The following is a 72,089-nucleotide window of genomic DNA, read 5'->3' on the forward strand; positions in this document are numbered from 1 at the left end:
GCCGTGACACAGCTGCCTTGGCGACCTCTTGCTCCTCCTCTGCCTTGGCCTTGGGCTTCCACTTGTTCCCCTGTGACATTTGGGAATGCTCTCAGTAGCGCGTCTACCAACGTGCGCTTGTACTCGCGCATCTTCCTATCACGCTCCAGTGCAGGAAGTAAGGTGGGCACATTGTCTTTGTAGCGTGGATCCAGCAGGGTGGCAACCCAGTAGTCCGCACAGGTTAAAATGTGGGCAACTCTGCTGTCGTTGCGCAGGCACTGCAGCATGTAGTCGCTCATGTGTGCCAGGCTGCCCAGGGGTAAGGACAAGCTGTCCTCTGTGGGAGGCGTATCGTCATCGTCCTGCCTTTCCCCCCAGCCACGCACCAGTGATGGACCCGAGCTGCGTTGGGTGCCACCCCGCTGTGACCATGCTTCATCCTCATCCTCCTCCACCTCCTCCTCATCCTCGTCCTCCTCGTCCTCCAGTAGTGGGCCCTGGCTGGCCACATTTGTACCTGGCCTCTGCTGTTGCAAAAAACCTCCCTCTGAGTCACTTCGAAGAGACTGGCCTGAAAGTGCTAAAAATGACCCCTCTTCCTCATCCTCCTCCTCCTCCTCCTGGGCCACCTCCTGTTCCATCATCGCCCTAAGTGTTTTCTCAAGGAGACATAGAAGTGGTATTGTAACGCTGATAACGGTGTCATCGCCACTGGCCATGTTGGTGGAGTACTCGAAACAGCGCAACAGGGCACACAGGTCTCGCATGGAGGCCCAGTCATTGGTGGTGAAGTGGTGCTGTTCTGTAGTGCGACTGACCCGTGCGTGCTGCAGCTGAAACTCCACTATGGCCTGCTGCTGCTCGCACAGTCTGTCCAGCATGTGCAAGGTGGAGTTCCACCTGGTGGGCACGTCGCATATGAGGCGGTGAGCGGGAAGGCCGAAGTTACGCTGTAGCGCAGACAGGCGAGCAGCGGCAGGATGTGAACGCCGGAAGCGCGAACAGACGGCCCGCACTTTATGCAGCAGCTCTGACATGTCGGGGTAGTTGTGAATGAACTTCTGCACCACCAAATTCAGCACATGCGCCAAGCAAGGGATGTGCGTCAAATTGGCTAGTCCCAGAGCTGCAACGAGATTTCGCCCATTATCACACACCACCAGGCCGGGCTTGAGGCTCACCGGCAGCAACCACTCGTCGGTCTGTTGTTCAATACCCCGCCACAACTCCTGTGCGGTGTGGGGCCTGTCCCCCAAACATATGAGTTTCAGAATGGCCTGCTGACGTTTACCCCGGGCTGTGCTGAAGTTGGTGGTGAAGGTGTGTGGCTGACTGGATGAGCAGGTGGAAGAAGAGGAGGAGGAAGCCGAGAAGGAGGAGGTGGCAACAGGAGGCAAAGAATGTTGCCCTGCGATCCTTGGCGGCGGCAGGACGTGCGCCAAACAGCTCTCCGCCTGGGGCCCAGCTGCCACTACATTTACCCAGTGTGCAGTTAGGGAGATATAGCGTCCCTGGCCGTGCTTACTGGTCCACGTATCTGTGGTTAGGTGGACCTTGCTACAGATGGCGTTGCGCAGTGCACACTTGATTTTATCGGATACTTGGTTGTGCAGGGAAGGCACGGCTCTCTTGGAGAAGTAGTGCCGGCTGGGAACAACATACTGTGGGACAGCAAGCGACATGAGCTGTTTGAAGCTGTCTGTGTCCACCAGCCTAAATGACAGCATTTCATAGGCCAGTAGTTTAGAAATGCTGGCATTCAGGGCCAGGGATCGAGGGTGGCTAGGTGGGAATTTACGCTTTCTATCAAATGTTTGTGAGATGGAGAGCTGAACGCTGGCGTGTGACATGGTTGAGACGCTTGGTGACGGAGGTGGTGGTGGTGGTGTTGGTGGTACATCCCCTGTTTGCTGGGCGGCAGGTGCCAACGTTCCTCCAGAGGCGGAGGAAGAGGCCGAGGCGGCAGCAGCAGAATAGGCCGAGGCGGCAGCAGCAGAAGAGGTAGCAGGGGGAGCCTGAGTGACTTCCTTGGTTTTAAGGTGTTTACTCCACTGCAGTTCATGCTTTGCATGCAGGTGCCTGGTCATGCAGGTTGTGCTCAGGTTCAGAACGTTAATGCCTCGCTTCAGGCTCTGATGGCACAGCGTGCAAACCACTCGGGTCTTGTCGTCAGCACATTGTTTGAAGAAGTGCCATGCCAGGGAACTCCTTGAAGCTGCCTTTGGGGTGCTCGGTCCCAGATGGCGGCGGTCAGTAGCAGGCGGAGTCTCTTGGCGGCGGGTGTTCTGCTTTTGCCCACTGCTCCCTCTTTTGCTACGCTGTTGGCTCGGTCTCACCACTGCCTCTTCCTCCGAACTGTGAAAGTCAGTGGCACGACCTTCATTCCATGTGGGGTCTAGGACCTCATCGTCCCCTGCATCGTCTTCCACCCAGTCTTGATCCCTGACCTCCTGTTCAGTCTGCACACTGCAGAAAGACGCAGCAGTTGGCACCTGTGTTTCGTCATCATCAGAGACATGCTGAGGTGGTATTCCCATGTCCTCATCATCAGGAAACATAAGTGGTTGTGCGTCAGTGCATTCTATGTCTTTCACCGCTGGGGAAGGGCTAGGTGGATGCCCTTGGGAAACCCTGCCAGCGGAGTCTTCAAACAGCATAAGAGACTGCTGCATAACTTGAGGCTGAGACAGTTTCCCTGGTATGCATGGGGGTGATGTGACAGACTGATGGGGTTGGTTTTCAGGCGCCATCTGTGCGCTTTCTGCAGAAGACTGGGTGGGAGATAATGTGAACGTGCTGGATCCACTGTCGGCCACCCAATTGACTAATGCCTGTACCTGCTCAGGCCTTACCATCCTTAGAACGGCATTGGGCCCCACCATATATCGCTGTAAATTCTGGCGGCTACTGGGACCTGAGGTAGTTGGTACACTAGGACGTGTGGATGTGGCAGAACGGCCACGTCCTCTCCCAGCACCAGAGGGTCCACTAACACCACCACGACCATGTCCACGTCCGCGTCCCTTACTAGATGTTTTTCTCATTGTTATGGTTCACCACAACAACAAATATATTATTTGGCCCAATGTATTGTATTCAAATTCAGCGGGATATAAATTTGAGGCCTAGTATTTAGGCGCTGGGTCACCGGTATGGATTTAGTGACAGAATTAGACTTGGAAATGCACAGAAGCGTGTGTGTGAAGTTATTCTGAATGACCCTATGTGCACCTTCAATATTATATACCCTTTTAGGGATAGATTTCAAATAGCTCTGATATAGCAGAAACCACTAAATTATGAAATTGCTAAATTGGGAATTGTACTTCAACCCAGAACAAAAAATGTGCTTTGACGGACACTAAATATCTTGCCCAGCAACAACAGTACAGCGGTGGGTAACGAGAGATTTAGAGGGATTTAAATTTGAGGCCTAGTATTTAGGCGCTGGGTCACCGGTATGGATTTAGTGACAGAATTAGACTTGGAAATGCACAGAAGCGTGTGTGTGAAGTTATTCTGAATGACCCTATGTGCACCTTCAATATTATATACCCTTTTAGGGATAGATTTCAAATAGCTCTGATATAGCAGAAACCACTAAATTATGAAATTGCTAAATTGGGAATTGTACTTCAACCCAGAACAAAAAATGTGCTTTGACGGACACTAAATATCTTGCCCAGCAACAACAGTACAGTGGTGGGTAACGAGAGATTTAGAGGGATTTAAATTTGAGGCCTAGTATTTAGGCGCTGGGTCACCGGTATGGATTTAGTGACAGAATTAGACTTGGAAATGCACAGAAGCGTGTGTGTGAAGTTATTCTGAATGACCCTATGTGCACCTTCAATATTATATACCCTTTTAGGGATAGATTTCAAATAGCTCTGATATAGCAGAAACCACTAAATTATGAAATTGCTAAATTGGGAATTGTACTTCAACCCAGAACAAAAAATGTGCTTTGACGGACACTAAATATCTTGCCCAGCAACAACAGTACAGCGGTGGGTAACGAGAGATTTAGAGGGATTTAAATTTGAGGCCTAGTATTTAGGCGCTGGGTGACAGGTATGGGTTTAGTGACAGAATTAGACTTGGAAATACACAGTAGCGGGTGTGTGTGAAGTTATTCTGAATGACCCAATGTGCACCTTCAATATTATATACCCTTTTTGGGATAGATTTCAAATAGCTCTGATATAGCAGGAACCACTAAATTATGAAATTGCTAAATTGGGAATTGTATTTCAACCCAGAACAAGAAATGTGCTTGAACGGACACTAAATAACTCGCCCAGCTACAGCACTAGGGACAGATTTAGCTGGATATAAATTTGAGGCCTAGTATTTAGGCGCTGGGTGACCGGTATGGATTTAGTGACAGAATTAGACTGGGATATGGCCAAAAAATGAACAGACTATTGCTGGTTAAATGCACTTGGTGTGACAGCTTCACCCTGATGTAGGCTTTAGCCAAAAAACAACCACACCATTGAGGGTTAAATGCACTTGGTGACAGGCGCAGCTTGCCCCTGATTTTGTATATGGCCAAAAAATGAACAGACTATTGCTGGTTAAATGCACTTGGTGTGACAGCTTCACCCTGATGTAGGCTTTAGCCAAAAAACAACCACACCATTGAGGGTTAAATGCACTTGGTGACAGGCGCAGCTTGCCCCTGATTTTGTATATGGCCAAAAAATGAACAGACTATTGCTGGTTAAATGCACTTGGTGTGACAGCTTCACCCTGATGTAGGCTTTAGCCAAAAAACAACCACACCATTGAGGGTTAAATGCACTTGGTGACAGGCGCAGCTTGCCCCTGATTTTGTATATGGCCAAAAAATGAACAGACTATTGCTGGTTAAATGCACTTGGTGTGACAGCTTCACCCTGATGTAGGCTTTAGCCAAAAAACAACCACACCATTGAGGGTTAAATGCACTTGGTCGCAGCTTGTGCTGGCGCACCACAAGACACAAAATGGCCGCCGATCACCCCAGAAAAATGAGACTGACAAACGGTCTGTGCAGCCTAAAAACAGTGAGCAATTGAGGATCAGCAGCTCAATGATCCACAGCTGCAGATCGATCAGTTAATCAAGTCCTTTGGAGGAGTTAATCTGCCTAATCTCGCCCTACTGTCGCAGCCGCAACCTCTCCCTACGCTAATCAGAGCAGAGTGACGGGCGGCGCTATGTGACTCCAGCTTAAATAGAGGCTGGGTCACATGGTGCTCTGGCCAATCACAGCCATGCCAATAGTAGGCATGGCTGTGATGGCCTCTTGGGGCAAGTAGTATGACGCTTGTTGATTGGCTGCTTTGCAGCCTTTCAAAAAGCGCCAAGAAAGCGTCACAAAAGCGCGAAGAAAGCGACGAACACCGAACCCGAACCCGGACTTTTACGAAAATGTCCGGGTTCGGGTCCGTGTCACGGACACCCCAAAATTCGGTACGAACCCGAACTATACAGTTCGAGTTCGCTCATCCCTACACACTACTATATGTACCACCTTAATCAAGGTCTCCTATTAGATAGGTGGGAGGAGCACACACTACTATATGTACCACCTTAATCAAGGTCTCCTATTAGATAGGTGGGAGGAGGAGCACACACACCTATATGTACCACCTTAATCAAGGTCTCCTATTAGATAGATGGGAGGAGGAGCACACACACCTATATGTACCACCTTAATCAAGGTCTCCTATTAGATAGGAGGGAGGAGGAGCACACACACCTATATGTACCACCTTAATCAAGGTCGCCTCTTAGATAGGTGGGAGGAGGAACACACACACCTATATGTACCACCTTAATCAAGGTCTCCTATTAGATAGGTGGGAGGAGGAGCACACACTACTATATGTACCACCTTAATCAAGGTCGCCTATTAGATAGGTGGGAGGAGGAGCACACGCAACTATATGTACCACCTTATCAAGGTCGCCTATTAGATAGGTGGAAGGAGGAGCACACACTACTATATGTACCACCTTAATCAATGTCACCTATTAGATAGGTGGGAGGAGGAGCACACTCTACTATATGTACCACCTTAATCAAGGTCTCCTATTAGATAGGTGCGAGGAGGAGCACACACAACTATATGTACCACCTTATCAAGGCCGCCTATTAGGTGGGAGGAGGAGCACACACACCTGTCACGGCCACGGTTATGCTCGTGACTCCTCAACCGCATGCGGTTGCCTGCGGTTTGGTTTTGGTGTTCAATCACAGGTGAGGGCCGCTGGTGTGTGGCCTCACATGTGGTTGCCGCGGGCAACTAGTTGTATGTTGTTTGGTTTCAGCAGAGCAGCCTGAGCTGTGCTAGGCAGCTTGCTGCATGGCATGCGGTTGCACCTAACAACCTTCTTGTTGGGTGTTGTGTTTGTTTGTCTGGTGTGCACTGTGTTTTGTGTTGTGTGTGCACTAGGACTCTTCCCTTCACTGTGGCTGCCCGTGGCAACGTTTGGTTGGATGTGTACATGTGGTGGCAGTGTCCCGGCCTTTGGGCTGACTCCCAGGACATGGTTGCCACCCATGTTGTTGCCTGCAGCAACAGCCACAGTGTGATCTTGGTTTGGACACTTCCCTTTTAAGTGGTGTTTTCCCTTCCCTGGTGTTGGAAGGGCATGCGGTTGCACCTAACAACCTTCTTGTTGGGTGTTGTGTTTGTTTGTCTGGTGTGCACTGCGTTTTGTGTTGTGTGTGCACTAGGACTCTTCCCTTCACTGTGGCTTCCCGTGGCAACGTTTGGTTGGATGTGTACATGTGGTGGCAGTGTCCCGGCCTTCGGGCTGACTCCCGGGACATGGTTGCCACCCATGTTGTTGCCTGCGGCCACAGCCACAGTGTGATCTTGGTTTGGACACTTTCCTTTTAAGTGGTGTATTCCCTTCCCTGGTGTTAACTCCCTTTATGTGTGTGTGAGACACTGGGTGTGTCTGTGTGGGTGTGGCCTATAAAGCCTCAGTGTTTGGCATGTGTCAGTGGGTTGCTTCAGCCATGCTTAGCTGGAGCAGCCTCCTGTGTATATCATCTGCCAGTGGGGGCCACCCTTGTGGTCATAGGTTTATCTGTGAAGTTTATGTCTTGATGTTCAGTTTATGTTTTACTTTGTCTCTGTTTATTTGCAACTACGAATGTCCTGGTTACCTGTGTGTTATGTGTGCTGTGTCCTCTAGTTGTTCTGTGGACATTAGTAGTGCATGCATGGGTTCCAGTCAGCGTGGCTGTGACAGGTACGTGTGGAACTAGTTGTTCCCCTGTCATATCTGTATGTTGTATGTGTTTCCCCATTCCTTGTAGCTTGGCCAGTGAGACCCCTGTTCCTCCGTGTCCAGAAGGAACAGGCTGTCTTACCTTGACTCCTAGTTCAGGGACCGGTCGGAGGGTGAGTTAGGGATCCAAGGTTCCTGAGTATAAGCCCTCCTACCTTCAAGGTCGGCCCATGCAGCTAGGAGTTAGGGTCAGGTTAGGGACGCTTTAGGAGGTGACCTGCTCCCTAATCCTGCCGTCCTGGCCGAGCAGCCTAACATCTTCTGGCATCGCACGGCTGAGGGTTTTCCCCATCCTCAGCCGTGACAACACCTATATGTACCACCTTAATCAAGGTCTCCTATTAGATAGGTGGGAGGAGGAGCACTCACTACTATATGTACCACCTTAATCAAGGTCGCCTATTAGATAGGTGGGAGGAGGAGCACACACAACTATATGTACCACCTTATCAAGGTCGCCTATTAGATAGGTGGAAGAAGGAGCACACACTACTATAAGTACCACCTTAATCAATGTCGCCTATTAGATAGGTGGGAGGAGGAGCACACACTACTATATGTACCACCTTAATCAAGGTCTCGTATTAGATAGGTGGGAGGAGGAGCACACACTACTATATGTACCACCTTAATCAAGGTCTCCTATTAGATAGGTGGGAGGAGCACACACAACTATATGTACCACCTTATCAAGGTCGCCTATTGGGAGGAGGAGCACACACTACTATATGTACCACCTTATCAAGGTCGCCTATTAGATAGGTGGGAGGAGGAGCACACACACCTATATGTACCACCTTAATCAAGGTCTCCTATTAGATAGGTGGGAGGAGGAGCACACACACCTATATGTACCACCTTATCAAGGTCGCCTATTAGGTGGGAGGAGGAGCACACACACCTATATGTACCACCTTAATCAAGGTCACCTATTAGATAGGTGGGGCAAATGATGTGGAAAAATATATAAAAAAAATAAGTTAAAAAACTATTTAAAAAAAAATGTAAACAAAAAATATAATAAATCACAAATAAAAGAAAAAAAGAAATGAAATATGATGTGGCAAAAAATAGAAAATTATAAAAAATACAAAAATACAAATAAAATAAGAAAATTGCAAAATAAGAGTGTTCACTGCCCCCTAACAGTCTTTTTATGATCCCTTGGGGGACACATTATGTAGCAAAAATATATATATAAAAAAAATTGAAAATTAAAAATAAAACAAATAAAAAATAAATAAAATACAAATAAAATAAACAAATTAAAAAGTACAAAATAGTAGAGTGTTCATTGTCCCCCAACAGTCTTTTTATGACCTCTTGGGGGAGATATGTGGCAAAAATATATTTAAATAATAAGTAATAAACCAATTTTTAAAAAAGAATACAATAAAATATTATTAAAATACAAACAAAAGTAATAAATAAAAAGAAAAGAGAGAAAAATTTACAAAAAGTGTAAGTGTCCCCCAAAGGTCTTTTTATGACCACTTGGGGGATATTATTTGTAGCAGAAATATATTAAAAATTTAGTTAAAAAATAATAAAAAAGATTACATAAAATAAAACACCAACCAAAACTGTTGCCATTATCGCCCCATTCACGTGAAACTATACATATTATATATTTAAAACAAAGACCGACACAAAATAGGTAACTAATTATAATAATTTATTTTGGTGTCAGTTTGCATATTTAAAGAATAAGGAGCTATAGTTTGAAAAGAGTTTCCCCAAATAAAACCCAAAAAAAATAAAATTATAAGGCCCTATGTGTCATGTGAAAAATTGTTGCAAAAATTATTTAGGTAGTCCCAACACATAAAAAAGTTACAACCATTCGAACCACCACGTGTGCTAAATCACGAAAAACAGTGTCTCTTCAGGCCTGATGATTGAAGTGCTAACCAATAAGTGCTTTCCCCACGTGTAAGGGAAAATGCTTATTGGTTATTGCATTGCACCTGTAACTGGCAGGAGGTGGTAATAACCAGGGAGCACGGCCTCTGCAGTGAAGGAAATGACAGATTTATGAATAGGAGGCAGGAAGGAAATGTTGCCACTTTTCCTGTAAAAATAACTTTTAACAAGTTCCTGCAGCATGGCCCCTGAAACAGAAGATTCATACTTACCTGCTTCATGCCGCCCTGGCCCCCTCTGCCTCCATCTTCCGATTCCTGCACTTTTACACCTGTCACTGCATGGCAATGGTCACATACACCGCTCTAGTCAAAGACTGGCTTCAGCAGTGACACGTTGCTTGTGGCCACATCACCGCTAAAGCCAGTGATTGGCTGGAGAGGTGCATGTGACCATGGCCATGCACTGCTAAGTAAAAACAGCAGGTAAGTATAACTCTTCGGTTTCAGGGGCCATGCTGCAAGAACTTGTTAAAAATTCATTTTTACTGGGAAATTAAGCTCTATGAGATATTCATGTCAATTACTGGGAACAAGTCATCATAGGGATGCTCATTCATGATAACTGGCCTGTATGATCATGCCACACATGGCTCTGTGTAATCAGGGATCTGCTAATGATAATCAATATAAGTAAATGAAGGAGGAATGACCGTGATAGCAATCATTCTTCCCCAGTCACTTTACATTGGCCTGTGTAATAGGTTGATGCAGACGAGCGCTGTAACGGATCTCCTGGCACCCCAACTGGGTACCTCCATTGATGGATGCTCCTAGTGCTGATTCCATGCTGCTGTCGCCAGGGGTGCTGTACGAGTACTAGTGTTGCCCTAATTATAAATCCACAAACGGTGTCTCCGAACTGCTTCTCCTCGCACTAGGACGCCATTCCACTGCTGCCACCACTGTAACGGATCTCCTGGCACCTCGAATGGGTATCTCCTTTGATGGATGCTCCTAGTGCTTCCCGAGGGCTCCAAGAAGTCAACACCGTAAGCACTGCCAACCCCACGAATCGCCGTAGCTTGGTTGGGATCTCGCCGTTTTCTACCCACCTTGGACTTATGACAAGGTTTCCAGGTTCCTCTTTCAGAGGGCGATGCAGGAACAAGAACAGCTCTTACAAGAGTTAGGGATTATACTCTGGAGAGTATAATGATTATAGCAATCCCCAGAGTGTAGTTCTCCAATCCCCCAAACATGAGCCTAGACTTCATGAAGGGTAAAACAGGACACTTTAATGGGGCTACATGCCAGCCTTTTATGCAGGTCTTCCAGCAAAGGACACTCCCATGGGGACCTTGTGGAAGACTGAGACAGTTTTTACATAAACCAATCACATGTAGTTACAGACAGAAAACACACACATGTGATACAATTAATCAACACAATGGCATAATGTAATCACTCACAGGCAGAAACTACCAATTTTTCCCTTTGTAGAATAATGAGACAGGGAAGGAGGGGTCGCCATAGTTCTGGGTCCATAGGAAGGAGGCTAGCCATCAGGCCTCTCCAGAAGCCCTAGTGACAGTTCAGTCTGTCACAAGCGCAAATCAACATTTTTTTTTTTATTTGCGGCCCATTGAAATAGAGCGATGTGACAATGTGGCCCTCAGACCAAAAAAGGTTGGCTATCCCTGCTTTAGAGGGTAGAGTCCTGACCAAGTTTTCACCTCCAGTAGAAGAGGAGAAAATCCCAACTAAGACTGGGCCCCCTCTTACCCTGGGCCCCATAGCAGTCGCATGGTCTGCCGCTGTGGTAGTTACACCCCTGTTCATCAGTATCTGATCGGTGGGGGTCATGGGCACTCCTGTGAGCACCACGGCAGCTTACCAAGTACAGAGCTGTACATTGTATAGAGTCTGTTCTTGGTATCGATCTCAGCCCCATACACTTCTATAGGAATGAGCTGCGCCTAGGCCATGTGACCGATAAATGTGTTGTTATTGGCCTAGGGAAAGCTGAGAGAAGGCTGCGGCACTACTGCAATAGGTCATCAGAGTTAAAATCTCAGAAAAAAAAAGTATATTCAAAAATTTAGAAAAATGAACTTAAATGTTTAGGTACACTTAAAAAAAGACCAATTGAAAAAATGTTAAAGGCTATGTACACCTTTGGGGTAATTTTTGGGAAATTATTGCTAAAAATCTTTTCAACTGGTCTTTATTAACAATATGGAATCCTTTTTTCTGTTTCTCTACTAGCTGCCTGTGGATTTTTTTTCTTTTGTCATCTGCTCTCTGACATTATAAACACTCATTAAATCTCAATCCTTATCTTACTGATACAAATTTGGCTTAAATAAGCGTTTATGACCTCTTGGTAGTTTAGAGATAAGGGTAATTAGATGACCAGCAGAAAGTGAAAGTGAAAGTACCAGTCACACAGTTAGAAAAACAGTTAACCCTTTGTGACTGAACAGCTCAATATTTTTAATAAAGGCCAATTGAAAATATGATTTTTAGCCAAAAATAAGTTAAATGCAATCATAAAAAAATTGACTCCAAAGGTGTACATAGCCTTTAAGACTTCTTTCTGACATTCGGCAGACCAATCCCACAGGCTGTTCTGGCAAAGAACAGCCTAGCAGAGTTCTCTAGATCAGATGTGGCTGGATAGTGATACATGCCTACCAGATCCCATAGACCAGGCGTGGGGAACCTTTTTGCTGCCGAGGGCCATTTGTATATTTGTAACATCGGCTTAAAAATGTGATTGCTGTCTAATATTTAAGTTTAGAATGTTATATATTTAGTTTAGCCTTTATTACTTAATTTGGCATTAATGGCAGCCAAGCTCATCCCAGAGCAGTCCAGAGAGGGGTTCACCCAGTTTTCAGTCTCCCTGCCACTATCCCTGCCTCTTCCTTCGCAACTGTCCCTGCCTTTGTCCCTTTCTCAGCCTCAGATCTGCCCCCCCCCACCACCCTCAGCCTCCCATCAAACTCCCCAGCCTACATCAGCCTCCCATCAAACTCCCCAGCCAATATTTTATTTGTACTAGCTTAATTATTTGCCAGTAATTTTCTTTTCAGTAGCCAAGAATATATGATATAGCCCCTTGCTACTAACAAATCTGTCTCAGGCTGAAAAGCAGTTAGAGCTATGAGATCTTGTTCTGAAGGGTGCTAACCCCAATACAGTCTGAACTATAACTTTTAGAAATCGGGTTGGGAGTGAGATGGGGGATGTATTACTTTTTATATTCTTAGCATTAAACCAAGACCTGGCTCATATCACTAGCTGCTATACAAATTGAGATATTTCTAGTTCCTCCTCTCCCTGTGTAATTGTACATGACCACAGTGGATGGGTAGGGCTAAGTTCACATTGGTATCTCTATTTCCTTTGTTCCATTCTTTTATAGGGGCAAACCAATGAAAATAACTGAAGTGGCGTTTCCATCAAATGTCAGAAACAAATGCCACCCAATACACCCTATCGACTATGGGATCACTACAGGATCTGTTGGATGTGCATTGTCCAGCATCTTACCAGACAAAAGAAGTGCAGCATGATGCAATATATTCATCCCTCTGCTGCAGATGTGAAAAAAGCCTAACATGGACTTCTGTGCACTTTGTCATACCCCCTTCATGACACATGATGTAATAGTACATTATAGCGCAGGTGACTTGCCTTAATTTAACGTACTATTACGTTATGGTGATTGGCTCCCGATCAGAGCGGGAGCCCGCAGTCACTGATAGCCGGGCCCCTGCTGTATCTGCAAGCATCGCTGCAAAAGCCGATGCCGGCAGATTAGCCCCTTCTATGCTGCGGTCAGTGCTGACCGTGGCATAGATGGTGTTTGCGGCGGGTAAGGGATCCACACTGCGATGACGGTGACCTGGTGGGTGACAAGGCAGCCCTATGCCTTGCAGAGGCTTTAGGACCAGCTTTCTACGGAAGCCTAGGAGATCCAGACCCACCCCAAAAGTTATTATGCCATTTCTCCCAAGTACAACAATACCCCATATGTGGTTGTAAACTGCTGTTTGGGCACGCAGCAGGTCTCAGAATGGAAGGAGTGCCATTTAGCTTTTGAAACCCAGATTTTACAAAAATGTGTTTAGGTGTTAGTACAGTAGAAACCCCAAGAAATAACCCCCTTTTTGAAACTAAATTCAGAAAGGAATTCAGCTAGGGTTGTAGGGTTTCAGAATTTACTAACATTGGTTTTTGAAAAGGAAAAATTTTATTTTTTCCAATAGTACGTTGCTTTAGCCCCAAATTTTTCATTCTGAGGTAAAGCATTACATAATTTGTTACACAGGTAGCTGCATCTGAACTTCATAACATGGAATTTGCTGAAATAGTTTTTAAGAGCCATACATTTTTTGTTGTTGACTGAGGTCTGTGAGGGAACGTTTTTTGCTGGACAAGCTGTAGTTTTTACTGGTAGCATTTTGGGATACTTTTGGCTTTTTTATAGATTTTTATTTAATTTATGGAAGGTAGTGGGCAAACATTGTAATTCTGTCAGTGTTTTATTTTTATTTTTATGGGGTTCCCATGTGGTATATATGATATAATAACTTTATTCTGCAGATTGAGCCGATTATGGCGATACTAGATTTATGTTTCAAAAGGTTATTAAAGAGAACAATATAAAGAACTTAAAAAAACAAACAAACAAACAGAAAGAACAGTAGAGCAATTCAATACTCCAATACCAAAGAATCAAAAACATAAGCCTGCATGGCAATGAAGGGTTGGATACTGCAAGCTGGTTGCTTTGGGTACATTTGATTGTCATTAGTAACTAAAAGGGAAGATTAAAAAAAGTGATACCACATTTATATAGTTTTTTCATGTTTTACTACTTTTGCGTCATAAAAACACCTTTTTATTAACATCCATACATTTGTATTTTTTTTATCAATGTAGTTGCATAAAGGCCTGTTTTTAGTGGGACATTCTGTAGTTTTTATTGGAACAATATCCGAGTGGATATGGGAAAAAGGCTATTTTTACCTAAAAAGTTTATTTTTTGTGGTTTACCTTTTTTACTTAAATTTTTTCAGTCCCGCTTACAACAATCTGATCGCTGGCACAATACACTGCAATAGTCACTTTTTACAGTGTATTGTTCTGTCACTTTTGGTCTGACATTTAGCCTGATCAGACTCTGCCTCTGGAGGGGCCTGGGAAGCTTCAGTACATGACAGGCCCAAGGCCTTTGAAGCAACTGTTGGGACCTTGCGATCGTATCTCAGGGGCGCGATGGGTGAGAGATCTAGCACAGCAGCATCTGAGGGTTAACATCAAGAATCGGCACTACTACCAATCTTAGCCATTGCAGAGGGTTCCTGATGGCGGCAGCTCTGATGTAAATGTACAGCACAGTGCATTAATGTTTAGCCTGCTGTACATTTAAGGCATGAAGGGGTTAAAGAACTGGCATCACTTCTACATGTAAACTCGATGGCGTGAATGGGTTAATATAGTTTCCATTTTGCACTGTCCTTATCCTGTCCATTCCCAATCTTTAGGGTCAGATATGCAGCCACACCAAATCCCTGCCCAGACACAGTCAGGGATGGTTTGGCTATGGATTCCACCAACTCAACATTCCTATGATGTCATGTAGAGACCAGAGTTAATGAGTTCATGATTTCACACATTTATTTCTGACAAAAAAATCCCACAATGTACACAAAATGTATACAGTATGATATAATGAAGTATTAATACTATTGTTCATATACCAGCTATTAGAGGCACATGCCTTGGCAGCACCGTGGTAAACTAGGATGCTTAGCAGACCTCACTGCAATGGGGCATGGCAGACCTCCTGGAGCAGTGCCTGAAATCCAGTGCTGTCCCACTGGATCTGGAGTGGTTGATAGCTATGCCAATTAAACCACATACCTGTTTATTTTTCTGAGGGAACATCAGAGAGATCCTAAAAAGCAAATTTTTTTTTACCTTATGTCCTAACTATTTATATAGGACATGCCACCACCAGTGCATATGAACATTTGGTAGACTCCTATACATATGAGAAAACCTTCTGGACTCCCAAAAGAGCAGGCAAATCTTTCAAGGCACGAATATGCTAACACACTTACACTAGTCCAAGTGTTAGGCAGGACTTTGGCTGCAGTAGTACGTGGGAGAGAAGAGGGATGCAGAAACGGGAGAGGAGTCTGGTTTGAAGTCTTTGTCAATGACATAGTCTCCCCTGGGATCTGTTTTTAGGGTTAGCCTCGACTGGGTTAGATGGAGCTTGGTTTGGCCAAACCTATACAATAGCCTTTGCACAATCAATTAGGGCACCTCCACATACTATACACAAAACCTAAAAAATCTCATACATGGAAAGGAGGCAAAAGCACCCAAGATATAGGAATAATATAAAATATTTTATTAATAGACTTCACTATAAAATATATCATACAACAAATACATATTAAAAATTAAAAAATAGTGATAAACACAAGAAGGCTAAGAGGGCAAGCCCTAACATATGCACAAAAGACAGACGCCTTACTAGACCACTGGTGCTTTTAAAAGATGGTATTTTGTAGGTCTTCTGTTTTGAACATGAATCTGGTCGAGGGTCTTTAAGTGGAGGCGATTCTGCATCGGTATTAACTTGGACATTGTTTTTCGTTTTGGTATGCCAGCAATGTCTAAGATGAGACAAAGAGGGAGATTTATCAAAGTGGTGTAAAGTAGAACTGGCTTAGTTGCCCATAACAACCAATCAGATACTACCTTTCATTTTTCAGAGGAGAAGTGAAGAATAAAAGGTGGAATCTGATTGGTTGCTATGGGCAACTAAGCCAGTTCTACTTTACACCACTTTGATAAATTTCCCCCAAACTGTTTAAACCTAAGGCAGGTCGTTACTGCAACATTCTCAGCCATTTACCGCTGTGTTGAAAACAGGAGGAGAAACTGTGTGGAGCACAGTGGGGACACAATCACCAATCTCACCAAATTGTGAGATTGGTGAAATGAACTTTCATTTTACTGTTTGGAGGCTATTGTGGAACATTTTTACTGTGCTGGAATAAGCCTTTGAAGGGGTCAGAAAGGAAATCGTGGTCATGTCAACAGACAAGATATAGCTTTTGATTAATAATAAAGATTGTTAAGGTGCTCATACCCTTGACAGCTATTCTTCCTGACTCCCCTCCCCCATACACATGCTGAGAATGCATGCGATCAGAGAGGGAAGTAAATTACTCCCAGACACCTTTCGTGGCAGCTTGTCTCCTTTGAGAGCAAAATTAGTGAGAGCTGACACTGAACATGCCCAATTCTTTTTCCCACAAAAATCCTTCATACAACAAAATCAAGGCATCATACTACTATGTAGACAGGTAAAGACCTAGGCTAGTATAAGGCTACTTTCACACACACGTTTTGGCTTTCCGTTTGTGAGATGCGTTCAGGGCTCTCACAAGCGGTCCAAAACGGATCAGTTTTGCCCTAATGCATTCTGAACGGAAAATGATCCGCTCAGAACGCATCAGTTTGCCTCCGTTCAGTCTCCATTCCGCTCTCGAGGCGGACACCAAAACACTGCAAGCAGCGTTTTTCTTTCCGCAATGTGGTGCGGAGCAAGACGGATCCATCCTGACACACAATGTAAGTCAACGGGGACGGATCCGTTTTTTCTCTGGCACAATAGAAAATGCATCTGTCCCCCATTGACTTTCAATTGAGTTCATGACGGATCCGTCTTGGCTATATAAGACATAATACAACCGGATCCATTTATGACGGATGCATGCGGTTGTATTATTGTAACGGAAACGTTTTTTGCAGATCCAGGATGGATCCGCAAATAACGCTAGTGTGAAAGCAACCTTAGCCTCTTCCGTTTCAACCTTAGTGGGCCATCAGTGGTGGGGATCCGATGTCTAGGACCCCACAATACAGACATGCCACCGCCCTTTCATTGTGCTGATTGGTGGGAATCACAGAGGTCAGATCTCCACCAATCCATCCCAAGGATACATCATCAATGTTGAAGTCCTAACGAATCCCTTTAAAGGAGCACTACACCTACAGGACTGTGGAAGCTGGGTGATGAAACTTGTGGGAGCCCTAATGACGATCATTCTGATTGACCGCTGCTTTTTGGTTTTAGCAATAGAAGAATAAAAATGTTTCCAGGGGAGATTGTATTAAATAAACATGTTCTTTTAGTTCTTATAAGAGGAACTGGAGGTCTCTTTAGTGAAAGGAACAGTTCGCATTTGACAACTGCAATGTGGTTTTGATTTCTCGTTCCCCGGTTCACCCAGTCCTCTGCATAGTACATTCTGCAGTGTTTTCTATTAAAATACTGACAGTGCCTGACTTGTGGCAGTGTGCAGGCTGTATCTCTATCACTAGGTGGCTTGTGCCTCCCAAGATGACAAGCTTGAAGAGCTTTTATCTCTGGAGGGAGGGGGGAAGGAGTTAGCCTTCCTCTCCTCAAGGCAAGACACATCCCCTCAATGATACAGAGAGAAGGAAGCACTGCAGACACATTGCACAGAACAGACTGAGTGCCACCCACAGTCTAGGGATCCCACAATGTGTGTCTGGGGGATCTCATGAGTTATAAGTCTTGATTCGCTTCAACTTTCATACATTCTGACTTCTCTGGAGCACAACTAAGCAGGTAAGTCCCAAATATTATCAAAACTACATGTACACAGTCTGGAGGATAACTAATGTGCAGAGCAAAGTCTGTTCTCGCCGCATTGTGGCTTTCAGGAGAGCGTTTCAACCCATACTTCTGAACGGGCTGGAGACCTAATGATTTTCATACCCTAAGTTTGAAAATTATGATTCCTGTTGATGTGTTCATGGTGTCAAAAAATCTACCGTACAAAAGGTCAAAGTTCTTTTATGTTACTGATGGTACAGTACATTAAATGTACTTCAGTAAACACTGGCATATGTTGACTATAGGCGTTAAAAAAAATGTGTTTTTTTTTTTTGAGGGATGCATGTGCATAGACTAGCATAGTCTACTATTCATAAAAAAGAAGTATACAGACCTTTACTAGCCAAGAATACGCTTTTTTGGTACCCTCAGGTGAATGGAGCTGTATAGATATGTTTGATATATACGGTAGTACTCTTCTCATGATTGGGCTGTACATCTTCAATGTTTTGCACTCTTTAGAAATGATAGGGCTAAGGTGGTGGTGTATGTTTGTATGCTAGGAGTCATTGAAAGTAAGTGTGAAAAAAAAACAGTTGTGGTTGAAGGTTGTGAGGATGTTGAAACCTTGTGGGTGGAATTACAGAGTTAAAACAAATTATAAAAAAATAATTCTTGGTGTGATCTATAGACCCCCCCTGCCCAATATTACTGAAGAGATAGAAGATCAACTGTACGTGCAAATGGAGCAGGTGGCGCATGCTGGCACAGTAGTGATAATGGGAGATAACTATTCAAACATAGATTGGGAACCTGGTTCTACCTCTGCTGCAAAACTGAGAAAATTCCTCAGCTTTTTGAAGGATAATTTTATGGGCCAGTTTGTAGAATATCTCCCTAGAGGCGATGCTCTTCTGGATCTAGTAATTTCTAACAATGCAGAGCTTGTGAGAAATGTCATTGTCCATAAAAACCTTGGTAACAGTGACCACAATATAATTATATTCTAACTAAACTGTAAAAAACAAACATGGGTCGTAGGGCAAAAACACTTCAGGAAATAGCCTGAGAGCAACTACTGTCACATATGACACTAATGCAAAACTGGAGTGCTTTAAACCTACTTTGGATAAGTATATTGTTAAATACATTCCTAGAGGTAACAAGTGAAAGTGAATAAAATTAAACCCCACATGGCTTACAAATAGTGTAAAAGGGGCAATAAATGACTTTAAAAAAAATGCAAATATGAGGGGTCAGCTGTAGCCTTTAAAATGTAGAAATAACTAAATTATGTAAGGTGGTATAAAATCAGCGAAAATACACAATAAAATACAGATGGACAAAGAAAGTAAGAAAAACACTAAAACATTCTTCAAATACATAAATGCAAAAAAACCAAGGTCAGAACATGTAGGTCCCCTAAATGATGGTAACGGGGTGTTGGTCACTGGAGATCAAGATAAGTCAGAGCTCTAAAAAGTGTTTTTTAGCTCTGTATATACAAAAGAAGAGAGGGCATCTCATGAGGGTGTTGCCACTGGTGTAAATACCTCAAATAACATACGTAATATGCTGATTGTAGATATGGCCCATAATATGCAAAAAAAATTTTAAAGTGAACAAAGCCCCAGGTCCAGATGGACTACACTCTAGAGTTCTAAAGGAGCTCAGTTCAGTTATTGCTTTTCCTCTGTTCCTAATATTTACAGATTCTTTAATGATAGGCATTGTACCAAGGAACTGCCGCAAGGCGAATGTGGTGCCTATTTTCAATAAGGGTGCTAGGTCTTCACCAGGAAATTTTAGACCAGTAAGCTTAACATCCATAGTGGAAAAAATGTTTGAGGGCCTTCTACTGGACTACATACAGGAATTATGTATCTGACAATAATATACTGTTATAGCCAACATGGTTTTACTAAGAACAGAAGCTGTCAAACTAACCTGATTTGTTTTTATGAGGAGTGACCATGTCATGACTTTTCCCATTCAATTAGTTGCTTCCTCCTTATCGAGTAGTGTTTTTTATTGAGCAACATAAGTAGTAGTCTACCCATGACCTAAGTGCTCTACAGGCACGTGTTGATCCAGTGAATGTGTGTAGAATCCCTGTTTTCTAAAATGTTACTAGGGTTTTCTAGGATTTAAGGAGTACACAATTTTCATTATGGAGAGCACCTTTAATGGTGTGAGGAGTCTTATAGGCCAGGCAACGCTCTTCTGATATTCTGGGAGTAGGATATTCAAATGAGCGTAGCCCACTATAGTTGCCCCAGTTGTTAAGATAGCTTCCTATAGGGTCCCCAGTAGTTCAGATAGCCCGCTATAGTTTCCCCAGTTGTTTTATATACCTTCCTATAGTGCCCGTAGTAGTTTAGTTAGCCCACATAGGGCCCCCTGCAGTTTAGATAGTCGCATTGTGCCCATAGTAGTTTAGATAGCCCCCTATAGTGCCCCTGTGGTCTGTAGCTCAGCGGCAAAAAGAAAACAAAAATTAAATACTTACCTGATTCCTTCTCCATGCTGCCATCCATGAAGTAGGCCACAGCCTGCAGGCCTCTTCTAGCCAGCCTGCAGCCTGACTTGACTCTGTCCCGGCGCAGGCAGCGTGCCGTGCGTTGACGTCATCGCGAAAACGCAGACGTGATGACATCATGACATGGCGTGCTGCCTGCGCCAGGACAGAGCTACTGTAATATTAGGCTGCAAGCTGGCCTGGAAGAAGCCTGTGGCCTACTGTACATCAGACGGCGCTTGCATGGATCCAGTACAGTCAATGCGCCATGAATACTGAAGATAATTTACAGGCAGGCTTTTTTTCTGTCGGACTTGTTATATGGCAGAAGAAAACACCCTGTTTTTACGGACTGTCCATGAATCTACGGACGGTTGGCAACCCTGTGAACGACCCAGACTCATGGTGGGCCACTATTTAAGAAAGCTACCCATGGCCACCATTCAGACAGCCAATTTAATTCATTTTCAGGTTTGCAAAGTGGAACAATTTATTTTCATAAATAATATTAATTTAAAAAATAATCAGTGTTAGAGACCATTGAGGAATGCACTGCGTAGTAAAATGCTTGTGACTTAATAGGGCTATAACCCAATAGAAGTCAATTTATGTATGTGGTGACCTTCTTGTACCATATGTAGAACATCTCACGCTTCTTTTAGTATAGCTGAGATTGGAGTATTTTTTGTCTTGATGTTATCTGTGTAAATCCACTAATCTGTAGCCTGATAACGACAGTTGTGCTCTGTGACAACAGTAAAAACCTGTGTTAGCCAGATTCCTGGCAATGTATAAAAACAGGATTGTAGTAAACCACATAGTCATATCAACACAGTAGAAATAGGGTTAAAATACAACCTGTCTGATCACTCTTTTCTCCAAGAGACACAGAGAGACATGAGTAGTAGGTGGGACCAGGTCTGCCAAGGATAATCTGGTTATGAGTAAACAGTGTCAGCTATACGGGTATGTAAAGTGAATGGGTCCGCATCGGCAAACGGCGGGCACACAGTCGGTGCATTACAGACCGCTATTTGTGGTCTGCAGCATGAGCATGGGCAGCACACAGTAGGTGATATCACAGCTTATCTATTCCCTCCTGACCTCTGTATAGGTCACAGAACATGCCTAGAAAACTCCAGACTACTGTGTCTATGACATACAGTAGCTGCTGTAAAGCATATCTCTGAATGCTGTTAACAACAACCCAGGCAAAATGGTAGCCTCCATAATCAGGTTCAGGAAACAAAAAAATAAACTACAATCAGAAAATTAAAACAGATTAGAAAAAAGGATATGTGTAGCTATCTGGTTTCAATATAGGTGAAACATTTCCTTTAAGGGCTCCAGGTCCTGCACCTTGCCTGCATATCAAGCTACATCCTTTGGTTGGCCATTCCTGCATTATGTTGACTCTGTTCCTGACTCCTGATCCTGACCTTGACCTCCAACTGGTTCCTGGTCTACTTTTCTGTTTTGTACCTTCGATTTGTACCCTGGCTGTTGTGGATTTACTCTTGGCATCGACTTCTGTTCCTTCAGTCCTCTGAATACATTTCCATCTTGTCCTCTTGCTCACTGTATCCTGACTTGTATTCTGTTGACAACCCTTGGCTTTTTTCCTGAACAGTTCTTTACTACTATTAAGACTTCTGTTCATGTGTTTCATTGTATGCAGTGTGAGCTGGTGGCATGTATCTAGTGCCATGTGTCGGGTTAATGGCCCTTGCTTGCTGTGTGTTCTGTGTTTCTTGTAGAGGTTGCTTTCTGGGTGCTTTGAGCTAAGAAGCTCAGCTATATGTTCTGTCTGTGTATCCCACCCTCTTGGCTGAACAACAGCAGTAGTCTGTTGTTCTGTTTGCCTTGCCAGGCTGTATGTCAGATCTATGTCTGTTGTCATGTCTGACCTTACCCTGCCTGAGTTACTGCTGAGGTCTTTCTGTGTTACCCTGCTTGTTTGGTCTCAGTTTACTTCTGTTCAGTTTGGTGGTTCTGCTCTTGTTACCTGTTGTGGTGTTCCAGAAACCTGTGTTTTAATCTTATTTCCTGTTCATGCAGCGAAGTCCTCATCCCAAGGGTGAATGAATACCAAGGAGGCGCCAGAATAACGCTCTTTGGGTTACTTGGCACAGTGGTTCCATATTACCACTGATGGGTCTTGATCCATATCAGTGGATCTGTAACAGCTACAGCACAGCAGCCACCAGTCAGTAAATGTTCGAGGGATGATGACTTGGTAATTTGATCAGGAAAGTCTGTGTTGCCTTGCGGGGTTAAAAATTAAGAACCGAGAGGCGTCTTAGGCTCTGCACCCCGGTCTAGCCAGCATAAAGGTGATTGTGACTTAAAAAGATTAACTTCTCCTTGAGAAACGTATTGTTGTGAACACAACTTACCAGCTATAATCATAAAAAAAGTCCACCTTTTGAGATAAATTTGTTTTTAGGCCCATCCTTCTGGACTTATTATATATCTTTATCGAAGTTATAGCTTTGTTTTCTGATACCGAGCTCCAAATCCCCTGCATAGGTCGGCAATACTTAAGTCCTGGAAAATCCCTCTAAATCATACAATTCTGACTCCGCTAGAGGGAGCTTATACACTGCATACTGTTATTACAGGGTTCAGTTTATAAACAGTATACAGCAAGCTCTTAAGCTCCCTCTAGTGTTCGTAGAATTTAATCATTTAAAAGGGTCTAATATATTGATAGCCTACCATAGGATAGGTCTTTACTACGGGATCAGTCTGACTCCCGGCACGCCCATCAATCAACTGCAGGTTCTAGCAAACAATTACATTTCACCTTTCATTTTTCAGCGTTCCTTTGGAAAATGAAAGGTGGAATCTGATTTGTTGTTATGGGCAATTGACCCAGCTTTCATTTGCGCCAGTTTTGATAAATCTCCCGCAGTGTTTTCAGAGCTGTGGTGTTCTGGCTCCGTATACTGTTTACTTCCAGGAACCTGCGGTTGCTGTTAACAGCTGAATGGTGGGGGTTTCAGTTCTTAGACCCCCACTGATCTCATATTGATAATCTGTGGATAAGTCATCAATTTATTGGTCCTGGAAAACTTCTGCGCATGGGGATTTGGATCTCGATATTAGAAACTACTGACCTCAAATAAAGATATATTAAATATGAATCATTGTAGAGTGCAGGATCCATCAATATTAAAACCCCATAGTGGTGGAGATTAATTTTAAAGAGCTGAAAAAATGTAAGTTTAATTAGAATATTTTCTAGGAAATTTCCAGTGGTGTAAACCAGGTTATCCATTGTAAGTATTTATTAAGGAGTCCATAAAACTGTTTGTGTTAGCTATGTAGGGCCTGAATGAGTTTGAACAGCTGTCTGAAAACAGCGTTGGCTACCTGAGGTGACCTTGCTATATCTCTGGCATCATCACCTTCTATATTTTGGTATCGGCCACCTGTCCCTGGCCTATAGCACAGATGAGAGCTGCCTTGAGAACATTTCATTTTCCTATTACTTAGCTCTCTCTCTCTCGCATGTAAAGAGAACCTGCAGGAAATTGCTGATAATGACGTTATAATGAGCGATAATAAAACACTAAACCTCTCCTGTAAACTTTGCTCTCCTAGTGGTATGGTTGTTTCCTCTATGATAGGAATGAAGCCACGTCTATACGTATGTATACATGTCTAAGTACAACTTCATACACGTCTCCTTTAAAACAAAGCAAGCTACTACTTCTCACATCCATGTGTTTTGCCCCCCCTGGCAGTTTAGATGCCTCCTTACAAGATGAGTCATGGTCCTTGGTCCACGTCCATTAGTGTTAGCAGTGACATCACCATTTTTGTCAGCGTGCATGCATACAGACATACATTGTGTATTGGTGCAGGCACAGCTAGTTAAAAATTCACCCACATTTTTTTTTTTTAACAATATTGAAGACATTTCAGGGATCTTAGGAGGGATGGCCATAGATGTTAAGATGTCTCACTGACAAATGTGATCATTGAAACCTCTACTCTGTTCAGTCTGATCAATTGCATAATATGCTTAAACATTTGTCTGATACTAGGTGGGGCCATACATATTAGTATACATACATAACTCTTGTTCAGTCGACGGCTACCTCTCTCTACCCCCAGTACATTTGTGTGCAGTTTTTCTTAATAGGGTGAGTGGAGTAAGCTGCCGCCAGAGTCCTCCTGCAACAGCTTCTCTCCAGAGAATAAAAGGATCGGGCATGTTCAAATCCAACAATCCTTCTTTCCCTGGCATCTTTCAGATGCCAGCTGCATATGGACCTCTCCAGTGAAGAGTATTGCTGGCTAGGATAACAGGATCAGTGCTCTCCATTTTCCAAACAGCTTGGGATCCCAGAAGTCACCCATGTGACCGCCAAAATGTAACTAGAAAATGATGGACCCCATAGCAAACTTTTGAAAGCTCCAATTATATAGTTTTGACATTGTGAAACTACATATCCCATTATGGCCTGGACAATGATTAGTGGTATTCTGAAAGTTATTGCTTTCCAAAACAAATCTGGTTTTCGAGACCCGACACCGTTTTGAAAAATGCTAAATGTATATATAGCCTGATTCCTGATAGTTCCCTTTGTATGGTAATTGTTTTTTTTTTTTCTGCCAGGAGCCCCCTTTTATGAGATATGTCCCTTGAAAATTTACAGTACACAGTATGGGGATGGCAACCACTACACTTTTGTTCAAGTGGAGCTATGTTAGCTCTTCTGACACTGTCCAATAATTGTGGAGAGCTTTGGCGCAACCTGTTGTTTCCCACACCATGGATGACTCATACCTTGCACCTGTGCTGGAGGTTCTCCTCTGCCTGGTAGTCTTTAGGACTGGCTGGTCTGCAGGCCTCTTTGTTCAGGGGCAATGGCGATGTGTCCCCCTGGTCCAGCTGAAGGTGATGTGTGGGAGGAAGTCAGGATACAGTGTAGTCTGTTGCAGCCTGACCACTCTGTATCCTGACTCCTTAAAATGTAGAATGTAGTATAGGCATCTTTTTCACAAAAAGTGCTATCTATTTGGTCGACATCTTATGCATAGTAACAGACAACGTTGTGGCCCAAACAGGATGGGCCTTTTTCAAGAAATAACACTTCACTGCAGTAAGCTATCTTTCGCTTTTGCTACGTTCTTGATTCCAAATTTTAGGGGTGAACCATTCTGAATGAGACGACATCTGAGACTACGAGCAGGGGTTGCTAATTCCTAACTTGCTTTGAAGTGCTTCTTGTGAATTCAGTGTTCAGTGAAATCATTCTTTGTAACTGATCCGTCAAGGCTTTTAAAATGCTAAAAATGGAAGCAATTACTGAAATTGTAAAAACCTTTTTTTTATTTAGCCAAGATAAAAAAAAACAGGCCCATGCTAGCATATTTTAAGTGCAATTATCTTAATGATATCGATGAAATCTCACTTGGAATAATTGCTTGTATTCTCTGTGTCTGTCCTAGTTTGCTGAAGTCAAGCATATCGCCTGCCTACTGCTTGTTTGTTTTGGAGCCAAACCCTCATTTCCTAATTGCTAGACAGAGTAAGGAAAGCAGCAACTAATGTATATAGTGCAGAGTAGAAGAGCAAACACATTACCAAGTAATCCCCTGAAACCATAAGCCTTCTGTTTACAATTTTCATTTTCAATATTTGAACCTGATGAAAGTTATAGATAAGGCATCTGACTCTCATACAGCATGTTTGTTTTGCCGCCCACTTAGTAATGCCACATTTGCCCTGTGATGGGTGGTTTGGCCGATACAAGAATGATGAGACTGGTGTCAATCCTATTAGAATCCATCAATTCACGAAATGTTGCAATTCCATCTTGCAATCTCCTCCAGTATATTAGTTTTCATAAATAGGTCTTAAAAACGTTTGATCGATCCCTGGGTTGTAGCAGTGGTAAGCTCCTGAGTCCAGTAACATAGCTATGGGGTGCACAGGTTCTAGTTGCACTCAGACTCTCACCTTTAAGAAACCCCAAGTGTCCCCCTGTCTATCCGCTGAACAGTAAGTAAAAGAAAAGCTTTGCTAGCATCTAAAAGACAGTTATTTTCTTGACATTTTTTGACACAACATCACATATCGACCCACACAGGGATCTTTTTGAAGTAATCACTTGATAAAGACCTCCATGTCGGTCAGTACATGGTGTCTATATGCTGGCAATAAGGAACCATTTTTTAAATGCTGGGAAATATTTTCTTCTTTTGGGAGTATTGCGAGACCAGAGAGGAACTAAATTGCTCAACCTTGCTTTCAGCAGAAGCCTGTGCTGCCCGTTACAATATATTGTGGTTGGTTACTTTCAAATGAGCAGTATCATACTGGGACCATACCTAAAGTCCATGGAAGGAATTGATTCTGATGGTCCTTCTTTCATCTATAAACATGTATATCATACATATCATCAACATTGTCTATTAGGAGGTTGGTTCCAAATGGGGATGTCTTTTGAGGACTATTTTTGTGTTAGAGCCTTGGTCTACCAGAGGATCCTCTAGTACCCTGGTGGGTCAGTCGGAGAGCTAGTCTTAGGGCTCATGCACACAACCGTGGTTTTGGTCCACATCTGATCCACATTTTTTGCATCTTGGATGCAGACCCATTCACTTCAATGGGGCAGCAAAAGATGCTATCAGCACACAGTATGTCTGTTCCGTGGTATCCGTAAAAATATATAACATGTACTATTTTTGTCTGCATTACAGACAAGAATAGTAGTGATCTATTAGGGGCCGGATGTCCCGTTCCGCAAAATGCAGAACCCATGTGGCCGGTATCTGTGTTTTTCGGACAGCAAAACAGGCAACGGTCGTGTCAAACAGACCCACACAGTGCACAGTTCAATGTAAGGTCACAATGGTTAGTCCATCCTGCCACTGAAACTTGCACCAAGCAGCACAGGCCAGCAAGTGGGAGTGGTGAACACAGTCTGTATGTACATTTTTACACCCTTTGGTTGGTTGTCCCGTTCTTAGACTGGCTATACACTTTTGATAGCTGTCAGGAGTGTAAGTCCAACATTTGTTCAGATGAAAACTAACTCTGTCATCCCTCTCCATACACATGCACATTTATCTTCAAACATAGTTTCTGAATGAGGAGAGGGGAGACAGCAGCTGCCAAAATCATCTGGCGACTTGTAATCCTTAAAGAAGCATTCCCACAGAAATGTTTATTCTCTAACCTGAAACAAAAGGTATATGATGTAAACGGTAGTAAAGATAAACCTCTTACCAGTGATTTGTGAGTTCTAACCTCCCTTCTGATCCTCAGCTGTGTCATGTGACCAGCACTCTGACTTTCCAAAAAACACAGCATCTTATGTGTGGAGAGGAAGCCAGTTTCTCCTATGTATTCCTATTGGAGCCTCAATGTCAGTCCCATAGGAATGAATAGAGAAGTAACTGACTTCCTGTCCTGTGTCAGTTGGAGAGGCAGAGAGTTGGTCACATGACACAGCTGAGTATCAGAAAGGAGGTTATAACTCACAAATACAGTCACTGGTAAAAAAAATTACCTTCACCACTGTTTACATCATGTACCTTTCTAACAGGTCAGATAATAAAACATTTTGTGGAAGTGCCTCTTTAAGAACAAAAGGATCCCTTGCAGCTGCATTTCCACAGTTTTGGGTATGAAGGATGGGATAGGAAATACAAGCTCTGGATAATCAGGCCATCATGACCAGTTGTGTCCCCTTCAGTTATGAGATGTGATACACCCTGTATGATTGCACTTGACACACACCCTTAAAGGGAACCTGTCACCGGGATTTTGGGTATAGAGCTGAGGACATGGGTTGCTAGATGGCCACTAGCACATCCGCAATATCTAGTCCCCATAGCTCTGTGTGCTTTTATTGTGTATAAAACTGATTTGATACATATGTAAATTAACCTGAGATGAGTCAGAGCTTGAAAATATGACTCTTCTCTGGTCACACAAGTAAGATAAGACTCTTTTATGTTAGTTTGCATATGTATCAAATCGGGGGTTTTACACAATAAAAGCACACAGAGCTTTGAGGACTGGGTATTTCAGATGTGCTAGCGGCCATCTAGCAACCCATGTCCTCAGCTCTATACCCAAAATCCCGGTGACAGGTTCCCTTTAAGGCCAGCTCTGACAAAACCAGCTCAGATAAACTGAAATTGGGTCTGCCCTTGGTTAACATTTGTCCAAGGCAGCACTAATAGTGCTAGTTAATAATATCCCGTATTAACAGTTTTAACTCACTGTACAGTTTATATGAAATTATTATTTATGCCTGTTTGTAATTTCATGGCTTTAGTCATTACATTTTTAAGGATGTGTCTGAACACGCCAAAAATCTCTCTGCAAGAGTCATAGAAACCTCACAGAGTGCATGGACCTCTTCAGTAATGAAGGCTTGTGACTGATTCATTCATTATAATAATTGATGCCAAATTAGCAGTGTCAGACTATGGTCCTTTGGGCCATTCTTAATCTATACAAAACCTTTGCATGACCACATTTAAAGAGGACCTTTCATCAGTTTAGCCCTAGTCTAATTATGGTCTTACCTTTTAGGGCGGCCCCCACTGATGCCATGGCACTTTTTTTTTCTCCAAAAACCCCCTTCCCCTCCTGTTCGTCCGCTCTTGGCCCCGTTGATTTTGGCGCCTTATATTATAATGAGCTGACTCGTTATGCTAGGCGGAGACTTGCAGTTTCGCTGCGGGCAGTTCTCTTCTCCCTGGCTGTGAGCACATCCAATCAGAGCGCACCGCTCTTACCCAGGGAGAACGTGGGGGTCTTTGGAAAAAAATAAAGTGCCATGGCATCAGTGGGGGCCGCCCTATAAGGTAAGACCATAACTAGACTAGGGATAAACTGATGAAAGGTCCTCTTTGAACACTTTATAATCTTTGTGGTTAAATTATCATTGCACCCACAGGATATATCATCAGGTGTATCTGAATCAACCCATAAGAAATAAACCCTAGTGGTAAGACATTGGCTCCAAAGTCACCTCCATATGGTATTTTATGAGATGCTGTGCCCGCCAGAGAATCCTTTATTAAACCCTGCTGGCATGTTTGTGGTGACCAACGGATGATATTCTACAAGCCACCAGCAGTTATATCTAAAAAGCAATAAACATTAAATAGATAGAAGTATATGTGTTAATATTTGTTAAAGGGGTTCTATGTTTTGGACAATCCCTACTTGATGGAAGGGTTTCTTGATAATAAGCTGGTAACAAAGTGTCCACCTTCTAGGAATCCCAGTGATTACGTGTTCAAACTCGCTACAGCTCCTGCTCCCCCATAGGAGAAATTAACCATAACATAGTTCCCATTTACATTTGTGTAATGCTGCACAGGTCCTCTATAGGTCCTCTTTATAACACTCTCCAATCTGGTCAAGAGATGAGGATCCTCAACAGAGGAACTCTCTCTTTTAACTCAGAATTCCATAATAATGCATAAGACAATGGATTTTCTAAACTGGATAGCCCATACATTTATAACTAGGAGCTGCACTCAGAGACGTCTAATTAGGAGAATAAGAAGCCATAGATAGACATGAGTCATGTTAGAACCATTCAAGAGGCATTGAGAATACAGCAGGTTCATCATGACCAATGACTGCAATGATTCCTACAATGACCAGGACAGACTGCCAATTTGCCATAATTTTCAACTCACCAGGATTGTCACATAAAAAGGGGAGACGACCTGGCAAGTCTCCCAGGTTTTGCATGGAGGGCTGCTTTCTCTTGGAAAACAGTCCTTCATGTTCCATACTAGATGCAGCCTGTTAAAAGGGGTGTGGCAACAGATGAAAAAAATTCATTACCAGAGTGTTTATCCCCCTTTTTCACCAGGCCAATTTTTCAGTATTAGCAACGGAACTGTCTAGCTGAAATTTTTATTTTTATTTCTGAGCCAAAGTACATGTATTTGATATTATTTTTCAGAGGACACATTAGAACTTTCTTTTGTGCCATCAGGCAGGTATAATATTTTAAAAGAATATTGAAGGAAAAACGGTGAAAATTATGAAAAACATTTTTTTATATTTAATATAAATCGTGGGAAAACTTGGACATTTTAAGCTTTTGGATTTGTTTTATTCAGATTTTTTCAGTGACAAAAATATGTGTGTTGGTATATTTTACACACAAAAAGTCCCCTATACTAATATAGCTAAAACAAATTCCTATATAAAAAAAAATAATTCTGTGAGGAAAATAAAATGTGTATATGTTTGTATATTTTACACACACAAAGTCTTCTATACTATTGTTAAAACTAATAAATATATATAGATTTTTTTAATGAAAGACAATTGGGCAAAAGTCTGCAATGCTACTGCTGAAACAAAAAAATATAGCTATATAACTTTAATTTTTTTAAACTTTTTTATTTAATTATTTCTTTTTTATGGAAAAAAGTGAATTAACCCCTTCCTGCCACTGTCAGGGCAGGAAGAGATTAATCCAGAGACAGCAGGATCACAGTTAACTTTGCAACCATCAAGAAGGTTTCTTCACAGTAGATTACTGTCACAGTCTGTCACAGCAATCACATGACCGGAGACCACTTTGGCTGGTCTCTGGAATTTTCACTGTGACCGAAGCTGTTCTGTCACAGTTATCTGCCGCGTCACAGGGCGCTGGCAGATAGTAATGTAATTTGCCATTTTGATACGGCAGGTTACAGTTAACAGCCTATCGTCTGACGTATAAAGTCCTGCAGTGGAAGGCAAGTCGTTAAACAAAGACATTGAGGCTTCTAATACTAGCATTCAGAAGGTAGTACTGTTATTAACTTTCACAGAGCAGGAGACTTTACAAATATATCACTCACAGATGACAGTAATAATTTTGAAATAGTGATGGAAAATTTGAGGACGGTACCAGACAGTATACGTGTCATCCATTTAGATTATGTTCTGCTCCTGAGGTTTTCCAGAGAACAATGCAGCAGCTTCTAGGTGAGCTGAAGGAGTTGAAGTCTACATAGATGACATTGCTGTGTCACAGAAGCTGAGAATGACGAAAGGTTAAAATGAGCCTAAAAGATTGCAAAAGAAAGTTGCCTGAAACTGACAGTTTTAGAAAACAGAAATTTAGCATCTAATAGTTGAGTGAAGCCAGATCCATCTACGGTTCTAGCACTTAGAAGAATGGCCAGTCCCCAGAATCAAAAAGGAACCTTTGAGATTAATGGACATGTTAAATTATTGAGGAAGCACATTCTGAAGGTAGCAGACAAAACTTAATATGTGCAACCTGTTACAAAAATGCCAGGAAGCCGGAAAAGGAGTCCATCTTACTGAAAGCCCTTCTCTGCTGCTCCTTCAAAACTATCAACAGATTCATCCAAAGATGGAATAGGTGCAATTCTACTTTAGCAACATCGCACAGAATGGAAGCCAATAGCTTCTGCATTACACCCATTCACACATACAGAATGCAAATATGCACCTATAGAAATGAAGACTCGGTATCACCTTTGGATTATATTTTCACAACTTTGTGTATGGAGAAAACTTTACTATTGAAACATCAGAAGCCATTACATCATTACATAGAAGAAGCTGTGGAATGCCCCTCACATAGTTAACATCTGAAATATACAGTATATACCATACCCACAGTGTATACATTATACATACAGTGGAGTTTGCATCAGGATGATTCCTACTACTTACTGAGGCTTCTTCTAGGACATGGATTGATAAAAATGTGGCCTCTAAAAGTGAAAAAGAAACAAGTGTGAATGTCTACATTAAGGCCTCATGCACACAACCGTATTTTGGATCCATGTCCGCAGATCGCATATGGACCCATTCATTTTTATGGGTCCACAGAAAAAGGACAGCACACAGATGTCATCCGTATGTCCAACCCAAAAAATGATAGAACATGTCCTATTCTTGTCCTTTCTGTGGACAAGAATAGCCATTTCTGCACACAGAAGTTATCTATATTTTATAGATCTGCAGTTTGCTGACTGCAAAGTGGATACAGTTTTGTGGATGTAGCCTAACAATTAGAGATGAGCAAATTTTTTTAAAATTTTATTCGGGCAGTTTGCCGAATTTTTAAAAAAAATTTGGTTTGATCCGAATTTATTCGGGGTGAATTGCGTTAAAAAAAATTCTGGCTGCAGAGAGCCTTTATAGTGGTGCAAAATACTGTGCCTTGTAGTAACACGCATAGGGAGTCTGCAGTGGTAGTGAAATAATAATCAGTATGACATGCAGATGACAGGCGACGCTATTAGAATCACTGCATTTTTCACTTATTTGGGCAGTCACGGGGCCAAAACTGACCAAGTAACTCAAGTATGAACTCAGCCTTACGGGTCGATGTTAGCGCCAAGAAGAAGCGCACTCCTTTTGCACCGCCGATTACACATAGATGTCTACAGAACCTGTTCTATTAAATGCTTATACACTGATTGGCTGGGGGTGTCTGATGTCACTTGGGATGAAGTGGATGACCCAGTCAACCATTCAAGAACCGCTGGGTTGCTGGTCAAGACACAACCGCTAGATGGCACCGGGAGCTTCGGCCTCTCACTGCAACTCCTGCTGCCACGCTCCCTTACTCTACTGCGACCTGTGTATGCGCCAGAAACATTTAGGCCTCTGCCACTCCCCTGTGCAGGGCCAGGCACTTCTCTATCTGACATACTGTTAGATCAAATAAATAAATAAAAAGGAAATTAAAGCACCCCAAAAAAAGTCTGTAATTTTCTCACTTCAGCACACAGCAGCTAATAAGTCCCTTTTCCCCCCACTAATAAAAGCCCAAAAATGCTTTAGAACATATAACTGCACCGCACAAGGGCAAATAAGACATAGAAATATTTCCTTGTAATAAATCCTGTTAATGGCTGTATCAAACAGCACTTGCACCCAATAACAAGAACAGTTTGCTGGAATTACAGAGCTGTATAATGGCAATTTGGATTCCCAGTCAGTGCAGCAAGGTGTTCCTATTACCCAGGCTGTCACCTCCCCTACTGAACCCTGTTCTACATAAATGCTGTGGAATGATTCCGCCCTATCCTTTCCCTACACCTTGAATAATCTTTCCCTGAAATCGTTATTTTAGCACAATGAAGTCTTTCCTAGCACTTTCCCTAGCTCCTGCTGACATCTCTCCCTGCACTAAATACACTGGTAAATGTCAGAATCTAAGATGGCTCACACTATTTATAGGGCTGTGACATAACAGGGCTGGCTGGCTGCTGATTGGCTGGGGAAATGTGTAAGAAATGTAAAATGAACATGGCTTCTCGTGGTCAATTACAGATTCCTTAAATAGGTTGACCCATCTGTGACATTTATTGCATATCGATAGGATATGCTATCAAAGGCTGTTTGATAAGGTCCCATCCCTGGAACCTGCTCCTATCTCAAGAGCCCCTCTGTGATTGGAGGGCACACCATATTCTCTCCACTTACTGCTATAGGACTTAAAAAAATAGCTAAACGAGCATGCTTATTTTCAGAAATCACATATCCGAGAATGTACGTGTGGCCAACCTTCCACTGACCACTATGGCACTTCTGAAAATAGCCAAGCCAGGGCTCCATTATGATTGGTTGTACCATTCTGGTGAATAGAAGAATGGCTTATTTTCCATTCACTTCAGGGCCCTGTTTTTGAGATAGGAGTGGGTCCCATTTGGAATATCCTATTGATATTTCATAAATGTCCCATACAGGAATACCCTTTTTAATACAAATTGCCATGTGAACCCTGGGATACCATTGGATCTGACATACTCAATGCGACTGGAAAGAGACACCTGCCAATACTTGATACTAATGCCAATTATCAAAAAGTTCTAAAAATTAACTACAGGACCTCATTTAAGGAGTGCAAGGTACTTACAATACATTTTTGCAGATATATATACAGTATATATAAAGATATAGATGATGATGATGATGTATAGTCTTGTGTACACGCAGTCTTACCCTTAGGGCCTCGATGCGCTTAGCTGGCTGATTCAACAAGGGAGGAAAAAGAAGAAGACATTACACTTTACCATAGGCCGCAAGGCCTAGAGGATAAGGCACCTATTCCAGAGACCAATTTCCTAGCACTTATCAAAGGGAGAATCAAGAAAAAGGGAGGGAAGGTAGGGGGATCTCAAAGGTTTAAAAAGTTTGGACGAGATATAGAGAATGTGAAGAGAACAAAATTAATAAACGTGAGGAAAAGGTATCTTTAAAATAGAAGGGACATTACCAACCATGAATTTATAGACTAAGATTTAGGAAAACCCCCAAAATTATATGAACCAAAAGTAAGTGTTACATAGGAAGATCAAATGCCTGTTTGAAAAGTAGGGTTTCCAGTGCACGTCTGAATGAGAGAAGATCGGGGATAATTTTGAGGGCCAGAGGTAGGTGGTTCCAAAATCTGGCCCCTTGAGCCAAAAAGGATCTACCTCCACGCCTGATCAATGTATGTACCTGGTGAATTTACCTTGCAGGTACAAGGGCCCCACACTATGGAATACCCTGTGCATGAATCATCCAATCTTGAACATCACCCGTTGTTGGACGGGGAGCCAGTGCAAGGCATTAAGAGAGGGAGTCATATGCTCTCGGCGGGCAGCACCCGTTAGTAGCCTTGCTGCGGCATTCTGCCTAAGTTGAAGTCTATGCAAGTTCTTCTTAGGGTGTCCCATGTACAATGCATTACAGTAGTCCAACTGACTGCTGATCGACCAAGGCATTCCCGAGAGGAGATTCGATGTATTTTAAGATCCTCCTCAGAAGTTTCAGCTGGTAGTGGAAAGTACTAACCACCTGATTTATCTGAGGAGCCAGGGTTAATCTGGAGTCCAAGATCACTCCCAAGTCCCTGACCTGGATGGCTGTCTCAGGGACAGGTCCAAAAGACAATGGCCATTGAGGTGCTGAGGGTGTAATTTTCTGTTTACTGAATGTAATACATTCAGTTTTGGTGCCATTAAGCTTTGAATAATTGGCACTCATCCAGTGATCGATCCCCAAGAGACATCCGGCCAGATCGACTTGATCAACTGTACCTTTGGCAAGCCTAAAGTACAGTTGTGTATCATCCGCATAAACATGAAACTGAATATTGTGGCTCCTGATGATGTCAGCCAATGGTCTCAGATAGATGTTGAACAAGACTGGAGATAGTGCTGAGCCTTGTGGTACTCCCAGGACAGTGGGAGATTGGCTGAGTGGAATACCCCCAGCTTCACTCGTTGTACCCTGTCCTGGAGAAATAAGACCATCCATGCCAAGGTCTTTCCATCTAGTCCGGCTACCACTTTCAACCGGTTCAGTAACACTTGATGGTCAATAGTGTCAAAAGCGGATGATAGATCCAGAAGGACTAGGACCATAGAGTCGTTCTGGTCTAATGCCATCAGTAGATCGTGCTGGACATTGACCAGAGCGGTCTCAGTGCCCCTTCCAGGTCGAAATCCCGACTGGAAGCCAACAAGAATGTGATTGGCCTCTAGATATCCCTGTAGTTGTGCAACAACCTCCCTCTCGCCTATCTTTGCAGCGAACAGCAGTGCCGAAATCGGTCTCAGGTTACTCAGATCAGTCACAGGTAGTGCCGGTTTCTTAGGCAGGGGTGTTACCACTGCTTGCTTCAGAATAGCCGGCACCTGACTGCTGGAAAAGGAGCTATTTATAATGTCTCGAATATATGGTGCCATTGCAACCGCGGCAGACTTTACCACGGCCGCCGGGGATGGGTCTAAAGGCGAGGAGGAGGATCTGACAGCTCCAATGATTTTAATCGTTTTCTCCTCAGAGATGGGCTGAAATTCTGTGAGTGAATAGGGTAAGGTTGAGAGTATATCTACCAACTAAAGTGAGAGCAGACAATAGTCCACAGCTTACTGGAAAATAATGTATTACATTTGCAGAATATCTTGGCTTCAAACATGTGTCTCCAAATCCCATTGACGTGCACCAATATCTCAGACAAGTTCTATTACCAGTAATGTGCATAGCAAGCCTGTGAGAAAAATGGATTTTGTTCCTCCTTTAAGCCCCTTTTATCTGTTTCATCTGAAGCTGAAGAGTGTAGGTTTATCGGCATTGAATTGTGCAAGTGTGCTCAACATAATACAACTAGGGGAAAATTACTAGAATTGTGTTTTTCAGTTTTACTTCCCTTTGAATGGTCATAAATTGTGTCATGCTATCAGCTGGGTGACCTTTAACTGACTTATCCTAGGGATACTGATTTAATTGCTGATTTTTTGTGGAAGTTTTTTTAAAAAGAAAGATAAGTAATGGCATTTCTAGACTATTTCACAATTGAAGTCCTCATACAATAAATGCACAAATAGAGTCATTATAGCAGAGGTTGGTTTTACATATTTTAGGCCAATTACATTTAATTATACTGTATGTATGTGTATAAATATATATATATATATATATATATATATATACAGTCTCTCTCTCTCTCCCGATATATATATATATATATTTTTTTTTTATGTACCCAATGAAATAACTGTCCCTAAAGGTCCACCCTTATATTAGACACTACAGATACCTATACCTTCCTACAGGGTTCAGGTCATTTCCTTGCAAAAATGGTAACAGTACAACTCACCGCTTCCACCAGAATGAAAGCAAACTGAAAAATAACATGTATTTATTCTCATTGCTTTTCTTTTAAAATTAATATCTATTTAAAGGAAATGTGTCATTTCAAAATGACCTATTTTTAAAATTATGTTTTTATGTTAAACATATTTTTCTAGAATTTTTAGCGATTTTTTAAAATATTCCATGTTACTAGCTATAGTTAAAAATGTATATAATCGTGCAATTTTCACAGTAGGATTTTCACACTAGGTCTGATCATTTCCAACCTAGCGTGAAGGTCAAGATTTATTTTTCTGTTCAGTAGCTAATATCATTATCACTACAGGCAGAATTACAATGACAAGTAACACCTCTATATAGATAACACAGGATTCAGCATTCACAATAGGTGATATCACAGCTTCTCTTCTCCCTACTGACCTCTGAACAGGTCACAGAGCATGCCAAGAAAACTATGCCATAGAAGTAAATTAGATCCATTTAGATCCATCCATAGGTCCATTGTGTCTCTGACCCATGTAACTGCTCACAAAGCACAGTAAGTCTTAAAGAGGACCTTTCACCGCTCCTGACAAGCCTGTTTAAATATATTCATGCATTCCCCATGTAATAACAATTCTGGACCATCTATTATTTTGACTCTATGTTGTGCCATTCCTTTATTACTTGTACTAGACATTATAAATGAATTGCTAGCAGTCTGCAGTAACAGTACCGAGAGGAGGTAACAAGTTGGGGGGGGGGGTGTACCTGCACAGTCTGAAAATGGCAGCACTGATTGGATAGAGTGAGTCTGTGCAGGTACACCCCCCCAACTGGTTACCTCCCCTCTGTACCCTTACTGCAGACTGCTAGCAATTCTTTCATAACGTCTAGTAGAAATAATAAAGGAATGGCACAACATAGAGTTATAAGAATAGATGTTCCAGAATTGTTATTACACGGTGAATGCATAAAGCTATTAAAACAGGCTTGTCGGGAGTGGTGACAGGTCCTCTTTACATATTTTAGGCCCAGTGGCCAATGTGATAACGGCATGCGTTTTAATATTTTTTTAACCACTTTAACCCCGCTAGCTAAAACCCCCTTAATGACCAGGCCACTTTTTACACTTCTGCACTACACTACTTTCACCGTTTATTGCTCGGTCATGCAACTTACCACCCAAATGAATTTTACCTCCTTTTCTTCTAACTAATAGAGCTTTCATTTGGTGGTATTTTATTGCTGCTGACATTTTAACTTTTTTGGTTATTAATCAAAATTTAACGATTTTTTTTCAAAAAAATGACATTTTTCACTTTCAGCTGTAAAATTTTGCAAAAAAACGACATCCATATATACATTTTTCGCTAAATTTATTGTTCTACATGTCTTTCATTAAAAAAAATGTTTGGGCAAAAAAAAATGGTTTGGGTAAAAGTTATAGCGTTTACAAACTATGGTACAAAAATGTGAATTTCCGCTTTTTGAAGCAGCTCTGACTTTCTGAGCACCTGTCATGATTCCTGAGGTTCTACAATGCCCAGACAGCAGAAAACCCCCACAAATGACCCCATTTCGGAAAGTAGACACCCTAAGGTATTCGCTGATGGGCATAGTGAGTTCATAGAACTTTTTATTTTTTGTCACAAGTTAGCGGAAAATGATGATTTTTTTTTTCTTACAAAGTCTCATATTCCACTAACTTGCAACAAAAAATAAAAAATTCGAGGAACTCGCCGTGCCCCTCACAGAATACCTTGGGGTGTCTTCTTTCCAAAATGGGGTCACTTGTGGCGTAGTTATACTGCCCTGGCAATTTAGGAGCCCATATGTGTGAGTAGTTTGCAATCAAAATCTGTAAAAAATGACCGGTGAAATCCGAAAGGTGCACTTTGGAATGTGTGCCCCTTTGCCCACCTAGGCTGCAAAAAAGTGTCACACATCTGGTATCGCCGTATTCAGGAGAAGTTCGGGAATGTGTTTTGGGGTGTCATTTTACATATAACCATGCTGGGTGAGAGAAATATCTTGGCAAAAGACAACTTTTCCCATTTTTTTATACAAAGTTGGCATCTGACCAAGATATTTCTCTCACCCAGCATGGGTATATGTAAAATGACACCCCAAAACACATTCCTCAACTTCTCCTGAGTACGGCAATACCACATGTGTGACACTTTTTTGCAGCCTAGATGCGCAAAGGTGCCCAAATTCCTTTTAGGAGGGCATTTTTTGACATTTGGATCCCAGACTTCTTCTGGCTCTTTAGGGCCCCTAAAAAGCCAGGGCAGTATAAATACCCCACATGTGACCCCACTTTGGAAAGAAGACACCCCAAGGTATTCAATGAGGGGCCTGGCGTGTTCATAGAATTTTTTTTTTTGGGCATAAGTTAGCGGAAATTGATTTTTTTTTGTTTTTTTCTCACAAAGTCTCACTTTCCGCTAACTTGGGACAAAAATGTCAATCTTTCATGGACTCAATATGCCCCTCAGCGAATACCTTGGGGTGTCTTCTTTCCAAAATGGTGTTATTTGTGGGGTGTTTGTACTGCCCTGGCATTTGAGGGTCTCCGCAATCATTACATGTATGGCCAGCATTAGGAGTTTCTGCTATTCTCCTTATATTGAGCATACAGGTAATGAGATTTTTTTTTCCGTTCAGCCTCTGGGCTGAAAGAAAAAAATGAACGGCACAGATTTCTTCATTCGCATCGATCAATGTGGATGAAAAAATCTCTGCCCAAAAAAAAAAAGGAGGGGAAAGGCGTCTGCCAGGACATAGGAGCTCCGCCCAACATCCATACCCACTTAGCTCGTATGCCCTGGCAAACCAGATTTCTCCATTCGCATCAATCGATGTGGATGAATAAATCATTGCCGGGATTTTTTAATTTTTTTTTATATATACAAAGTGTTTGCCAAAGCATAGGAACGCCGCCTCCTCCTCAGCTCGTATGCCTTGGCAAACGTATCTTTTACTGCAGAGGAGAAATCTCGTCTTGCAGCGCCGCATACACCGACTTGCGTGTAATCTGACAGCAGCGCAATGCTTCTGTCAGAATGCACATCAGTGCTGCAGCTAGTCGATTGGTTGGTCCACCTGGAAGGTAAAAAAAAAAAAGAAAAAACCAGGCCGCAACGCAATAATTTTAATAACTTTGGAACAGAACATATAAACTTTAACTTTTTGAACTAAACATTAACTTTTTTGCTTACTGGTGTTTTTTTTTTTTTTTTTTTTTTACCTTTATAGAACAAACATCTCCTTCTCCATGGGTCAATGTGCAAAGCGCAAATCGCCCAAAGATGTGGCGAAGTGCGTTATGCACTTTGTCCCAGGTGAAAGGAGACGTTTGCAGCAGCTGTGTGAGTGAAGGGGTCCTAATAGCCCTGTGTGCCTGTCCTGGTGAGATGTGATCCCTATGCTAGGTGTACCTGTGTGTGGTACTTCCGGAAACACTCCCCTAAGCATAGGGCAGGGTGGTCAGGACAGTCAGGACAGAAATGCCTTATTCCACTCCTGCTACAGACACATCTTTTTCGGGGTGACGGGTGAGTTGAGGTAACGGCAACGACATTGGGGAAATGTCGCTCGTGTAGACGGCTAACTACACTGGTGGATGGGGCCACGGAACCTCCTGGATACAGGAGGTTCTCGATGATCTCTTCCTGAAATTTGAGGAAGGATCGTGTTCTCCCAGCCTTACTGTAGAGAACAAAACTATTGTACATCGCCAATTGAATCAAATATACAGACACCTTCTTATACCAGCGTCTGGTTCTGCGGAAAACTAAATACGGAGACAACATCTGGTCATTGAAGTCCACTCCTCCGATGTAAAGGTTATAGTCGTGGACTGAGAGGGGCTTTTCAATGACACGGGTTGCTCGCTCAATTTGTATTGTCGTGTCTGCATGAATGGAGGAGAGCATGTAAACGTCACGCTTGTCTCTCCATTTCACCGCGAGCAGTTCTTCATTACACAATGCGGCCCTCTGCCCCCTTGCAAGACGGGTGCTAACGAGCCGTTGGGGGAAGCCACAGGCGCCAATCCGTTCTAGAAACAAATGCCTAAAGAGGGCCACACTTGTGTAGAAATTGTCCACATAAAGATGGTGACACCAAGTCCCAGACTGTCTTCCCACTGCTCCCCAGGTAGTAAGGGCAACCGACCGGCTCCAGGGTCTGATCTTTTCCCTCATAGACACGAAATTTGTGGGTATAGCCTGTGGCCCTTTCACAGAGCTTATACAATTTGACCCCATACCGGGCGCGCTTGCTTGGGATGTATTGTTTGAAGCCAAGGCGCCCAGTAAAATGTATTAGGGACTCGTCTACGCAGATGTTTTGCTCTGGGGTATACAAATCTGCAAATTTCTGGTTGAAATGGTCTATGAGGGGCCGAATTTTGTGGAGCCGGTCAAAAGCTGGGTGGCCTCTGGGACGGGAGGCGGTGTTGTCGCTAAAGTGCAGGAAACGCAGGATGGTCTCAAATCGTGTCCTGGACATAGCAGCAGAGAACATGGGCATGTGATGAATTGGGTTCGTGGACCAATATGACCACAATTCATGCTTTTTAGTTTGACCCATGTTGAGGAGAAGGCCCAAAAAAATAATAATTTCGGAAACTTGGACTGGTTTCCACCGGAAAGGCTGGGCATAAAAGCTTCCCGGGTTTGCGGTTATAAATTGTGTGGCATACCGATTTGTTTCTGCCACAACTAAGTCTAAGAGCTCCGCAGTCAAGAACATCTCAAAAAATCCCAGGGCCGAACCGATCTGAGCTGTCTCAACCCGAACTCCAGACTGGGCGGTGAAAGGGGGAACTACAGGTGCGGCTGAAGTTGGGGACTGCCAATCAGGGTTTGCCAGCACCTCAGGGATTCTAGGGGCTCTACGGGCACGTCTTTGCAGTGGCTGCGATGGGGTAACTACTGCACGTGCCACCGTACCAGCTTCAACTGCCCTTCTGGTGCTCGCTACTTCACCATGTTCTACGGCAGTGCTGGTACTAGGTCCAGGAAGGGCTGCGCTGCTGGTGTATGCCTCACCACGTAATCCGACAGCACCAGCCCCACTCTGCTGCTCTTGAAGCGGATCCTGCGCAACCTGCGGTCTAGCGACACGGGGCCGGGTACGCCTGGTGCTATCAGGGACCTCAGCCTCCTCGTCCGAACTTTGGGTCAGAGAGCCACTGCCTTCTACAGGTTCGTATTCTGACCCGCTAGATTCATCAGATGAGGGTTCCCATTCCTCATCCGACTGGGTCAGAAGCCTGTAGGCCTCTTCAGAAGAATACCCCCTGTTTGACATTTGGGCAACTAAATTTAGGGGTATTCCCTGAGACTACCCAAGAAAAAAAGCAAGCCTGTCTTACAAATGGGAGGCTAGCGAAGTACCGGAGGCCGCTGCGGTTGATAAAAAATATCAAAACTGATTTTTTTATCGCCGCAGCGCATGTACAGTGAATGTGCAGTGATAAAAAAAATAATAATTTGTGTCACTGCGGTGGGGCGGGCGTGGGCGAACGCACGTGTGGGCGACCGATCAGGCCTGATCGGGCAAACACTGCGTTTTGGGTGGAGGGCGAACTAAAGTGACACTAATACTATTATAGATCTGACCGTGATCAGTTTTGATCACTTCCAGATACTATAAAAGTACAAATGCTGATTAGCGATACACTAATCAGCGAATATCGGACTGCAGTGCGGTGGGCTGGGCGCTAACCGATCCCTAAACTACCTAACCAAGGGACCTAAACTATACTAAAACCTAACGGTCAATAACAGTGAAAAAAAAAAAGTGACAGTTTGCACTGATCACTTTTTTCCTTTCACTAGTGATTGACAGGGGTGAACAAAGGGGTGATCAAAGGGTTAATTGGGGTGCAGGGGGTGATCTGGGGCTAGTGTGTGGTGTTTGGTGTACTCACTGTGAAGCCTGCTCCTCTGCTGGATCCAACCAACGAAAAGGACCAGCAGAGGAGCAGGGCAGCCATATAACAGATCATATTTACTAATATGATCTGCTATCTGGCTTCTGATTGGATTTTTAAAAAATCAGCAACCTGCCAGCCGCGATCATTGGCTGGCAGGTTGCTGACGAAATGCTCCTTTAACTTTTGCCGGCCCGCGATGCGCATGCGCGGGCCGGCTGTGACCGAAATCTCGCGTCTCACGAGATGACGCACGGATGCGTCTAGGAGGAATGAATCAACCACCTTCCGGACGCATCCGTGCGTTAGGCGGTCCGGAGGTGGTTAAACTATGGATAGTGACAATCTGAAAATGTTTATTTTTTATTTTTTAAATTGTTTAACATAAAAACTTGATTTAAACAATAGGTCATGTTCTGATGACACATACCCTTTAAGACACAGGATACCTGCTAAGGATCAGACAATAGCCCTACACAGTAGTGGAAAGTGGCATACAACTCATACTAGGTCATAGGGCGGGAAAACAGATGGTGCTTCACGTGATGTCATTCTCATTAAAGTGGGCCTGGATCTCCCTACAAATCTTTCAGCAGACACTGACATAGAACAGTCTGTATTCTGCTGAAGGCTGTGAAAGGACCCCACCCTAATTATGAGATCATTGATGGATTATTGTAGAAACATTCCTGCCTTCAAATGGAAAATGGACTACTGTATAAAAACATTATCTTAGCCAATTTCCATTTAAAGAAGCACTCCCACACAAAAATGTATTATCTCACCTGTTAGAAGGGTACATGATATAAACTGTAGTGAATGTAACTTTCTTACCAGAAACTGTATTTGTGAGTTATAACCTACCTTCTGATCCGCAGCTGTGTCATGTGACCATCAGACTAAAACTAACACAGCATCTTATGTGTGGAGAGAAGGCCAGTTTCTCTATGTGTTCCTATGGGAGCTTCAATGTCAGTCTCATAGGAATGAATACAGAAGTAATTGACTTCCTGTCCTGTGTCAGTTGGAGTCAGTGTGTTGGTCACATGGCACAACCTAGGATCAGAAGGGAGGTTTTAACTCACAAATACAGTCACTGGTAAGAAGATTACCTTCACTACAGTTTACATCATGTACCTTTCTAACAGGTCAGAGAGGAACATTTTTTGTGGGAGTTCTTCTTTAAGTAATTTTATAATGTATTTTTTAATTAAGCACTAGGCCGGCTCTGACAACATCTAGTATAGAGATGGAAATATGTAAGTTCAGAAAATAACTCATGCATTTCTGATTGATGGCCTGCAAGGTCTTCTTAGGACATAGTGTTTACAGTGCAGTGATCCAAAGAGTGGCCTGCAACTTATCAAAAGATTTGTCAGTATGTGCATTACAACACAGGGTCACTTGTGAACAGTTCTGCTGTGTACATATACTCCTACTGGTGCTACGGAACTATTCATCTCTAGTATGTAGCTGTGTGGTGCTGAAGTCTGAATATGATCAATAAACTATAGAACAAAGATGCACAGACAAGGAACCAAACTTTATGTAGTTTATAATGACTAGTCATAATGGTAAAAAAAACATAAGCCCATATTTACTAATGTAATTGTACCTATAAAAAACATTTAAAACGCATCAAATTTTGGCAAACTTAGTACATTTTTGGCACAATTTGATTATTTTTTTTCAGCAATTTGGAACATCTAATTTTAGAAAACAGAACAGCTCAGTGTGAAGGGAAGTGGCATAGCAGATAAGGCTACTTTCACACTAGCGTTCGGGCGGATCCGTTCAGAACGGATCCGCCCATAATAATGCAGACGGAGGCTCCGTTCAGTACGGATCCGTCTGCATTATTTTAGCAAAAAAAAGCTAAGTGTGGAAATAGCCTGGGACGGATCCGTCCAGACTTTCAATGTAAAGTCAATGGGGGACGGATCCGCTTGAAGATTGAGCCACATTGTGGCATCTTCAAACGGATCCGTCCCCATTGACTTACATTGTAAGTCTGGACGGATCCGCACGCCTCCGCACGGCCAGGCGGACACCCGAACGCTGCAAGCAGCGTTCAGCTGTCCGCCTGTAGAAACAGAACAGCTCAGTGTGAAGGGAAGTGGCATAGCAGATAAGGGGTCTAGTCAAAAATGCACCATTATATGCCAAAAATTTGGCATGAAATTCTGTTACAAAGTAAGCCATCCAATAGGTGGTGTCAACACAACTGTTTATGCACCAGATTTATCACCCAGCCTGAGCCCCTGTGATTTGGTACCTCTTTAGATTAAGTTTAGGCTGTCTACAGAATTAGTCAATTTGTCCCCACATATCGATATGTAAAAATGTAAGCAGGAGCAGCAAAATCTCCTACCATTTTGTGTCTACAGCTACTATGCAAACCTATATGTCATCATGTTTAATGACTACAAATAAACTCTGCAGGCATATCCCCCTCCATCTGTCCCCTGTTTCTTTCTAATATATATTGGGTAGGTTTGGCAAGAAGTAGGGAACAGATGGAAGGAATTGTGACTGCAGGATGAGACTACATAGGTTTTATTTGTAGTCTGTAACCATGGAGAGACATAGGTTTGCACAGTGGCAGTAGACACAAAATGGTAGAGAATTTTTAATTCAACACTGTTGGCAAAGATGCTTCATTTTTATATTAGATGCAACGGCACAATACAAGTGGTGGGCAGAGTGTTAAAGAGGACTTTCACCGATTATGACACTGTGAACTAAGAATACAGACATGGAGAGCGGCGCCCGGGGATCTCACTGCACTTACTATTATCCCTGGGCGCCGCTCCGTTCTCCTGCTATGCCCGCCGGTATCTCCGGTCACTAAGTTATAGTAGGTGGAGATTTCAGTCACTAAGTTATGGTAGGCGGAGTCTGCCCTTGTTCTGCTGTAGCGCTGGCCAATCGCAGTGCAGAGCTCACAGCCTGGGATATTTTCTCCCAGGCTGTGAGCTCTGCAATGCGATTGGCCAGCGCTACAGAAGAACAAGGGCAGACTCTGCCTACCATAACTTTGTGACTGGAGATACCAGAGGGCATAGCAGGAGAACGGAGCGGCGCCCAGGGATAATAGTAAGTGCTAGTGAGATCCCCGGGCGCCGCTCTCCATGTCTGTATTCTTAGTTCACAGTGTCATAATCGGTGAAAGGTCCTCTTTAAATCTTATTGTTTAGTGTTTATCGAGACTGTCCTCTATCCTTTTGGGTCATCAGGCTGACCCTGACTACGACTACTGTGAATGTATTTGTTTTTGATGGTTGTTCTCTTCCACAACTTCAGTATTTGTTTCTTATTCTATAAATCAATTTATTTTAAATTAATTTAGTTCCCTTTTAAACTGGGACACATCACAATAGAGTTTCATGAACTGACTATATTTTTTTGTCTTACAGATTGTTATATCTACTTCAAAAGCCATTATGCCTATTCTTGTGAGTCCAACACCGGAAGATATCCCCAAACATATACTGGATATTTGGGTCATCGTTCTAATCATCCTGGCTACAATCTTGGTGATGACATCACTTCTTCTCTTTCCAGCTGCAGCCGTCATTATCTACAGAGTACGGACACATCCAATCAGAAGTAGCCAATAGCACTAAAATCTGTCAAATGATATTCCGGATATTGGTATCATTTGGTGGACAGAGAGGACCCGTTGACAGGAGAGCTATGGATGGAAGGGCCCATATTAAAATAAAGACGTCATGGCGCTCTCCCCCTAGAAATTGTGATTTCAGCTAAAGTGGCACTGAGAGAGTTCAAGAGCCTAAATGGTTCAAGCACCTACTTTAGACAGACATTTAGCATTCTATACTTGCTGCCATGCCTACCAACCTTTGAATTTGAAAAAAAATGAGAAACAATACAAAGACCACGCCAATCGTCTTAGAAATTACCATAAACTCTACCCCTTTAACAGTGTGGTTAGCGGGACTATTGACAAGAATGGCGGTGGCGGAACTTGTACATTGTATATATGGATGTAGAAGACACAGTATTAAATCCAGTGTCATAAAGAAGCACTAAAAACAACCGCAACATATGTCCACAAATTATTTTACTGCTACAATATTTTTTTATAATTTTTTTGCACTTGTTTCATTTGTCTTATTTTGAAAATGTTCAAATTAGATGCTTTTCTTCTCTGTCAGACTATACTTGTGCTTTCCTCTGGAAATATTACCATATTCACTAATACAGTGCTGTAATAAAGTATAGCATGGAGGAGTACACTGACTGTACAGCTAGTATACAGCCCATTTCAGTCTCATGTTTTATGTGTATGCTGTGACACAGTGAGAGGTTTGGTCTGGGAAAACAGGTATTTTCATCCCAGCATGTGCTGCTGGGCTTATTTACAGTCAGGTGAGGTCAAATACCGGACCAGATTTGAAATGCAGGTCCGGGTTTTGGCAACACCTGGCTGTCCTTAAATAGGCAGCTGGGCTCAGAAGCCATGTCTCTGTGTTGGGATCTGGGAGCCTTGTGTCTGGATGAAGGCTTGCTACCTGTTTGGCGTGAAAACAGGTTGGTGCTGCTATCAGCAAGGACTCTTTGAGGCAGAATTTATGCATGGTGTGAATTACCACCAACACTGCAAGGTGACTTTTTGTTTGAATATGACTGTTTGTTTTGTCACTTGCCTAAAGTGTGAAAAAAAAATTATCAGTTTGATCCAAAGAACTTGTTGTTGCCTCTATACTGTGTCTGCTAATCCTGTCTACCAGAGCGAGTCCCCACAATTGGTGGAGGATGCTGACAAAGCAGTGAGGCTGGCGTGAACGCCAATATTTTTGGTTTCTGCATTTTTCAGGCACGGTTGTATGTCGTACATTAAACCAGCTGTATTAAAACTGGTGCCCCACAACAAAATGGAGGCTGTTGTGAAGGCCCTCGTGGAGGCTGATCTGCAGCAGTGAGAAACAAACCTGCAGCAACACGAGGCTAATAAGCAGCAGCAAGAGACTTTCCAGTTGCTGCTACAACACCTGATGGCTTTGCAGACAGCAGGAGCAACTCCAAGCGTCCACGATGCCCGGAAAGCAGTTTGTGCCGCGATTCCTAAGATAACTCCCGCAGACGACATTGAAATCTACCTGGCGATATACGAGAAAGTGTCCATCAGGGAAAAGCTACCGCGTGACCAGTGGGCTGAGGTCATCGCTCCATTCCTGGCATCCGATTCCCAGCGGGTTTATTTCATCTTGCCAGACGATCAAGTGGCCGACTATCAAAAAGTAAAGGGTGAGATTTTGGCAAGACTGGGGGTAAATGTGTTGGTTTGGGCCCAGTGGGGGACTATTAAATCCAGTGTCATAAAACAGGCTGAGCTTACTCCACCTCTTGCAAAAGTGGCTACAGCCTGATGTGCTGATTCCCCCAGCCATGCTGGATAGACTATTAGCCTATATGTTCTGAAGGGCTTTGCCATACCCTCTCCAGCACTGGATCGGTCAGGAGTCTCCTGGCAATGGCCTTGAGATGGTGGACCTGGTGGAACGCTATGAAGCTACCAGGAATCTAAAGGAGGGTTCTGTCGGGAGGGGGATCGACAAACCTGGAAATCTCCACCCCAGGTCCGGAGATTTGAGCCGATAAAACCCGCCCGGGATGTAACCACGGTGGACCTGCCTCCGATAGTCTGCTGGCGGTGTGTCAGGAGCCTGGCCATGTAAGGGCTGACTGTCCCCATCGGGTTGAGCCCATGGACACTAACTATGGCTACCGTCAGTCTCTATATGCCAATAGGCTGTGTGCAACAGGTACCCCAGAGTCTCTAGATCACTTGTGCCAGGTGGAAGTGGGAGACACTCCGGCAGAGGCTCTGCTGGACTCCGTGCATTCACAGAGACTTAAAAGACTACCCCACCACCCTGGTGTCTCTAACCATGGTGGCCGGTAGATGGACCCATGAGGTGGCTGTCACCACAAATCTACATTATGAACTCATATTAGGGAGAGAATTCCTGGGCTTCCTGGCACTGTGGACTGCTATGAGAGTGACTGATACCCATGAGACAGGGGTAACCCTAGCAGAGTGGCCCGGCTCAGGGGGGAGACCAGAACCCTGGGAACCTGAGACCGGAGGGGGACTAGAGCCCCGCTAAGTGTTATGGTGGGAGACGTTGAGGACTTGCCGCTGGGTCCTGAATTGGCAGACCTCAATGTCTCCAGGGATAACTTTGGTACCGCCCAATGTCGGGACCCAAACCTATCCCTCGCCTGGGAAAATGTGTTAATAGTAGATAGTGAACCACAACAACCTGGGGCAGAGTCAGTGTTTCCCCATTTTGTGGTTCATCAAGATATGTTGTATTGGGTAAATCAACTACGGGGTGAGCCTATTGGACAGTTGGTGGTCCCCAAAGCTTAACGCAAGCTTGTGTTAGATCTAGCCCACCAACACATTCTTGGGGGTTACCTGGGGCTGCAGAAAACTCAGGATCGTATTCTACAGCGGTTTTACTGGCCCAGCATATTCAAAGAAGTGGAAGAGTTTTGTAAGTCTTGCCTGACCTGCCAGATAACTAGCCCCTAGCCACATTTCCGTAGTCCCCTAGTACCTCTCCCGATTATCAAAGTACCGTTTGACCTAATAGCTATGGACCTCATAGGACCAGTACTGAAGTCTGCCAGAGGGCATCAACACATCTTAGTCATTGTAGACTACGCCACTTGGTACCCGGAGGCGGTGCCACTGCGACATACAGTACCTCGGCCAAACTCATAGCTAAGGAATTAATGGCAATGTTTTCCCGAGTAGGACTACCTAAAGAGGTTCTGACCGATCAAGGGACCCCTTTTATGTCCAAGGTGATGATGGAACTCTGTAAGTTGCTGCACATAAAACAACTACGGATGTCCAATTGCCATCCGCAAACAGACGGTCTGGTAAAACGGTTTAACCAAACATTAATATGTTGAAAAAGGTAGTGTCTAAAGATGGGAAGGACTGGGACCTCCTTCTGCCCTACCTCATGTTCGCAGTGCAAGAAGTAGCCAAGGCCTCTACTGGGTTCTCGCCCTTCAAACTGCTATATGTGCAGCACGCCAGACCTGCAGGGTATTGTGAAGTGAGGTCACGGTTATGGGCAATTGAGGGTTACTCACTGTTTGGAGGAGAACCCTGGGCAGGCATGCGGCAGTGAAGTAGAGGCTGACACAAAGTTCCTCTGGGGCACACTCTGTGTGTAGGGACCAGGCCTGATGGTGTATGAGGAGCCCTGGATGCTGCAGGTATTTTGAGTGCCTGAGGCAAGGCCCCGTTAAGGATCGTGACGCCAGTGCCTGTAAAAGTGGCACACCGATTTATAGCAGTAGTAATTGAGGTACACAGATGGTATGGTGAACTAAACGTTGCTTTACTTGGTAACAGTCCAACTTTGTACATACAGTTGATAATGATGATGCAGTCCCTTATAACAATATTCCACAAGCAGGCTTAACTCAATACTGGCAGGTAATAATCTTGCAAGATACTTGGAGGTTAATGCTTCACAGTTAATGCTTCACAGACCAGGCTACACTATCTCCACAGCTATTCTGGCTGGCTGGATCCCAAGGCCCGGATGCCTAAATGCTGGCTTTAATCCTTGGTAATAAATCTTCCTCCTGTATTGACCCTTGCCTTGAGATTCAGGCTGACTAGGTTACACTTCTAGCCACCTGGACTGAACTAACCCTCCCCTGTCTGGGCCTACCTATATATATATATATATATATATATATATACTTAGGGCTCTCTAGCTCCCTCTAACGTCTGGGAGGCTGAACTACACCCTAACAGGCCTGACACCAGATAATATAGGGAAATGAACATTTAACATCACATGAATGCAATAGACATGTTAACCTTTGTGTAGTGCCCACCTTTACCTAGTGGGACACTACATACCCCCATGCTATGACGTTGCCCGTCCTCGGCACAACATAAGGGGTCCGCCCAGCTGTAAACTGCAGCCTGAAAGACAAAATGAAGAACATGCATATACAGTAATCACCACATTAGCCATATAAATATAACAAACAGTTTCACTGGAAAATGCGGTGAAAAGGGGCGTCGTTCTCTTCTCTCAGGATAATATAAGGGAACAGGGGCGCTGACCTGGTGCAGCGTACCAATAATACCAGGATAGTCCATTAAAAAAGTAGAAATGCAATTGTCCATAATAAAACTGTAGTAGTCCGTAGAAAATGCAGAACAAATATAAATTCTTGGAGGCTCAAAGAACAAAAATAGTCCGTACCCAAGTCTTGTAGAGGTTAAACAGGGGTTTCCCGTGAGGGGCTACCTGGGCCCATAATGTTGTCCCCAAACCTCACAGGTGGATGCCCCTTGGTAGACCGTGTGGACCTCCTTACCGGCAGAGGTTCTTCCTGCCTTGGCTCAGGAGGGTCAGAGGAGCTCACAGGCTCGGGAGCTGATTCAGATGCTCTCTGGGACAGGTTGTCCTGGAGTTGAGAACTAGCAGGAACTGGAGCTGGTACCACCACGTTTAACCAGGGCGTGAGGAACCAATGAAGCGGATCTTTGTCATGGATTAAGTTCTCAACAGCCTGCATAGGATCAACAGGTGAAGCTGGCAGTTCGGGCACAGGAGACTCCGGCTCAATGTCCTCTGCTGCAGGTTCTACCTCTATGTAGGTGGGTAGTGGGTTAATGACATCCGGCACTTGAACATCAGGTAGAAAGGTGTGTAACCGGTGGAACAGTGAATTGTGTTGTTATAGGTATACATGAGTTGTGGCAACAGAGTAGGCCAATCACCCCTTGTCTCAGGGGGTACTGCTCTCAGCATTTCAATGAGAGTTTGAGTCATCTTTTCACAGAGTCCGTTTCCTTGCAGATGATAGGCGGTGGTCCGGACTTTCTGGCAATTATGCAGCAGGCACATCTCTTGGAACAGCTGTGACTCAAATGCAGACCCTTGGTCGGTGAGGATTCTCTCTGGGCAGCCGTAGGGCAGGAGGAAATGCTTCCAGAATGCCTCTGCTGTCGTCTTAGCTGTCAGGTCTTTCACAGGCACTGCTACGACAAACTTAGTGAAGTGATCAATAATGGTCATGGCATAAGTATACCCTGAGCGACTTGGCTCTAACTTCACATGATCAATAGCAACAAGTTCTAAAGGAGTTTTACTTACAATAGGATGGAGACACGCCCTCTGGTCATGGCATTCAGTCCGCCCCAAAGCACACGCAGTGCATTCTCGGCACCATTTCTCAATATCTTGTCTCATCCCAATCCAATAGAATCTCCTGCGAATGGTGGCCTCAGTCTTCTGCACGCCAAAGTGTCTGGACTGGTTGTTATACATTTCTAACATCAGACTGGCATCTCGACGTGGTATGAGGATCTGATATATCCTATCACAGGACACTGGATCCAGGCTCCTTCTAAGCAACAGGCCTTTTTGAAGGAAAAGTTGGTGGCGATGTCTCCACAGTCTCGTTAGTTCTGGGTCTGCACTCTTCCTGTGGACTCTCTCAGGAGTTTTCCCACTGGTAAGGAAGTCGAGTAGTTCACCGAGGACTCTACTTTCGGACTGGAGCTTAATCCACCTTTCTTGGTCGCCCCTGGACTCAGGAATATCTGATGAGGAAGGATCAGCAGCAGAGTGGTTTTCAGTGCGGATATTATCCTGCTGGGCAAATTTACTGTAAAACGCCGGCATTTCCACTTCTTCCCAGGCATCCTTTGGTTCATCTGGGGCTTCTGTAGTGGGGAGCCGAGACAGGGCATCAGCATTGTCATTGGAGCGGCCTGCCCGGTATTTCACAGTGAAGTCATAGTTGGCAAGGCGGGAGGCCCATCTTTTCTCCAGAGCCCCTAATTTGACGGTGTTCAGATGCGTCAGGGGTTTATTGTCCGCGAAGGCAACAAATGGTGTGGCAGCGAGATAGTCTTTGAACTTTTCGGTCACAGCCCACACTAGGGCAAGAAACTCCAGCTTGAAGGAACTGTAGTTCTGGTCGTTCTTCTTAGCTCCCTTCAGGTGGTGAGTGGGCTTATTGCCTTTTGATCAAAATGTACACAAATGCCTCATTTAGCATGTAGCTTGGAGGTGGTACACATGCGCTATTTAGTGCTGTCTCCTGCAGGAACGCAGGGATGAGATCATAGCATTAGCAGTGGATGTGCGATTCACTTCTTCTTTTCTCTCCTTATTTAATACCCTTCAGGGATCTGCTGGCATAGGCAATTACCCTCTCTTTGTTATCTTGCACTTGAGCCAACATGGCCCCCAGGCCTCTTTTACTGGCATCTGTGTAGAGATGAAACGGCTTCTGATAATCTGGGTAACCCAGAACAGGGGGTTCGGTCAGCTTCTTCTTTAGGAGCAGAAAGGCAATCTTCCGTTCTTAGTTCCACTCAACAGGAATAGGAGTCTTTGGACTCTTCTTGGGATGCCCCCTCAGGAGTTCCTGGATTGGATCCGCAATTTGTGCGAAATGCAGGGATTAAACGCTTGTAATACCCTGCAAAGCTGAGAAAGCTCCTCACCTCTTTCAAGGTGGTAGGAGTAGGCCAATTGCGGACAGCAGCAAGTTTATCAGGATCAGGCTGTACTCCTTTGGCACTGACAACGTGCCCTAGGTATTTTACCGCTGGTTTCAGCAGGTGGCACTTGGATGGCTTGATTTTGAGGCCATATTTAGTAAGGACTTGAAACACTTCCGCCAGGTGTTCTAGGTGGTCCTCATACGTCTTGGAGTATATAATGACGTCATCTAGATATAACAACAATACAGTTTCAAAGTTCCTATGGCCTAAACAACGTTCTATAAACCGTTGGAACGTCCCTGGAGCGTTACACAGTCCAAACGGCATGTAGTTAAATTCAAACAGGCCCATAGGTGTAGTGAAAGCAGTCTTTTCTCGATCTTCTGGGGCCATAGGTACTTGCCAGTACCCACTAGTTAAGTCCAAGGTAGAGAAATAGGCTGATGACCCCAGGGCAGTCAAGGACTCCTAAATGCGTGGCAATGGATATGCATCTTTGTGGGTGATTTGATTGATTTTTCTGTAATCCACGCAGAACCTTATGCTGCCATCTTTTTTTGGGACAAGAACTAGGGGCGCAGCCCAGGGACTAGGACTGTCCCAGATTATATTAGAGTCCTTCATCTCTTGTATCATCTCTTTCACAGACTGATAGGTAGTAGGCGGTATGGGTCTGTGTCACTCCTTGATAGGAGGATGAGAGCCAGTAGGTATGGTGTGTTTAATTACACTGACCTCTCCGTAGTCCGTGGAGTGGTTGCTGAAGGCCTTGTGATGTTCTTTCACCAGATTCAGAACTCCCTCTATTTGCTCCTTCAGGGTGGACTCGTTCCCCACATGAAGTTCTTCCCACCAGGATGTTGTAGGGGTGCTGGCGGTGGTGCTGCTGCTCTGTGTGGTCTGGAACGCCTCCGTGGCAGGCAGATGGATCACATCCTGGAAAGACACCTGGAAAAGCTGAGCAACGGGGCAGTGCTTAAAAAGAGTAACGGGGTGATCACCAAAATTAATTAAACGGACAGGCACTTTACCTTGAGACACGGTCACCAGACTCTTGGCTGTCCGTACGAAGGGATGATTCTCAATTTGGATAGGTTCCACTAGGGCTTGATAGTCCTGGCCCTGGATCCCTAACACCGCACGGCACCACAGGCAGAATTACCGGCCGGTTAGACCGGATCCGGACAGTACACATTTCTCCTTTTTTGTTGGCGAACCTTTGTTGAGCACACAGCACGCTGATAGTCTTTTGAATGACTCTTCTGGAAGCAGACAAGGCCGAAGATATAGTTTGATTCAATGCTTCAAGCACTTCGGAGTAACAATTTTTAAGGACATTAGTCCCTAGGATCACAGGGTGTCCTCCTTTATCTCCTGCTTGTACCACAATTACGCCTTGCTGTGGTAAGGTGGCTTCTCCCACCTGAAGAGTAGGTTCCCAGTACCCATGGACTTTCTACCGGCTTACCGTTGCTGGCAATGATATCTAGCCAGGACTCTGGTGGCTGGGTGAGGAGACTTGGATCCCAGAACTTGTCAAAGGCAGGTCGTTGGATGGTGGTGACCTGTGACCCAGTATCCAGCAGGGCTTCAAAGGGTATCCCGTTGATACATATTTTAATTTTTGGACGGGATCCTACATCCCTATATGCAGGTGGGAGTCTTGGAGGAAAAGGGCCTTCATCTTCTAACAACAATGGTCTCTCCCACTCCTCTATTTTCTTGCATACTTTCTCTAGGCTCAGAGTGAGATGGTTCACTTGCTCCATTAGTGCTGCCACAACATCTGTTACTGGAGCCTGAGTGGCTTGACTGACTCCAGCCGGCCCCACATTGACAGTTTTTAGTTGGCAAACCTGAGGTTCAGGTGAGGCTGCTGGCCCTGCGGCCGGGTTCTGGCCTAGAATACTGATGGCCAGTTCTTTAAAGTCCAAAAATGCACCATTGGGATGTTGAGCTGACAGCATCCGCAGCTGGCCCTTTAAATGCTCAGTACTTATACCCGCAATGAACTGTTCTCTAAGAGTCCTGTCGTGGTCCTCAGCCTCTTTGGGGTCTACTTGGATCACAGCCCTCAGGGTCTCTTGCAAGGACAGAGCAAACGACTCCCCAGGCTGCTGCTTCCTGCTGAAGAATTGCATTTTAACTTCGTACACCGTTCTGGCCTCAAATGTGGTGCTGAGGCGATCAAAAATCTGCTCCAGGCTACTCTTTTCAGAACGGGGCCATGACATTACTTTCCTGCGGGCGGCCCCTTCTGACTGGGCTAGGAGGATCTCCATTTGTTGTTCAGCAGATATAGGGTAGAGCCGGAATAAGGCCAGTATCTGGTCTCTAAAGTCCTTTCATTTATGGGCTTCCCCTGAATATCGTGGGAACCAGGGGGCCCCAAAATAATGTTCAATGCATGGTCAATGGCATCAGGCTTGATGCTGCCGCGGCGGCAGGTGCCCTATTATCAGCTGCGGGCACTTCAGAAGGCACATCTGGGGCCGTCTGCCCTGCTTCTCCAGGTGCGGACATAGTGTTACTAGATGGGTATGGACAAGTCTCTTGTCACTAGTGGGCGACCCTCTTCGGTACCCTGGTAGGGGTCAGGGACGCTCCGGTATAGTAATCAGAAGGGGGCCGGTGAAGTGTAAAGTTAGTACTTACTCCGACGGGAGTCCCACACACAGCGTCAAGGGTAGGCGCGGCCTCTTGCAGCTCCGGGATTAAGGTAGGCGGTACCTTTGTCCAGACAGAGCGGCGTTTTTCCTCCTTGCAGGCTGGGCGGTAACTTCACCTGGTCCTTGTTCGCGCCAAACAGGCACAACGAGGTGCACTTTTAATCCAGTCAGGTTAAGCGGCCATCTTTGAGCAAAATGCTGTCTATTCACTGACAGCAAGCGGTGGCTTAAACAAACGGCAAACAGTCTATGCAATATAATCTTCACACTGCAAGTTATTACAGTTCTCTTTGGTCCAGCAATTTTTCAATAAAACAATAGGGCTTGGTCACTTTTTAGGCATATAATGGCACACAGTTTTTATATTCCACAATGGCGCAGGAATGATCGTATCCTGTTCGTGATGCCAATTTATGCAGCACGCCAGACCTGCAGGGTATTACGAAGTGAGGTCACGGTTATGGGCAATAGAGGGTTACTCTCTGTTTGGGGGAGAACCCTGGGCAGGCATGCGGCAGTGAAGGAGAGGCTCACACAAAGTTCCTCTGGGGCACACTCTGTATGTAGGGACCAGGGGTATGAGGAGCCCTGGATGTTGCAGGTATTTTGAGTGCCTGAGGCAAGGTCCCTTTAAGGATTGTGACGCCAGTGCCTGTAACGGTGGCACACCGATTTATAGCAGTAGTAATTGAGGTACACAGATGGTATGGTGAACCAAACGTTGCTTTACTTGGTAACAGTCCAACTTTGTACATACAGTTGATAATGATGATGCAGTCCCTTATAACAATATTCCACAAGCAGGCTTAACTCAATACTGGCAGGTAATAATCTTGCAAGATACTTAGAGGTTAATGCTTCACAGTTAATGCTTCACAGACCAGGCTGCACTATCTCCACAGCTATTCTGGCTGGCTGGATCCCAAGGCCCGGATGCCTAAATGCTGGCTTTAATCCTTGGTAATAAATCTTCCTCCTGTATTGACCCTTGCTCCTATTTTATAGTACCTCTGCCCATCAGCTTACTTATCTGAGCTGGTTTTACTTGCTCTGCTGGGTTTGTAGGTGGCTGCAGGTTGCTCCCAGGAGGCAAATTCTTCTTCTGGGGTGACTCTACTGAGCTAAACTTAGACTCAGGAGCTTCAGGCTGACTAGGTTACACTTCTAGCCACCTGGACTGAACTAACCCTCCCCTGTCTGGGCCTACCTATATATACTTAGGGCTCTCTAGCTCCCTCTAACGTCTGGGAGGCTGAACTACACCCTAACAGGCCTGACACCAGATAATATAGGGAAATGAACATTTAACATCACATGAATGCAATAGACATGTTAACCTTTGTGTAGTGCCCACCTTTACCTAGTGGGACACTAAATATGGCAGACACCCTTGCGGTCTCTTAGACGGGGCCAAAGAGGTTTGGGAACAACAACCCACTCCATATAAAAGTGTCATTAAGTAAGTTACCCAGATGTAAGATCGGATAGAGACAGTGTTGCCTCTTGTTAGGGAGCATATGGAGGCAGCTCAGCGAGCCCAGAATCAGGTATATAATCGGCAGGCTCGGGTCCGGATCTTTAACCCGGGTCATCGGGTTTTGGTTCTGGTGCGACCGTGGACAGTAAGTTCCTGGCTAGGTGGCAGGGGCCCTACGATGTACTCGAGAAAATTGGAGATGTAAACTGCAAGGTACACCAGCCAGGGCAGCGAAAGCCAGAGCAAGTTTATCATGTGAATTTACTCAAACCGTGGAAAGATAGGAAAACCCGTACAGAGGACAGCCCGCGGCCGTGTTTTCTAGGAGAAGAGGTACCGGCCCCTCTGTCTGATTCAAGAGAGGCGGCTGCCACAGTAAAAATTGCTGACAGCTTCTCCTCTAAACAGACTCAGGAGGCCAGGGAGTTTCTTAGTCGTATCGGAGGAGGTCCAGCTAATGTTGCAGCTAGATGTCATTGAGGAGTCAAAAATGGAGTGGGCCAGTCCTATAGTATTGATACCCAAGCCAGACGGGACGTTGCGGTTTTGTAACAACTTTCGAAAACTTAACAAGGTTTCCAAATTTGATGCATATCCAATGCCCCGGGTGGATAAGCTCATTGACAGGTTAGGATAAGCCCGGTATTTTTCTGTTTTGGACCTCATGAAAGGGTACTGGCAGGTGCCTTTAAAAGAGGCTGACAAAGAGAAAACTGCATCATGACGCCTGAGGGGCTGTATCAATATAAGGTCTTACCCTTTGGTCTGAATGGCGCCCCCGCCACTTTTCATCGACTAATGGTCATTGCGCTTCGTCCACATCGTCGGTATGCTTCGGCTTACCTGAACAATACTGTCATCCACAGTACCGACTGGGGAAGTAACCTACCCAAAGTGCAGGCTGTAGTGGACTCCCTTCAGAAAGCTGGCCTAACCTCTAACCCATAAAAATGTGCGATAGGGTTAGAAAAGACTAAGTACCTGGGGTATGTCATCAGGCGCGGAGTCATCAAACCCCAAGTGAACAAAATAGAGGTGATACGGAATTGGCCCCGACCTGTCACCACTAGGCAAATAAAGTCATTTCTGGGAATGGTAGGCTATTACATGAGGTTTGTTCCCTACTTTGCTACTCTAGCCACACCCTTGACAGGACTCTTGAAAGGACACAAGTCAATGATGGTTCGCTGGGATGATCGGATGGAAGAGTTTTATTCCGCTTTGAAGTCAGCCCTGTGCGGGTCCCCGCTTTTGGTGACGCCCGACTTCAAAAGGGAGTTTATAGTACAAACCGATGACAACGAAGTAGGCCCCGATGCTGTAGTGTCTCAGGAAGTCAACGGGGAGGAGTCTTCCTCAGCCGTAAGCTCACCCCAGCCGAGACCCGGTATAGTATAGTGGAGAGAGAGTGCCTGGCTATCAAGTGGGCACTAGAATCTCTCCGCTATTATTTGTTGGGGAGAAAATTCTGCCTGGTGACTGACCACTCCCCTCTCAAGTGGATGAGCCAGGCCAAGGACAGAAATGCCAGAGTCACCCGATGGTTTCTCTCCCTACAAAACTTTAAGTTTTCAGTGGAACACAGGGCAGGCCGGTTACAGGGAAATGTGGATGCCCTGTCCCGGGTACACTGTCTGGCGTGTGTTCACCCCCTCAGGGTTGAACAAAGGGGTGAAGTATGTGACACAGTGAGAGGTTTGGTCTGGGAAAACAGGCATTTTCCTCCCAGCATGTGCTGCTGGGCTCATTTACAGCCAGGTTAGTATATTTAGTAACACCAAAAATAATCAAAATTGGTCATACATTTCTTCTCTGGTTGGTTATGCACTTTAACACCAGTGGCCGCTACAGGCAAAGTATGTTATTTCATTATGTCCATTTAAGTGAATGCAAAACATTTTCACACGTCAGCAGCTTTCCATTGTAAGTAATAGATTGGGGTCCCAAGCAAAGTAACTGCTTCTCTGACATCTATATATCTTTATTGGGCATTTGGATGGGGGTTTTACTGACAATATAGACCGACAGCAAATAATATTACATGCTTTGGAAGGTAACACATGACTACAGGGCTGGAATATACATAGGGTTTTTGTTTGTATTCTGTAAGTATGGAGACACATATGCCTACATAGTAGCTCTATACTCAAATACTTTAATCCATGATTGTTTTTAAAATGGCTTCAGTTTATTTATGAAAAAAAATTCTGTGATGCAAATTTTCTGGAAAAAAAAGTTCTTAATATACTAAAATATAATCCAACTATTGTTGCTTGACCATTATATAATAATATTCAACCATATTATTGTTTGATCATGATATGGGCAGCACGGTGGCTCAGTGGTTAGCACTGGGGCCCTAGGTTCGAATCTGACCAAGGACAACATCTGCATGGAGTTTGTATGATCTCCCCGTGTTTGCGTGGGTTTCCTCTGGGTACTCCGGTTTCCTCCGGTAGGGAACTTAGATTGTGAGCCCCATTGGGGACAGTTGGATGCTAATGTCTGTAAAGCATTGCAGAATGTAGTAGCGCTATATAAGTGCATAAAAAATAAATAAAATAAATATGGCAGGGTCTATATTACAGAAGCACATGCCCCCCCAGCCCCCCCACACACTGGCCTACTATAGTGATCTTTGCTCAGTTTACTAGAACTCATGGGTTACTGATGTTGCAGCTGTAATATGAGCCCTAAAATGGGGTAATATTACGCTGGTGAAACCATCCTTATAGGGGTTTCCCTGGGATCAATGAAGCTGCTGCAAAAATCTGAAATAACATGCATGAGTCCAGAATTTGTCATCATTTCGTTATCTTCAAAGGCAGAATATGTTTCCTAAAATACCGATAGGCAGTTACCACAAGTAAACCTAAATAGGAAGGCAGGAAGCTAACAGACTACATAAAGATGTAGGGGTGGACATGATAGTCAGTAGAACCATGGGAGATATTTACAACACTGCTTCTAGGAGGTCCACATAAATGGAGAGATTGGGAAAACTTAAAGCTAGATAGGCAGATAGACCATCTCCATACCTACCTACCACTGTTTCACTGGCATATTGGCTATACTGGCACATCACTGTCATGTTGAACCTACAATTTAAATGGCTCACACCTTGCAGCAGGGGCACATGCCCTTGGTATTATGTTTGTTGCCCCAATTCGTTTGGCGCCAACAATAATTCAATTGTATTGCATCTTTCCTTCTTCACCAGTACACCATAGTTTACCTATTGTGTTTAGATCCCACCAAAGCTCCTGCAAAACTGGCACATAAGTATGAGTGAAGAAATTCTCCCCACAATATCTCTATTCTCCCACCTGCCACACGACTGTGTCATTGGTCGTCGGTCGTAATGACCATAAGTCACATACATCACAATGCTGAACACGCCCGTAGTGTTTTGAGAGTCACAACATAATATGACCAAAATGCCTCCCCCTCCTCGCTTGTCTTCCTCATCTCCATCTCCTTTGTCCAGTGCATGCACTATGTTATCAAGATACAAACAACATGTATGCCCATGCACTTCCGCCTCTGTGAGCTCCAATTAGCCTAACCAATGAAATCCCAAAAATGGCCTAGTTGAGTAGAAAACATTATCTGGATCAGTCATGCCACGTCTCAGAAGTAAATGTCGTCTGCAACAATACAGGAAGAGTAGGTGTAGCAGATGGAGTAATTCTGACTATGTCAATGAAGAAGAAGAGAGGGAGATGTTCATGCTGTGAAGGTGGAGGAGAGGTGGGGTTCAAGCTGCAAGAATACAATTCATACTGGTGAAATTAGTTTTGAAGTGGCAAACCCCTTTAAAAACACCATCTTCTCAGTCCTCTGCCAACCAAAAAGGATAAGGTAGAAATGAAAAGAGATGGCCTTGTGGTTTGTCCGGGGGTCATTTCGCGGTGAACTTTGCTCGCTCGAGGTTCCCCGAACAGGCGAACATATGGCGATGTCCGCCAGCACCATATTCTTTTGCATTGTGCCAAATTTTGACCCATGACACATCCTTTAGGTGGGACAGGACAGCCAATTTAGAGGTTTCAGCACATGGACACACTGCCTACCCTATAAATAAACCCGATCTGGCCGCCTTTTTACATTCAGTGTTATGCCAGTGTAGGGAGAGGTTGATGTGTGGAGCAGGGACAGACTGTTAGGGACACCAAACACTAGCTAATAGGACCACAAAGATCCTTTTAAGGACTGGTATAGGTGTGCTCTCGATAGGTGTGACATACTGAGGGGTGTGATTTACTTATAATATACTTTCTAACATAGAAAGTATATTATAGTGCATTTGTATTGTGCAGCAGTTATGTGTGGTTCTCCAGCGATACCGCAGCTATACAGTGGGATAAACGCTATTGGAGCAACTAATTGCAACTGGTGTGATATACCAGTTGCCCTCCCAAAAAACTGATTGAGGCAGGGGTGTGATATACCTATAATATACTTTCTATATAGTGCATGTGAAGCATTTGTGTGCGGTTCTGCTGAGATACCACAGCTATACAGAGGGACAAATGCTACTGGAACAACTAATTTCAACTGGTGTGATATGGAGCTTCCCATTAGCTTATGTGGGAAATGCAAAAGCTTTTGTCGTCTTCTATAATATCATGCTGCATTGTACTACCATGTGAAATCCATTTTTACCAGGCTGTCAGGTGCACTACATACATCCACCACTAGATGGGGTAGCACCACAGTATATATAGGGAAGTTCAGGCCTAGCTAGGGAGTACAGTTGAGTGGACACCTGGATGTTCAGGTTCGACGGGTTTGGCCGAACTTCACAAAAAAGTTCGAGTTCGGGACCCGAACTTGACCCCAAACCCGAACCCCATTTAAGTCAATGGGGACCCGAACTTTGGAGCACTAAAATGGCTCTAAAAAAGTCATGGGAAGGGATAGTGGGCTGCAAATGGCATCAAAATGTGGTTAAGAGCATGGCAAGTGCTCTGCAAACAAATGTGGATAGGGAAATGACTTAAAATAACATAAAATACATTTAAAAAAAAATTATAATCTTGATCTAGGAGGACGAGGTCCATATGAAGTAGGAGGTTGAGGAGGCGGTGGATGTAGCGGTGTGGGTGGAATGAGGAGGAGGAGGTAGCCAACACTGGTTTTTCGTTTTAACATTTTTGTTTTTGTTTAAATTAGGGTACACCCCAAAACTTTGGGAAATATAACCTGTGATAACCTCCTCCAGCCGTGCCAAACAAACGTTTAGACAATACAATGGCTGCAGGGCAGGCCAGCACCTCAAAGGCGTAAACGGCAAGCTCAGGCCATCTGCCCAATTTGGAGACCCAGAAGTTAAAGGGGGCAAACCCATCAGTCAGTACGTGTAGGCGTGTGCACACATACTGCTCCACCATGTCACACATCCCCGTGATTCAATTGAAAATCTGCTCCATCAACTTTCGATGTTCTTTTCTGCGCCTACCATGTTGATCACGGTTAGTGGCGAATCAGGGTTCCACACCAGAGAGGGAGCGTGAGAAAGAGATACCACATCCAAGTGAGGTCAATGGCTGCAATGTGATTGAGCTGAAATGTGGGACAAGTTATTAAAGCGGAAGGATTGAATGAATGGAGGTGGCGCGCATAAATTAAACACACATTTTTGAAATTTAAGTCCTCGTCACCTATGCAGAGCAGGGGTTTTTCATCTGCAAAAATGGGTTAATGTCACCCACCAATGGAATAGACAATCTTTAAATATTTCAGGCCCTGTCAACTATACAGAGCAGGTGTTTATTCACAGCAAAACTGTGTTCATGTCACCCACCAATTGAACAGACGATTTTACAAAAATTAGGTCCCTGTCACCTATGCAGAGCAGGGGTTTGTATACGGCAAAATTGGTAAAATGTCACCTGACAAGAACACAGACGATTTTTTTGAATTTATGTCCCTGTCACCAATGCAGAGTAGGGGTTTATTCACGGCAAAAATGGTAAGATAAAGAACAAAATAAAGAACAGAAAAGAAAATTTGGAAGTTAATTCAATTCAGACCTATTGGGATCACAATGAATCCCAAAGGAATGGGAAATTGAAAAGTTGGGCGCCGACAGGGGTGGTGTTGGGATAAAACTGGCAAAGGAAAAAAAAAAGAGAAAAGAGAAAAAGGCTAATAAGGAGAATAGGAAAATATGGGAAGGGAGGTGAGGCAGCTCAAGAAGTGTTTGTACCTACAAACACTTAAAGGATAGTGAACAGGTGTAAGGGGTAATAAACTACAGTGCTGGAGAGTCCACCACTTATAGTTTAGACCCCAAATGGAAGAGAGCGCCAGGCCTTATTAACAGTGTAGTTAGAGTGGGAGTACCGTTGAACCGTGATAATTATCAAGAGCAGGAAAGGAAGCAATGTAGTAAAACCTGGATAATGGGTGCTCCAACGTGGAAGACCCTAAGTATACCCTGCTCCACAGGAAAGACCGTCTGACAGCCCAATTTAGAAGACAATGTGGTTGACAAAGATAGAGACTGATAAAAATGGAATGGAATTCATAAATGATGAAGTAAATATAAATATAAATAAATATATATATATATATATATATATATATATATATATACACACATAAAGGAGATAAAATATCAAATAAATAATGATAATAATAGAGGTGAGGAATGCCCAATTCAGGACAAAATCACACTCTTAGAAACACTCACTTCACTGGGGGGGTGGTCACCAGGATAAGCATATGACACCTGTGACTTGAACCCCCCCGGCCAGGATCGTATGTAGAGTCGTAGTGATGAAGGCAGCAGGTAATCCGGTGCTTCTGATCAATCACCTTTATTGTAGAAAATGGCTCGACGCGTTTCGGGGACAATAGGTCCCCTTCTTCAGGAGCATTACATAATCAAGTAATGGTAAAACAAACAATTTATACAATAATGGCCCTCAAAAGGGCGCGTTTTTCAAACCGGAAGTGGAGAAGCCGTACTTCCGGTATTTGGAACGCATATGCGTTCCACAATCAAATAGATGAATGAATATAAAGAATATATGACATGGTGTATAGGTTTACAACTAAAGGCAAATATAAAAATATATAAATGTTTCATACAAGTCATAGTGCCAACTATAGGCACAATAGAGGTACCGGATCGTGCCTGTCGGATCGGATGGAGTAGCACTTCCGCCCTGTGGAACGCATATCGATGCGTATCACCACCGGGCGGAAGTAGAGGTGGGCTGCTGGAGCAAATGTCCGGCTAAGCTCCCTGGGGTGCCGCTGATAGCCGGCACCAACCTGCATCGTCACAGACCGGAAGGAAGGCCGGTTTCCGCTCCGTGGAACGCACCTAGTGCGTTCCAACGGGAACGGGAGCCGGGGTTTCCGGCCCAAAAGCAGCGATGCTCAGGTGGAACGCACAGAGAGCCAATAGGAGCCCGTGGCGATAACAAGTTGGAAAAACAATGTTGTGGGCACAGAAATGAACCGAAATATGCTCGAAATGAATAAATATATATATATATGTGTATACAAAAGGCATGAAGCCGAAGTATGCTCGAAATGAATAAACATACATATATGTGTATACAAAAGGTATATACAAAAAGGCATATAAGAAAAAGAAAAAAAGAGGAATGTGTGCTCACAGCAAATTTATGTGCACACATACATAAATATAGATAGATGAAATATGGATAAAGAAAAATGGATAAATAAAATCTGGATACTAGCTATAATTAAATAATTGGATATAATTCAATTATAATAATAAGATCAGGTAATGGGGGAGAGGAGAATATAGGAAGTATAATAATAATAGTAATAATTGGAAAAAATGTTTGGAAAAAATGCACATATATATATATATACACATACACATACACACACACATATATATATATATACACATACATGTGCATACACATACACATACACATAAATACATACATACACATGAGACCCGCATGTAGAAGTTAAATAGTTAAAAAGTTGTCAATAATCAATAAATGGTAATAAATCAGAATAAATATATAAATTTATAAATATAGGGGTAAAATATTAAATTAGATGAAAGTATAAGAAATATATAATGTTAAGAAACGCATAAGGACATAATGAACACAAGGACTACAAATGGGGATTATGTATAGAAAATGTCCTATGGCATTCCTCGTCGGGCATTGGTCCCCTGATAGAGGTGGTTAAGTCCAGGTAATGGGCATGGTATATCCATTAAATATACTAGATACATAATTCAAAAAAAAAAAAAAAAAAAATGAAGGGTGGTTGGACTCTAGTAGTTGGAGTGTTCCAAGGATTCGTTCAGTCCGAACGGGGTCAGAGTATTTAATTTAAAAATCCAAAACATCTCCTTGCGGCAGAGAGTTTGGTAGGAATGCGGTACCCACTCTAATGGCGTGACATGAAGTGAACTTGGGTCCCCATCGTGATGGATCGAAAAATGCCGGGAGACGCTGTGGGTCACTACTTTACGGTGGATATTTGAACGATGTTCGTTCATTCGTTCGCGTAAGGATTGTGTGGTGCGACCTACGTAGTAAATATGGCAAGAGCAATACAATAAATAGATGACAAATGATGTACCGCAATTCATTTCCTGTCGCAGAGGAATCGTATCTTCCAACTTGATGAGAGATAACACTTTGGTATTATGGGAAATCATGGCGCAACATTTGCACCGGGCTTTCCCACATCTGAAAGACCCTACCCTAGTGGGGTGGGTTGTATTTCCTAAGAATTTCTCAATAGTGGCCGGTTTATTGTATAAATTGTTTGTTTTACCATTACTTGATTATGTAATGCTCCTGAAGAAGGGGACCTATTGTCCCCGAAACGCGTCGAGCCATTTTCTACAATAAAGGTGATTGATCAGAAGCACCGGATTACCTGCTGCCTTCATCACTACGACTCTACATACGATCCTGGCCGGGGGGGTTCAAGTCACAGGTGTCATATGCTTATCCTGGTGACCACCCCCCCAGTGAAGTGAGTGTTTCTAAGAGTGTGATTTTGTCCTGAATTGGGCATTCCTCACCTCTATTATTATCATTATTTATTTGATATTTTATCTCCTTTATGTGTGTATATATATATATATATATATATTTATTTATATTTATATTTACTTCATCATTTATGAATTCCATTCCATTTTTATCAGTCTCTATCTTTGTCAACCACATTGTCTTCTAAATTGGGCTGTCAGACGGTCTTTCCTGTGGAGCAGGGTATACTTAGGGTCTTCCACGTTGGAGCACCCATTATCCAGGTTTTACTACATTGCTTCCTTTCCTGCTCTTGATAATTATCACGGTTCAACGGTACTCCCACTCTAACTACACTGTTAATAAGGCCTGGCGCTCTCTTCCATTTGGGGTCTAAACTATAAGTGGTGGACTCTCCAGCACTGTAGTTTATTACCCCTTACACCTGTTCACTAAAAATGGTAAGATGTCACCCAAGAATGTAACAGATGCTTTTGCACCCTGCTCCCTCTTCTGCTGTGCTGGTGGCTCTGTGTGACCACCGTCTCTTCCTCTGAACTAGACAGGTCACTCACATGACCTTGATTCCATGTAGGGTCTAGTATCTCATTATCCTCCACATCATCTTCCACCCACTCTTCACCCCTGCCCTCCTTGTCGGTCTGCACACTGCAGAAAGCCATAGCACCTGTGTTTTGTCATCATCCGAGACGTGCTGTGGTGGTCTTCCAATGTCCTCATCCTGAAACATAAGTAGTTGGGCATCAGTGCACTAAATCTCTTCCACTTCTGGTGCAGGGCTACGTGGATGGCCCTGGGAAACCCTGCCAGCAGAGTCATCAAAAAGCAGAAGAGACTGCTGCATGACTTGGGGCTCAGACTGCTTGCATGATTTGCAAGGGGGTGAGGTGAAGGACTGATGGACATGGGCTGCAGGTGCCAACTCTGATCTTTCAGCAGGAGACTGGCTGGGAGACAATGTAAAGGAACCAGCCACCCAATCTACTATCGCCTGTACTTGCTCAGGCCTCACCATTCGTAGAGCTGCATTTGGCCCTACCAGATAACGCTGAAGGTTGTGTCGCCTACTCACACCTGAGGAAGGTGTTTCACTTGTGCGTGTAGCTGGCACAGATTGACCACGTCCTCTCCCTGCAACAGGAGCTCCACCAGCAGCACCCCGACCGGGGCCACGTCCCTTATTTTACACTCTTCTCATTCTTTGCGTTCACCCACCAAACTAACAGATGGTTTATGTCAGGCAACAATGTAACCGCCAATAGTCAACAATTAAGTTCACTGAGAGTAAGGCAGTGCCAGTGTCATAAAGAGGAAAAACTTATTGAGGTCACACAACAGTGTGCCAGGCGAATTTTATACAACTTCTTCACGGTCACAATTTTTTTTTTATTTGTCAACCAACAATGTATCTGCAGTATTGACTGGTTGTATTTGACTGTGACAAATGCAGCAAAGGCCCCAGATGTAGGGTCTTGCCCAAAATGGGTGTTTTTTTTAAACCAGACTATAACAGCACTATCTAATGCTAGTATTTGACTGTGACAAATGCAGCAAAGGCCCCAGATGTAGGGTCTTGCAAAAAATGGGTGTTTTTTTAAACCCAGAATATAATTGCAGTATTTCAAGCTTGTATTTCACTGTGACAAATGTAGCAAAGGCACCAGATGTAGGGTATTGCAAAAAATGGGTATTTTTTTAAACCAAGAATATAACTGCAGTATTTAAACTTTGTATTTGACTGTCACAAATGCAACAAAGGCCGCAAATGTATTATCTTGCCCAAAATGGGTGTTTTTTTAATACCAGAATATAACAGCAGTATATCACGCTTGTATTGGACTGTCAGAAATGCAACAAAGGCCGCAAATATATTATCTTGCCCAAAATGGGTGTTTTTTTAATATCAGAAAATAACAGCACTATCGAACACTTGTATTTGACTGTGACAAATGCAGCAAAGGCCCCAGATGTAGGCTCTTGCCCAAAATGGCTGTTTATTAAAACCAGAATATAACAGCAGTATCTAACGCTAGTATTTGACTGTGACAAATGCAGCAAAGGCCCCAGATGTAGGCTATTTTAAAAAATGGGTGTTTTTTTAAACCCAGAATATAATTGCAGTATTTTAAGCTTGTATTTCATTGTGACAAATGCAGCAAAGGCCCCAGATGTAGGGTCTTGCAAAAAATGTGTGTTTTTTTAAACCCAGAATATATTTGCAGTATTTAAAACTTGTATTTTACTGTGACAAATGCAGCAAAGGCCCCAGATGTAGGGTATTGCAAAAAATGGGTGTTTTTTTTTTAACCCAGAATATAACGGCAGTATTTAAAGTTTGTATTTGACTGTCACAAATTCAACAAAGGACCCAAAATGTATTTTCTTGCAAAAAAAGGTTGTTTTTTTAAACCCTGAATATAACTGCAGTATTCAAACCTTGTATTTGACTGTCACAAATTCAAATATGCTTTACTGATGCACAGAACTTGCATAAAATGGCCACCGACACCTACCTAACTAACAGACGGCTAAAAGTAATTTTTCTGTGTCACTGGGCTCAGGGCAGGGTAAAAAGATTGTGCTCTGCACCCACAAAACAAAATTGCTGTAGATCGCTGAGTTAACAAGCACTTCTGATAACTGATTCTTTCCTATTATCTCCCTCACAGCAGCAGCATCCTATGCCTACACCAATAAGAGCAGAGTGACATGCAGCGCTACGTGATTGCAGCTCATATGAGGCTGGGTCACATGCTGCACTGGCCAATCACAGCCATGCTACTAGTAGGCATGGCTGTGATGGCTTCTAAGGGCACAAAAGATAAAGGCTTGTTGATTGGCTGCTTTGCAGCCTTTCAAAAAGAGCCATTAAATCGGCGAACACCGAACCCGAACCAGAACTTTTACTGAAAAGTTCGGGTCCGGGGTCCAAAAATCCTAAAGTTCGGTACGACCCCGAACTTTACAGTTCGGGTTCACTCAACCCTACTAGGGAGTCCTCTCAGTTGAGATTTGGGAGTCGTTGAGAGAGGAAGATGGAGTGAGGAGCTAAGGGGGAAGGAGAGGTCCTCTCTCCTCTCAGCTGTCTTTCCAAAGAGCACCTTTCGGATTTCACAGGGAATGTTTTACACATTTTGATTTCAAACTACTTCTCACGCATTAGGGCCCCTAAAATGCCAGGGCAGTATAACTACCCCACAAGTGACCCCATTTTGGAAAGAAGACACCCCAAGGTATTCCGTGAGGGGCATGGCGAGTTCCTAGAATTTTTTATTTTTTGTCACAAGTTAGCGGAAAATGATGATTTTTTATTTATTTTTCTTACAAAGTCTCATATTCCACTAAATTGTGACAAAATATAAAAACTTCCATGAACTCACTATGCCCATCACGAAATACCTTGGGGTGTCTTCTTTCCAAAATGGGGTCACTTGTGGGGTAGTTATACTGCCCTGGCATTTTAGGGGCCCTAATGTGTGAGAAGTAGTTTGAAATCAAAATGTGTAAAAAATGCCCTGTGAAATCCTAAAGGTGCTCTTTGGAATGTAGGCCCCTTTGCCCACCTAGGTTGCAAAAAAGTGTCACACATGTGGTATCGCCGTACTCAGGAGAAGTTGGGAAATGTGTTTTGGGGTGTCATTAAAATGCCAGGGCAGTATAACTACCCCACAAGTGACCCCATTTTGGAAAGAAGACACCCTAAGGTATTTCGTGATGGGCATAGTGAGTTCATGGAAGTTTTTATTTTTTGTCACAAGTTAGTGGAATATGAGACTTTGTAAGGAAAAAAAATTAAAAAAAAATCATCATTTTCCGCTAACTTGTGACAAAAAATAAAAAGTTCTATAAACTCACTATGCCCATCAGCGAATACCTTAGGGTGTCTACTTTCCGAAATGGGGTCATTTGTGGGGGGTTTCTACTGTCTGGGCATTGTAGAACCTCAGGAAACATGACAGGTGCTCAGAAAGTCAGAGCTGCTTCAAAAGCGGAAATTCACATTTTTGTACCATAGTTTGTAAACGCTATAACTTTTACCCAAAACATTTTTTTTTATCCCAATTTTTTTTTTAAAGACATGTAGAACAATAAATTTAGAGAAAAATTTATATCTAGATGTGGTTTTTTAAAAAAAATTTACAACTGAAAGTGAAAAATGTCATTTTTTTGCAAAAATTTCGGTAACTTTCGATTAATAACAAAAAAAAGTAAACAAAGTAAAAATGTCAGCAGCCATGAAATACCACCAAATGAAAGCTCTATTAGTGAGAAGAAAAGGAGGTAAAATTAATTTGGGTGGTATGTTGCATGACCGAGCAATAAACTGTGAAAGTAGTGTAGTGCAGAATTGTAAAAAGTGGTCTGGTCATTAAGGGTGTTTAAGCTAGGGGAGCTTAGGTGGTTAATGTTATATAGTTTAAAAATATGTTCATGTTAAAAAGGCATATTTGCAAATCCAAGGCAACTTTAGAAATGTATTCTTTACATGAGGAAAATTTGTTTAACAACATGACAAGTGGATTTGAATTGGTGTTTAGGGGCAGCGATGACACTTCTAATCTCCAAAATGTAATATGTTGTGTAGGTCATGTAGTACTATGTGCTATAAATAATTGGAGGATTATAGTAATAGGTGACGTTAATAGCAAGAAACGAAAATACTGTTCATCTTACTATTTTTGTATTCTTTTTAAAGAACGGAGGACAACCTACAGGAGAAAGAGGAGGAGTCTGCACCACAGCTGTCCAGTGCTTGTGAGGAAGGCACTCCCTCTGGTCCATCACAGGTGGACACTGCACCAGGAGCACCAGATTCCCCTCCCACCCCTTTGGCTCTACCCAGCAGGGCCAGACGACGGGCAACGACTCCTGCTGAGACTAATGTAAATACACAAGTTCTGGATTATTTATCAAGAGCCCGGCAGGAGGATGAGTTTGACCTTTATGCCCGTAGTCTGGCCTCATATTTGCGCCGACTGCCTTCAGAACGAGTTTTGCGAACCAAAGCAGCTATCAATATTGTTCTGGATGCAGCCACTTCCCCCAATGACCCAAACGTCATTTACGGGGGCCTTAAAAATTGGCAGCTCCATTTAAACTTGTATGGCCCGCAGCAAATGCCAGTTTCCCAGGCCTCACAGCCTTCACTACCGCCTCCTCCACGAATTCAACCTCCAAGGGGAAATTTCGGGCCACCTACTCGCCCATATGGGCAGTCTGCACCCATCACTTCTCAGCCTGGCCCATCGCAGTACTCTGGCCCCCCTTCACAACCCGCCTACCCTGGGCCACAGTTTCAGGCCCCACCATCACCATCTTGGCATTATACCAATTTTTTAATGTTATATTTTTTTTTATTTCATTCACAAAACAGTTTTATTTTCAACAAAGTCGATATGACTCATAAGTTTATGTTCTAATAAACCGAGTTTTATTTAACCCAGTTATATTATTACTTCTCTTTTTATTTATATTTATGTATCAGCAACACATACACAACATTAATAATAGTCTACTCTA

The 72,089-nt window shown here is 43.6% G+C and overlaps 1 protein-coding gene across 1 annotated transcript; it reads left to right on the forward strand.

Moving 5' to 3' along the window:
• The first annotated feature begins 17,677 nt into the window (after nt 1-17,677).
• Nucleotides 17,678-47,164, forward strand: SMIM3 (small integral membrane protein 3). Its single transcript, XM_044277874.1, has 2 exons — nt 17,678-17,825; nt 46,295-47,164. The coding sequence occupies exon 2, from the start codon at nt 46,322-46,324 to the stop codon at nt 46,496-46,498; it is 177 nt and encodes a 58-aa protein (XP_044133809.1). The 5' UTR covers nt 17,678-17,825; nt 46,295-46,321; the 3' UTR covers nt 46,499-47,164.
• Nucleotides 47,165-72,089: the final 24,925 nt, after the last annotated feature.

Source organism: Bufo gargarizans, chromosome 2 (assembly GCF_014858855.1).
Source record: "Bufo gargarizans isolate SCDJY-AF-19 chromosome 2, ASM1485885v1, whole genome shotgun sequence".
In the NCBI taxonomy this organism is placed as follows: Eukaryota; Metazoa; Chordata; class Amphibia; order Anura; family Bufonidae; genus Bufo; species Bufo gargarizans.

Coding starts and splice junctions, on each gene's coding strand:
- SMIM3 (XM_044277874.1), top strand. CDS start 46,322: ATGCCTATTCTTGTGAGTCCAACACCGGAAGATATCCCCAAACATATA.